The 61,644-nt window shown below is 42.5% G+C and overlaps 4 protein-coding genes across 8 annotated transcripts; 2 read left to right on the top strand and 2 right to left on the bottom strand.

Annotated features, from left to right (window-relative positions):
- Positions 1-4,328: 4,328 nt before the first annotated feature.
- Positions 4,329-13,705, top strand: LOC109901866 (RWD domain-containing protein 1). Its single transcript, XM_020497860.2, has 6 exons — positions 4,329-4,693; positions 5,114-5,179; positions 5,367-5,497; positions 8,809-9,091; positions 12,201-12,263; positions 12,411-13,705. Exons 1-6 carry the CDS (start codon positions 4,621-4,623, stop codon positions 12,521-12,523), a joined length of 729 nt encoding a protein of 242 aa, XP_020353449.1. The 5' UTR covers positions 4,329-4,620; the 3' UTR covers positions 12,524-13,705.
- LOC109901439 (amine sulfotransferase) lies at positions 13,642-21,226 on the bottom strand. 3 transcript variants are annotated; one of them, XM_020497432.2, is made up of 8 exons: positions 20,894-21,226; positions 19,903-19,980; positions 19,647-19,808; positions 17,566-17,774; positions 17,061-17,187; positions 16,696-16,790; positions 16,401-16,581; positions 13,642-15,716 (listed from the first exon to the last, which is right to left on the bottom strand). In XM_020497432.2, the coding sequence occupies exons 2-8, from the start codon at positions 19,910-19,912 to the stop codon at positions 15,583-15,585; spliced, it is 918 nt and encodes a 305-aa protein (XP_020353021.1). In that variant the 5' UTR covers positions 19,913-19,980; positions 20,894-21,226; the 3' UTR covers positions 13,642-15,582. The 3 variants fall into 3 exon arrangements, with proteins under 3 accessions (XP_020353021.1, XP_020353020.1, XP_031642899.1); XM_020497431.2 differs by lacking the exon at positions 19,903-19,980 and having other exon boundaries at positions 20,894-21,225; XM_031787039.1 differs by lacking the exons at positions 13,642-15,716; positions 19,903-19,980 and adding an exon at positions 16,048-16,121.
- A 4,681-nt stretch (positions 21,227-25,907) lies between these two features.
- LOC109901868 (zinc finger-containing ubiquitin peptidase 1) lies at positions 25,908-44,105 on the bottom strand. 3 transcript variants are annotated; one of them, XM_031787036.1, is made up of 12 exons: positions 44,062-44,105; positions 41,798-42,447; positions 40,523-40,624; positions 40,305-40,361; positions 39,931-40,038; positions 33,067-33,176; positions 32,667-32,835; positions 32,163-32,351; positions 31,785-31,950; positions 29,901-30,064; positions 26,323-26,549; positions 25,908-26,090 (listed from the first exon to the last, which is right to left on the bottom strand). In XM_031787036.1, exons 1-12 carry the CDS (start codon positions 44,091-44,093, stop codon positions 26,043-26,045), a joined length of 2,022 nt encoding a protein of 673 aa, XP_031642896.1. In that variant the 5' UTR covers positions 44,094-44,105; the 3' UTR covers positions 25,908-26,042. The 3 variants fall into 3 exon arrangements, with proteins under 3 accessions (XP_031642896.1, XP_031642897.1, XP_031642898.1); XM_031787037.1 differs by lacking the exon at positions 44,062-44,105 and adding an exon at positions 42,753-42,927; XM_031787038.1 differs by lacking the exon at positions 44,062-44,105 and adding an exon at positions 42,567-42,694.
- On the top strand, positions 42,914-53,539 carry LOC109901867 (importin subunit alpha-6). Its single transcript, XM_020497861.2, has 14 exons — positions 42,914-43,091; positions 44,306-44,433; positions 44,851-44,952; positions 45,335-45,434; positions 45,806-45,900; positions 46,248-46,379; positions 46,878-46,966; positions 47,143-47,242; positions 47,459-47,622; positions 47,702-47,780; positions 47,896-48,021; positions 49,910-50,037; positions 50,250-50,428; positions 50,997-53,539. Exons 1-14 carry the CDS (start codon positions 43,088-43,090, stop codon positions 51,182-51,184), a joined length of 1,614 nt encoding a protein of 537 aa, XP_020353450.1. The 5' UTR covers positions 42,914-43,087; the 3' UTR covers positions 51,185-53,539.
- Positions 53,540-61,644: the final 8,105 nt, after the last annotated feature.

The raw sequence follows: 61,644 nt of genomic DNA, 5'->3' as shown, positions 1-61,644 counted from the left end.
ATTAGGCCGGTGGAAATCTGTCCATTGGTTTGATGAGTACAAATTTGAGATTTTTGGTTCCAACTGCCGTGTCTTTGTTAGACGTAGAGTAGGTGAATGGATTATCTCTGCATGTGTTGTTCCCACCATGAAGCATGGAGGAGGTGTGATGGGGTGCATTGCTGTTGACACGGTCAGTGATTTATTTAGAATTCAAGGCACACTTAACCAGTATGGCTACCACAGAATTCTGCAGCGATACGCCATCCTATCTGGTTTGGGCTTAATGGGACAATAATTTGTTTTTCAACAGGACAATGACCCAAAACACACCTCCAGGCTATGTAAGGGCTATTTGACCAAGAAGGAGAGTATGTGCTGCATCAGATGACCTGGCCTCCATAATCACCTGACCTCAACCCAGTTAAGATGGTTTGGGATGAGTTGGACCGCAGAGTGAAGGAAAAGCAGCCAACAAGTGCTCAGCATATGTGGGAACTCCTTCAAGACTGTTGGAAAAGCATTCCTCATGAAGCTGGTTGAGAGAATTCCTAGCGTGTGCAAGGCTGTCATCAAGGCAAAGGGTGGCTGCATTGAAGAATTTAAAATCTAAAATATATTTGGATTTGTTTAACACGTTTTTGGTTACTGCATGATTCCATATGTATTATTTCATAGTTTTGATGTCTTCACTATTATTCTACAATGTAGAAAATAGTACAAATAAAGAAAAACGCTTGAATGAGTAGGTGTGTCCAAATGTATGTGATTCACTGTAATTTCTTAGAATGTATTGTGTGTCAAAGAAGCCCACATTGTTTGATAGTTGGTAATGTCATGTGTTTTGGCTTTGGGTACCTTTTCACTGCATAGTGAAAGTGTAACTTTCTATGTGAGCATTACCCATGCTAAGTTTTTATGTCCCAAATGTTTGCTTTCAATTTATTTGAAGGGTATGTACAGAATGTTGATTTTCACTCAATGTTGTAATTTTAAAAAATGTAGTTTGAACAATAAGGACCTGTTTCATTGATGTAGAAATCCTAGTCTTGGACTAAAAAGCAATTCGTTTCAACTGATTGCTCCATTGAGCATCCTTTTTTTAAGGAATATGTTTAATCTGGGTCCTGGAAACCGACCCTAAACTTTTAAATAATCTTACTTTTGAATGAATGATAATAGAGATGAACATACTATGTGTATTTGTATATTTCATTAAGTTTACAGTGAATGTGTAGGAAGATAAAATGTAAAGGTAAAAATGGATTATGTCAAAATCCTATTTTTTGCGCACATACACACACACTTAAATCATAGTTTATTCGTCATATGCACAGGATACAGCGTAAACGGTGAAATAAAATGCTTACATGCGAGCTTCCTCAACATTGCAGAAATAATAAAATGAGCGGTAAAACTAACGCAGTCCTGATAAAGGAATTTATATGTTTAAAGTAATGACTAAAGAATTCCACCCTGAAACCATATAATTGTATGAAATGTGTGTGTGACAAGGCCATTGTGTTATTATGTAGCAATGTGAGAGTTGAGACAACAAAGGACAACTGAAATACAGATGACCTTGTTGTAACTCTGAAAACTAGCAACAGGAAAGAGGGCCCTTCCAAGGCCTCTCTAATCTAGGGAGCAGAGGAACAGCGAGAAACTGCCAAGGCTGGTAGAAAAGTGATAAAACTGTGTGTGTGTGTGTGTGTGAGAGGGGGGGAGTTATAAAATGACTGTTTTTGCATTTCTGACTTCAGAGCTCTCTGAATAAAGAATTAACCTTTTGAAGAATCTGAGACTTTGCCTAATTATTATTAAACCCAGGGTCTTACAAACCTCTGGGAATTGGTCAAAGTTATGAAATAGTTGAGTCATCATCATTGGAATTGAAAATTCTCGTAACAAGTCCAAAATACTATGTCAATAAATAAGGTAATATAAAAATACTGTGAATATACTACTGTATGTCAGTGGGCATACAGTAGTTATATACAAGTAAGTAGTAAGTGAATAGTGACTAGTTAGGAGCAAGGTAGAGTGGTAAATAATAAATAGGTATGTGTGTTGTGTATGTGTGTGAGAGGGAGAGGGAAGTGGGAATGCAGAGATTCTGTGCAAATAGTCTTAAGGTGCAGGTGGGGCCTCCCGGGTGGCGCAGTGGTCTAGGGCACTGCATGGCAGACTCCGGGTTCGCGCCCAGGCTCTGTCGCAGCCGGCCGCGACCGGGAGGTCCGTGGGGCGACGCACAATTGGCCTAGCGTCGTCTGGGTTAGGGAGGGTTTGGCCAGTAGGGATATCCTTGTCTCATCGCGCACTAGCGACTCCTGTGGCAGGCCGGGCGTAGTGCACGCTAACCAAGGTAGCCAGGTGCACGATGTTTCCTCCGACACATTGGTGCGGCTGGCTTCCGGGTTGGATGCGTGCTGTGTTAAGAAGCAGTGCGGCTTGGTTGGGTTGTGTTTCGGAGGACACATGGCTTTCGACCTTCGTCTCTCCCGAGCCCGTACGGGAGTTGTAGCGATGAGACAAGATAGTAATTACTAACAATTGGATACCATGAAATTGGGGAGAAAAGGGAGACAAAATTTTAAGTAAATAATAATAATAATTTACAAAAAGGTGCAGGTGGACTTCCGCCAGGGTTTAGCTGTTCAACAGTCTAATGGCCATGAGGTAGAAACTGTTTCTGAGCCCTGATGCTCCTGTACCACATGCCAGGCAGTAAGGGAGTAAACAGTCCACGCCTGGGGTGGCTGCATTCTCTGGCAATCTTCCGGACTTTCCTCAGACACCGCCTGGTGTAAATTTCCTGTAGGGCTAGGAGCTCACCCCCAGTGATGGGCTGGGCAGTTTTCACCACCCTCTGTAGATCCACGTCCGAGGGCGGTGCAGCTGCCGTAGCAGGCGATGATGAAGTCAGTCATAATGCTCTTGATGCAGCTCCAAGGTCCGCTAGAGGGTGCTATTATTATCCAGACGTCAAGTAATAGCGCCCTCAGCGGACCTTGGGGCTACTCTTGATGGTGCATCACACACACACACACACACACACACACACACACACACACACACACACACACACACACACACACACACACACACACACACACACACACACACACTTTCACAATGGCCTTTTCTCATTTGGGTAAAAGTCCATCCTCTTTCCTCCAGCCTCTCTCCTCTGTGACCTGGAAACCGATAAGTGGTTGAGTGGTCGAGGAAGTGCCAATTCTTTAGTAAGCAGATGTAGCCTATAGTCAAAATTTCACCATAGAAACATGGAGGCAATCATTTTATAAAGACTTCCTCATATGCGTTCCGCTGTTCTGTTGGTTTTCTTTCAACTTTCTTTCATTGTCTAGCGGCTAAAGGCATTATCCTAGTCATATTAGAGACCAATCCCATTATAGATCCTGCATCTTTAGATCTCCCCTCTTTCTACATTTCAAGGATATTTTTATCTCTGTTCATATGCGCATTTAAGAAAGGTGTTTTCCTGTAAATTGCATTTAGGAACATTTGCGTGTATGCCTTACTGCTGTGTGCACATTGCTGCACCTAAAATATGAATAAATAATAGTTTATCTGATCTGTTCTTTTAGCTTTATAAATTGATATGGCGTATCCCTCCATTACTTTGTATACCCAATGCCCACTGAAAAATACGTTTGTATATGGTAATACAGCAATATACCCTCCACTACACCACTGCAGAGGACGGAGGAGAGAGGATGCAAGGATTTAAGCAAACCAATTGAGGAAATGCCAATGACTACAGTATAAAGGAAAAGGCCAACGTCATGGCCCTTTACGAATATACTAGACTAAAATAATCTATTGAAGAAAAGTATAAAACGTTTCATACATGATAACGAACTAATAATACTAATGAGTAGATAAAAACCTAAGAGATTTGAATAGAAAATGTATCCGTATCTAACAAATATTATTGCATAAATAGCCATTCGATGAGTAAACTTTGTCAAACCAACCTTCTGCGACTCAGAGTGCGAACTAAAAAGGATTGCCGATGTAGTCGATCAACAGCGGGCCCACAGACAGATATTTCAGTGGATGTATAAATGTGAAGCATCCGGTTGGCGTTTCCACTAACTACCAAATATGGTAGTGAGAGGAAGCCCACTGCCGCGCAGTGGGAGAAGATGTAACGAGATGGATTTTGGCAGAAATTCTGCAAATCTTCTCATCAATTAAATATTTGATCTCAATATAGTTTTCTGTTCCCAAAACTAGAATATATTATGAACAGAACAGACTAAGTCTTGTAGACTCCGCCATTTGCAAACGTTTTACAAAATCACGCTTTTTTTAGGAGTGCAAAGTCGAATTGAGTTATTGCACACGAGCACTTCACAGGGTAGGCATTCCCTAACGGAAATATGCTAAATATAAACTAGAACGCGACAATAGGATAGCGCTAGCGCTTGCTTGGCTCTGCCCACCTCCTTGCTTGTTTTGCCCACTATGACTATTTTGTTCCCATTGGAAATGACAAGCTAAGGTTTATCTTGGTTATAGAAAAGTCTTTGGTGGGCCCTTCTTTGAGCACGCACACGTCTGTGCCCGGTTGGTTAACTTTGCTAGCTCATTGATGGACCATAGTAGAAGAAAATGACAGATTACGCTGAGGAGCAGCGAAACGAGCTGGAAGCTATAGAGTCAATTTACCCGGACTCGTTTACAGGTTAGTTTTCTACGAGTCTGTCTCGGTTGGTTTCCAAGCTGGCAAACGCTAGCTAGCCAGCTGGCTAACGCAGGTTAGCAGTGTGGTGCCAATTTAGCTGGCTAACTAGTTAGCAAGCCAACAACCCTCAATATCTAGGAGAAATTGTTTTAGCTAACGATCACATAATGAAACGCCCTCGATCACCACACACTCAAAGTTAGTCAGTGCCACTGTCCTCTTTAGCTAGCTAAACAAACTCAACTGCACTTACAGTGCCATACAGTTAGTCAGGCTCTCCAGCAGGTGAGTTGATCATAGTCAACATCTTCCACTTTTCAATAGCGAAATTATTTTAGAGCAACGTTTTGATTTTAATTAATTTGCATAACAATGATGTGACTGCTCTGCTGACTTTCATATGTTTTGGCCCTCCTGTAGTGCTATCAGAGGTGCCCAGCAGCTTCACCATCACTGTGACATCGGACGCAGGGGAAAACGATGAAAGTAACCTAACCTATCACTCTCTTGCCCGAGTCTTGTGTAGATCTGTTCAGCTACACTAGCCTGGTCCCATATGACATGACTCGTCAGTCGAGTTGGCTAAAGCACTTACGGATCTGGGACCAGGCTAGGGTTCTACTACATTTATTGTTTGTTTATTTGTTAACCTAATGCCTCTGTGTTATTGTAGCGATTGAAGTGACTCTACAGTTCACCTATGTGGAGAAGTATCCCGATGAGGTGCCGCTGTGGGAGATATACTCCCAGGAGAACCTGGAGGATTCAGACGCAGAGGGCATCCTCACCTTACTGCAGCAGCAGGTCTGTTACACGCATGTGCACACACTCACTCATAGGGCTGTTACGGTGACTGTATTACCGAGTCATGATGGCAGTCAAATTCCATGTGACAGTTTAGTCACTGTAATTAGACTTCTCCAAGCTCTGATGCTGCTCATGGTCATTAGTAGCCTACCAAACTTGCTAACAGCCTGGTACTCCGCACTCTATTGTCCCTCAAATCACTGACATCAACGCAAATGTAATTGGAAATCAAATCAAACACTTCATGAGAGCTGATGAGCGCAAAATTTCTATAGGCTATGCAATTGCGTGAAAAAACAGAGTAATGGCCTCTTGTAAATAGAGGAGGATCCCATCAGCTTTCTATAGGCTAGACCTACTATATTTATTTCTCCATCTTCCTAATATTAAGCACATTGCTTCTCTTTAAAACAGGAGTATAGCCTACCTGGCTGGCATGAAAATGAACCACGGGAATAGGGGCCTTCCATTCGCTATTTAAGTGCAAAAATGACGTATTTTTTCCCCCGCTGCCCCTGTTTCAAGACAGGTGCATGCATAATGGTCAATTTCAAAACAAATTTCACGCATATTATTTACTATATGTAAAGACTAAATTACATCAAGAATATTGTGATGGGTGACAATATTAGCCTATCACTTGTGAATGATGTGGTAAGATGGCGCCGAAGAGGATGGCTGTCGTTTTACATGCTGTCACCAATTGTGCTATTTTATTTTTGTATATATTTTTTTGTAACTTTTTTTTTTCAACTTATTTTGTACATAATGTTGCTGCATCTCTTGTATCTCTTATGACCGAAAATAACTTCTGGACATGAGAACTGGGATTACTCATCACGAATTGGAAGAAGCTTTTTCCTTTAACGAGTTCGACGAGAAAGATACACTGCTCCCTCGGGAACAGGCCCAGATCCCCGTCATTTCAGTGAAGAAAAGGAGGAAAGAGAACGCAGATCAGGCTGCCTTTTAAGAATCTGAAAGCGAGCGAGTGATCTCCCACTGCCATCAATTCTACTTGCTAACATGCAATCATTGGAAAATCAAATTAATGACTTATGATTGTCCTACCAACGGGACATTAAGAACTGTAATATCTTATGTTTCACTCATGGCTGAACGACGACACGGGTAATGTAGAACTGGAGGGAGTTTCAATGCACCGGCAGAACAAAGAAGCTACGTCTGGTAAGACGAGGGGTGGGGGTGTGTCTTTTTGTCAATTATAGCTGGTGGGCGATGTCTAATACTAAAGAAGTATTGCACCTTATCGAGGAATTGCACCTTAGTGTGGTCTACAACTTATCATATCTACCAATAGTGTATTTTAAGAGTGCATCTATATTATTCGTAGCTGTCAATTTGCCACCACAGACCGATGCTGGCATTAAGACCGCACTCAACCAACTCTAAGGCCATAAGCAAACAAGAAAATGCTCACCCAGAAGTGGCGCTCCTAGTGTTCGGGGACTTTAATGCAGGCAAATTTAAATCAGTTTTGCCAAATATTTACCAGCATGTCACATGTGCAACTAGAGGGGGAAAAAAACTCTAGACCACCTTTACTCCACATACAGAGATGCATACAAAGCTGCGATTTTTCACAATTCCTGACATTCAATCCTAGTAAAAAATTCCCTGTCTTAGGTCAGTTAGGATCACCACTTTATTTCAAGAATGTGAAATATCAGAATAATAGTAGTGATTTATTTCAGCTTTTATTTCTTTCATCACATTCCCAGTGGGTCAGAAGTTTACATACACTCAATTAGTATTTGGTAGCATTGCCTTTTGAATGGTTTTACTTGGGTCAAACGTTTCGGGTGGCCTTCCACAAGCTTCCGACAATAATTTGGGTGAATTTTGGCCCATTCCTCCTGACTGAGTCAGGCCTCCTTGCTAGCACACACCTTTTCAGTTCTGCCCACACATTTTCTATAGGGTTGAGGTCAGGGCTTTGTGATGACCACTCCAATACCTTGACTTTGTTGTCCTTATGCCATTTTGCCACAACTTTGGAAGTATGCTTGGAGTCATTGTCCATTTGGAAGACCCATTTGTGACCAAGCTTTAACCAAGCTAAAACTGATGTCTTGACATGTTGCTTCAATATATCCACATCATTTTATTTCCTCATGATGCCATTTATTTGCCAAGTGCACCAGTCCCTCCTGCAGCAAAGCAACCTCACAACATGATGCTGCCACCCCTGTGCTTCACGGTTGGGATGGTGTTCTTTGGCTTGCACACCTCCCCCTTTTTCCTCCAAACATAGCGATGGTCATTATGGCCAAACAGTTCTATTTTTGTTTCATCAGACCAGAGGACATTTCTCCAAAAAGTTCAATCTTTATCCCCATATGCAGTTGCAAACCGTAGTCTGGCATTTTTATGGCAGGTTTGGAGCAGTGGCTTCTTTCTTGCGTCTCCTTCCTGAGCGGTATGACGGCTGCGTGGTCCCATGGTGTTTATACTTGCGTACCATTGTTTGTACAGGTGAACGTGGTACCTTCAGGCGTTTGGACATTTCTCCCAGGGATGAACCAGACATGTGGAGGTCACAGAAGACATGGACTTTCTTTAGGGGCATCATTATGGCCACACAAAGGGGATGCAGCTGGGAAATTCAAGGCAAATTGTGAAAGAGACTGATGAAGTGTGTACAGCCTGCACAAAAAACAAAGCAGAGCTCATGCCTTTAATGCAACTTTTTTCAAGTCATCTTTAGTCGCATCATGCAGCCTTAGAATGTATGAAAAAATCTAAACATATCACAACTAAAGTTACATAAATAACCCTAAATTCAACATATAGGAGGACCTGTTTCTTTGTTAACCCCTTTGTTAACCCCATCACAGAATAGCCACATGTGCACATTCCCTCAAATAGTTTGGAGAAAATACCCTTTCTATTTTATTCAGCTTTGTTTAATTGTATTCTTCCTATTTTAAAATCATGCCACACAATTCTAAGCAAATGCTAAATGAACTAGTGTAGCCCACAGCCATATGGCATAGCCATTTTTCAAATGTAGATGTTTCAAGGGTCTGCGTCAGTTGCTTGTAGGCTATGCGTGGAAGACGGGAGATGCTAAATGTTTGTTAATTAACGGTCAATTTCCGCGAGACCGGCAGTTATTTGCTTTACAATCACTGGCTAACAGCCCTACTCACTCACTCACGGTCTGATTCATCATTCTCGCCTTACTGCAGCTCTGTATGTATGTTAGTCCGTCAGTCTCTCTCCGCCTGTCTATTCAGCCTTACTCGGCAATGACAACCCGTACATCTGTTTTTTAATTTTTCTAGGCTGAGGAAAACCTTGGAATGGTGATGATATTCACCCTAGTTACAGCAGTTCAGGACAAACTGAACGAATTAGTCGACGAGATAAAAAACAGAAGAGAGGAAGAGAAGAGGCGAAAAGAGGAGGCAGCGGAGGAGGCTGAGAAGGTGCTCTTCCAAGGAACAGTGGTCACCATCGAGAACTTCCTGTCATGGAAAGCCAAGTTTGAGCTGGAGATGGCTGAGTTGAGGAGGAAACGGCAGAAAGAGGAGGAACAACAGCAGGCTGGAAAGATTAAACTCACAGGTATGTGTCTACCCCCCAAACCCCTATTCATCCCCAGCCAAGAGCCATCTGGATTAGGGTTAAATGGCGGGAACCTGGTTTCAGAGATTTACTGGGATTTACAGCCCAAAATCACTCCCTTTTCCCAGGATAAATAACTGCGAGACACTGGTAAATATATTCAATTATTTATACGAACAGCTTGGCTTGAAATGGAACTGTTAAATTATATGCAATATCTAAATCTGGATTCTCTACGGCCTCTGTATGATAAATCATCCGTGCTCAGGGTGGGGACAGACTGCCCATTTTAGTATGGAGTACAGTTCACAATGCATGTAGACCTATCAGTTCATCATGGTAACTTTTCTTCTAGTGACAGGTACATTTGCATAGTCTATGCTTTAGTAATATAAAGACCAAATACATGTCTGATTTACCCATCTCCATCTGGCTTCTTTTTTTTCAGGCTGTTTTAAAACAGCAGCTATCTTGAATATCATTGCTTTAAATCGGTGCACTTTGTCAGTCTCTCTCTCCATCAACCTCATTCAAATTGCATCAAATAGAGAATCCTGTTCTAGATGTCCTAGCTTACCTCTTTCAGGTAATAAATTCAATTCAGTATTAGCCTTATATTTAGCTAATTAATGATGGGTTATGCATAATAATCTTCTAACTTATAGCCTCGGTCTCTTGCGCAATAAGCACTCATCAGTGTGCCGCTGGCCCCTCCTTTCACATGCAGGAAAAGCTAGACTGGAATAGCTTGCTGGACATGATTTTTCGTAGCATTTCTTATACCAATAGACTATTCGGAGACGCAAGCTCTTGTTTACTGAAAGTTGAATGCAGCAGCCAATAAAACTCACAGGTAGTTTGAAATAATAGTCGATGTGCGATGCCTGTAGGCTATAGCAGTTATTTGTTCAGACCAATAACCATTCAGTCTTTGAAGTGAAAGCCTTCATCTAATTCTAGTCCTGTATTATTCAAGGATGTCTTTAGAATGAAGATAATGCCAACTTTAACTGTTGAAAGTGAGGAAGGATTGAATCAACAAGAAGTAGGCTAATAACATTTGGAAATATTATGAAAGGTGTATATATGCGTCAGCCTACTAATTATACAAACAGACCCTATTATATTTCGATCAAATTCGCTAGCCTATACTTGTAACTTTACTGAGCAGCACATGCGGCCTACAATGTATGGCGCATCAGGCTTGAATTTTCAATCAAATCCGGACAGGCCTATTTATATGCTTTTGAATGGCACTTCCAGTTTTGGCGGGAAATACCTGGTTACCGGTAGAGAAATTATTTATTCTCAGGATGGAACATTTGGAAAATACCTAATCTGGATGCTACATCTCCTCCATCATGTACAGTCAAAACATGAACCCAAATGCTTCAAGTTTCGGCATTTCTTTTATTTAACCAGAATAAGTCCATTGAGTCTCTCTTAACAGGGAGACCTGGTCAAGAAAGCGGCAGCAGTCAATACAACATTACAAAATGTAAAACATACAATCAGCACAACACGATCCGGCCTACAGGAAACATTTACACTCCTCCTGAACATAGATAGTTAGTTAATTACATGCCTCTAGTGCACAGTAGGAAAAGGTGGTCCTAACTTGGTAATGGCCCTGGGGACTTTAAGTAGCAACCATATTGAAGACCATGTCTGTAACTGCTAGTGGTGAAGGAGAACAGGCTAGAGGTAGAGGGAGTTTGCCCAGAAGGACTTTATAGAGGTCGCCCGATTTTATGATTTTTCAACGCCGATACCGATTTATTGGACAACCAAAAAAAACTCTACTGATTTAATTGGACGATTAAAAAAATATATTTTTTATTGTTGATTTATTTGTAATAATGACAATTACAACAATACTGAATTAACACTCATTAACACTCACATCAATAAAATCTATTTAGCCTCAAATAAATAATGAAACATGTTCAATTTGGTTTAAATAATGCAAAAACAAAGTGTTGGAGAAGAAAGTAAAAGTCCAATATGTGCCATGTAAGAAAGATAACGTTTAAGTTCCTTGCTCAGAACATGAGAACATATGAAAGCTGGTGGTTCCTTTTAACATGAGTCTTCAATATACTCAGGTAAGAAGTTTTAGTTATTTAGTTGTAGTTATTATAGGACTATTTCCCTCTATACCATTATTTCATCAACCTTTGACTATTGGATGTTCTTATAGGCACTTTAGTATTGCCAGTGTAACAGTATAGCTTCCTTCCCTCTCCTCGCTTTTCCCTGGGCTCTAACCAGGAACACAACGACAACAGCCACCCTCGAAGCAGCGTTACCCATGCAGAGCAAGGGAAACAACCACTCCAAGGCTCAGAGCGAGTGACGTTTGAAACGCTATTAGCACGCGCTAACTAGCAAGCCTTTTCACATTGGTTACACCCGCCTCATCTCGGGAGTTGATAGGCTTGAAGTCATAAACAGCGCAATGCTTGACGCACAACAAAGAGCTGCTGGCAAAACGCACGAAAATGCTGTTTGAATGAATGTTTACACGCCTGCTTCTGCCTACCACCGCTCAGTCAGATTATATGCAACGCAGGACACGCTAGATAATATCTAGTAATATCATCAACCATGTGTAGTTAACTAGTGATTATGATTGTTTTTTATAAGATAAGTTTAATGCTAGCTAGCAACTTAACTTGGTTTACGGCATTCGTGTAACAGGCAGTCTCCTTGTGGAGTGCAACGAGAGAGAGGCAGGTCGTTATTGCGTTGGACTAGTTAACTGTAAGGTTGCAAGGATGGATCCCCCGAGCTGACAAGGTGGAAATCTGTCGTTCTGCCCCTAAACGAGGCAGTTAACCCACCGTTCCTAGGCTGTCATTGAAAATAAGAATGTGTTAATTGACTTGCCTAGTTAAATAAAGGTATAAAAAAATACCGATTTCCGATTGATATGAAAACTTGAAATCGGCCTTAATTAATCAGTCGACCTCTACTTTATATGAACACATACCAATGTAGCTGTCAGTGCATGTAAAGTGAGGTCCAGTCCACCATTTGAGACAAGGTTCTCAATGGTTGGTGAGCGTCTTGGCATTTGTACATGATTAACACTTTTTTTCTCTACCAGGAAAAAAGCTATTTGAGACCGATCACAATCTTGACACATCAGATATACAGTTCCTGGAAGATTGTAAGTATAGCGGCGTTATACAACTGTAGTGTGTGTGTGTGTGTGTGTGTGTTTGCCTCAGTATGTCTGAGGTAAGAGAAGTATGGTGATTAGCGAGAGGGATCTGTAAAAGGTTGTACAATGACTTTGCACTTCCCTCCCGTTCAGCTGGAAACAGTGTTGAAGTGGACGAGTCCCTCTTCCAGGACCTTGAGGAACTTGACCTGGATGAAGACGACCCTGACTTTGACCCTCTGGCACTGGGCAGTGATGAGGACTGAACTAGGAAGAAGAGAAAGATGCCATGGGCATGTTCCAGGCAGACATGTTTTCAAATACTATTTATAATCTTTAAAATACTTTGAGCATTTGCTCTAGCCTGCCTGGGGTGCCAGATGAATGGGGATTGCAGTGTCTTGACTATTTTATTGGTTCCATTGCGCCTGGCAAGCTCAATCAAGCCCAGAAGAAAGCATTTGAAATGATTTGAAATAGTATTTGAAACCAGGTCCGGTCCCAGATCATCTTTATTGCAGTCACGTTGTGCCGCACAGATTCAGATCCCCCAATGCCTGGGGAAGTGTTTTGCATCTCAGGAATGACATCAATGAGATATAGAATTCTTCTGAGATGCGTAGCACGACTGTAGTATTTACGACTTTGAACGCAACCGATACTAACAGGAGGGGATCATCACAGGAAGGGGAGTCACCGTATCTGACCAAGCACAGAGAAGACAACCAATAACACCCACATTTGTTCTAAACGTGAACTATAACTTCAGTTGACTGTAAACACAATCACCTCAAGGCATTTATACACCCTTGTCAATGAGTTGATTTATACCCGGATGCCATTAAAGATGCACTATGCAGAAATCTCTTCACCATTTCCTGGTCACAAATATTCTAGTTTGCTTAATTTCAGTTTGACAAAACAAGTATAGTGTAGAGAATCATTGTACCATCTGAACCTCTGTGAAATGTATTTTCCATAAACAAAAATTGTCAGCTGTTTGAAGCTGGTGTACAAAACAAAAGATAAACAGGTAGCATAGAAATAGCTCGCATAGAACAGATCTACTGCTTCTTAGAGTTGCTTTCAATGTGAATGAAAGATCCATAACTAGCATTTGTGAATTTTGTGTTAAGTGCTTTTCTTGGATGTGGGGGACTAAGACCTTTACATTGCCATCTAGATAATCTGAATGTGGAAAAATAGAGAATAAGTGCTTGCCGGCTTGGAATTCACAAGGCAGTTGTAGAAACCCTGACTGACCCACAGAGGGCAGCAGCACATTTTGTTACAGAACATAACTTTCAAAAGACACTGGTTGAATTCACTGTTTATTCTATCACCATATAGCTAAAATGAGTCAAGACAATTGCTTTTAGAAATATATATTTCAATTCTTAACTTTATGAATACGTTTTTTATACACATTAAAAAACGACTGAAACTGGGTACAGAGCATGAGAAGTTACTGTACACTTGCAAAACTATTTTTCCCTCTGTAAAATGGGTAACTTAATACACATTTTGGATTGATGGCTACTACACTGAACCAAAATATAAACGCAACATGCAACAATTTCAAAGATTTTAATGAGTTACAGTTCATATAAGGAAATCAGTCAGTTGAAAAATTCATTAGGCCCTAATCTATAGATTTGCATGACTGGGAATACAGAGAAGATTCTGTTGGTCACAGATACCTTCAAAAGGTAAGGGTGTGGATCAGACAACCAGTCAGTATCTGGTATGACCATTTGCCTCAGAGAGCAACATCTTCGCATAGTTGGTCAGGCTGTTGATTGTGGCCTTCGGAATGTTGTCCCACTTCTTTTCAATAGCTGTGTGAAGTTGCTGGATATTAGCAGGAACTGGAACACGCTGTCATATGTTGATCCAGAGCATCCCAAACATGCTCAACGGGTGACATGTCTGGTGAGTATGCGGGACATTTTCAACTTCCAGGAATGAAAATCCTTGCAACATGGGGCTGTGTATTATCATGCTGAAACATGAGGTGATGGCGGTGGATGAATGGCACGACAATAGACCTCAGGATCTTGTAAATGGTATGTCTGTGCATTCAAATTGCCATCGATGAAATGTAATTATATTTGTTGTCTGTAGTTTATGCCTGCCCATACCATAACCCCACCCGCAAACCACTCAACGCCATATATGCTGTCTGCCCAGTACAATTGAAACAGATTAATTTGTGAAGAGCACACTTCTCCAGCATGCCAGTGGCCATCGAAGATGAGCATTTGCCCACAGAAGTTGGTTATGATGCCAAACTGCAGTCAGGTCAAGAAACTGGTTGGGACACACATGAGCTTCCCCGAGATATTTCTGACTGCAGAATTGATTTGGTTGGCTGGTCTCGGACGATCCCGCAGGTGAAGAAGCCGAATGTGGAGGTCCTGGGCTGGCGTGGTTATACGTGGTGTGAGGTCAGTTGGACATACTGCCAAATTCTCTAAAACGGAGGTGTCTTATGGTAGATAAATTAACATTCAACAGCTCTGGTGGATATTCCTGCAGTCAGCATGCCAATTGCACACTCCCTCAACTTGAGACAGGTGGCTGGATTATCTTGGCAAATGGAAAAATGCTCACCAACAGGGATGTAAACACATTTGTGCAATGAATAAAAGAAAGAAGAAATAAGCTTTTTGTGTGTATGGAAAATTTCTGGGATCTTTTATTTCAACTCATGAAACATTTTTGTTCAGTATAACTTATTAAATTATCTAGGGTAACTTGTAACCAAGGCAGTGTTTTTCCTGGATCAATAATGGGCTTAGGTGGTGGACGTGGCAGGGGCATGAATTTTAGAGAACATTTTAGAGACCCTCATCTTTGCCGTTTTAAAGCAAATTCCCTGCGATTCTACATAATCTGCCGTGGAGCCGAGAAACATTTTCCGTTTTAAAGCAAATTTTCTTCAATTCTATGCATTTTGCGATGGCTAATTCTGTGTTATTTTGCTCAAACATGAAATATGTAGTGCTAAATTAATTGTTTGAGGGATTTTTCAATTGTCCCTGACTTTCTAGTATTTATTTAGGTGACTGTTAGCTTTCAAAGGTTATTTTATTTATTTATTTATAAATGCCCACGTTCTGTACATCATAAACAAGTATTCAACAATGTTGTGGTATAAAAAAAAGGCATTTAGTCATTTAAGTTTACAGTAAAAGCGTTTTTCCATCCTGAAAAAAAAAAACTTTTTCTTTTTACACTATTTGGACTTAGGTGACCTGAAAAAATGCTTAGGGGGCCCGCCCAAGGATTAAAAACATCCCTGCAAGACGTGACTAGGATGTCATCACGTGACACTAGTGACATCATAGATGTCCCAAGCAAAGGAGAGGGGCAGGTCCCTCATCTTCTCCCGGAAGACACTGTTAAATCTCTCGCTCTGTGCAACAGTGAAATGGTTCTTCCAGTCCCCAATGGTCCCTGTCGAGTGTGGATGGAAATCAGTAAATAATGTAAAAGAGTATTAAAAGGGCAATTCCACCACTTTAACATCATTTTCATTATCTCCAGCATAATACCAGTGTACATACAGTATGTGAAAATGGCACATTTCTACATTTCGTATAAAAACATCTAAGGTTAAAGTTCTACCCGAGAACATCAAACACTAGGAGATTCACGGTGATGTGCGGAGCAAGAAAATACCCTCCCTCTGGCTAGAAAATTGTTGTAAATCACAGTTTCTTACTTTTAATCCTACCCTGTGATGTCACAGATTTTAAAAAGAATAGGACCTTAGCTTTTTAACTCACCATTTTCACATATGTAGACACAGGTATGATTCCAGAGATCATGAATATGAGGTTGAAAAGTGGCAGAATTGCCCTATAAGATAAAAAATTATCAATTTAATTGTTCTTTAGGTTTGCACAGATTATAATCCGGATGGTTGTATATCTATCGGAACATTGGTTCAGTGTAAATGTGTGGGGGCCTGGTGTTACAAGTACAGTACTGTAAGGCCTTTGTGGTTGCCCTTGGCTTGATTAAGGCTGAAATAATTTGCAGCTTGTGCAATCCTCATACCAAAGTGTATTGATAAGGAGACAGGTGACCATTCTGTTATCACATTCTATTATGACTTAGAAGGTGTGACGTGCATACCTTTCCTCATAAACGTGCCCTTGTTGTGGTCAAGCAGAGAGTCGGGCACTGTCTTGTAGTTAGCCTGCGGGTTCTGTTTCATGGTTCTAAAGGTGCTGTGTTCCACCACACTGGCCATCTGCTCCTCTGTCAAATCCTTCCCTAGAAACCTGCACATCCTCTCCACCATGGAGCGCAGGTCCTGCAACACACACACCGTTCAAGCTTTGAGACTCATGTGAACTCACAAGCCAACTCCGAGTACAGGACAGGATGGACAAGTAGATGGACAGGTAGGTTTTGCCACTGTTGGTACCTTGATCATCTCTTCATATGTGATGTACAGGAAGTTCATGTTGTCTCTATTAGCGTACCACGTCTTGATGTGCTCAAACCAACAGTTCCCAAAAACTGCAACACACACACAGCAAAGACTCAAATGGATGCTTCATACCCAGTCTACCACCATGAAAGCATAGATGAACCTAAGGATACTACAGATGAAAGTGTTTAGAAGGCTTTCGACATCATTCATTTCAAAATAATCACAATTGACTTAACTGTAAGCGTAACGCATTGTTGGCTAGTGCCAACTCCCCATAGAAAAAAAATACTTGGCTTTGCACATCATGTACGATATTCATAGTCCTTAACAGGACCAAAGGCACACATTCTACTTACCTTTCCCTTCCATGAATTTCTCAAAGAAATCATTGAAGTCCTTCGGTGTCTCCAGCATGGCTGCATATTTGTGGAAGTGGTAATAGGACACGAGAACATCCTTAGGGTTTCTGGCCACATAGATCACCTTAGGGAAGCAAGATCATACTGCATATCAATAGATTGACTATAAAAAACGATCCATCAATATCAGTAGTAACAATTTAATGAAAGTAATCCTGAAGGTAATGACAAAAAGTTGAAATAGACTTCGGGTAACACTTAAAGCCTGCAGGTACTATGCATTCTAAGACTTATAATCAGCATGTATAGCGACCATTTAGAGTATTTTGATACACAGAGATAAAATATTAAAAGCCTTAAGGCATTAAAAAGGCTCATACATAACAAGTAATAAAGCATTATACCTGCAGGCTAACACCAATACCAAAGTGCTAATTATGAAGTGCTAATACCACAGAATAATACACAAGTGTTACCAAAATGAGCCTTGCATTCCACTGACCTTTCCCCTCTTTTGTCTGATGGCGAGAGGCATGAACTTATACTGCAGGTGTGTGACCCGTAGCCTGGGGGAAGGGGTAGCATTAAACTCCTTCTCACTGCCAATCAGCTCGATCCATGGGACGCGCTGCGCGTTGAGATGCTCTGTGTTTGGAGTGACGTCACCTTTGGCTTCTATCAGAGTCAGAATCTGCTGCATCCAGATCGTCCCTGTCAATCACAGCAGAGTGGACACTGCAGGTCACCCAGAGGTCATTTCAATTCAATTTAAACTTCAATGTCAGTCCTACCATACAATGTACAATACTGGATAGCTTGGCCCTTTCACCTCACTGCACTACCATGATTTGATAACACCCACACACTGTTTATCTGACAATTCAGGGGTTATTTTTATTGGGGAAAATGTAGTGAACTTTAGTTTTTCAGGGATTTTACACAAAAAAGTATGTGGACACCTGCTCGTCGAACATCTCAATCCAAAATGGGCATTCATTTGGAGTTGGTCCCCCCTTTGCTGCTATAACAGCCTCCACTCTTCTGGGAAGAAGTTCCCCTAGATGTTGGAACATTGCTGTGGGGACTTCCATTCATTCAGCCACAAGAGCCTTAGTGAGGTTGGGCACTGATGTTTGCCAATTAGGCCTGGCTTGCAGTCGGTGTTCCAATTCTTCCAAAGGTGTTCGTTGGGGTTGAGGTCAGGGTTCTGTGAAGGCCAGTCAAGTTCTTCCACACCGATCTCGTCAAACCATTCTGTATGGACCTTGCTTTGTGCACGGGGCATTGTCATGCTGAAACGGGAGAGGGCCTTCCCCAAACTGTTGCCACAAAGTTGGAAGCATAGAATCGTCTACAATGTTATTGTACGCTGTAGGGTTAAGATTACCTTCCACTGGAACTAAGCAGACTGGCCCGAACTATGAAAAACAGCCCAATACCATTATTCCTCCTCCACCAAACTTTACACTATGCATTGGGTCAGGTAGCGTTCTCCTGGGATCCGCCAAACCCAGATTCGTCCGTCGGACTGCCAGATGGTGAAGTGTGATTCATAACTCCAGAGAAGGTGTTTCCACTAATCCAGAGTCCAATGGCGGTGAGCTTTACACCACTCCAGCCGACGCTTGGCATTGCACACAAGTCTAAGATCACCATGCACAACTACCTGGCCATGAAAACCCATTTCATGTTGCTCCCGACTAACAGTTTTTGTGCTGATGTTGCTTCCAGAGGCAGTGTGGGACTCGGTAGTGAGTGTTGCAACCGAGGACAGACGATTATTAATGCGCTACGTGCTTTAGCCCTCGACGGTCCCGTTCTGTGAGCTTTTGTGGCCTACTACTTCGCAGCTGAGACGTTTCAACTTCACAATAACAGCACTTACAGTTGACCGGGGAAACTCTAGCATGGCAGAAATTTGACAAACTGACTTGTTGGAAAGGTGGCATCCTATGATGGTGCCACGTTGAAAGTCACTGAGCTCCTCAGTAAAGCCATTCTACTGCCAATGTTTGTCTATGACGGTTGCATGGCGGTGTTTGATTTTATACACCTGTCAGCAACTGGTGTGGCTGAAATAGCCAAATTCACTAATTTGAAGGGGTGTCCACATACTCTGTATATATTCTGTATTTGAATGTGGACATTGTCCTGCCTACAGTCACTGTGCTACTCCTGCTCTGACACGATGCTTATGGGACATCGGTCTGTTACACTTTAATCTAGCCTGGTTTAAACCATTGTTTTCAGCCAAGGGGAGAATAACAGGGCATGGCAGCATTCCACCTAATGTAAGGATGCGCGCAAGATTCTGCGCAGGGAGATTAGCGAAAATACCAGTTTTGTTGGCTTAAAACAACTAGGACATTTCTTTCACTTATCTGGGCTGCTGGACTGATAAAGGTTGAGAACAGAGCCCAGTAACAGATAAGCAAAGTAAACTCGCTGAACGAGATCTACTCAGTTGAGCTGAAACTGTGTAAGAGGATCTTATAGAGATAAAGAGGTATGCAGGAATGTTTTAAAAGTGGTAATCAACTGGGTATTCTAGGTAAGTACATCCATGCTGTCTCCAGTATTCACCTGACTTGGGATAAGTGACAGCGAATATGTCTGAGTCTCGGATCTCCCAGTTCTGGATTTGGTCGACCTCGTCGGGAGAGTGGACCCCATTGATCAGGTTGAAGTTCCGGTGAGGAACCAGCATATAGTCCAGAACCTGGGGATCAGTGGAATCCAAAGGATCTGAGAAGACAAGACATAGTCAAAGGCCCACTCATTCAAGCAATCTGGATCTATGTATGTAAGCATTAACACACAACAGGGAATAACCATTCACCTCCAGTCATGTGAGAAGGCACGAGGCCGAAGTCCTACTCATCTAGAGTTGAAACGCTGTGCTTGATTAGACAAAAATCTGAACACCCCAAAAGCCCAGTAAATAAAGTTGTTATTCCAAACAAATGTTTATATAGCTATCAGATCACAGGGAGTCTGGAGGAAGCCAAGTGGAAATGTTTAAAGGGGAAATCTGGGATTGGAAAAACAACTGGTAAACAACTGGTATTCTAAACAAATAACACTATTTTGGGTTCTGGTGGGGTAAAACAGTTGACCTAAACTCATGAGGCATTTACAAGTTATATTCTTCATGAAGCAGCAATGGCTACATGCCATTAACTCAAATGTCCTAAAATGTATGTAACAATCCCAGATTGCCCCTTTAACAAAAGGAGACATTTAATAACATTCAAGTACCTATAAACAAAGCCTGGGTAAAAAAAAAAAAGTATTCCTATGAAGGACTAGCAAATATTTCAGTAAAGATACATGGTGGGTTTGCAACAATGCAGTTCTAGCTGTAAATCATAGAGGGGCAAAGAGCACATTGTTCTGTTCACAGGCTGGTCTGAATCACAGGTTTAAAAAAAAGTTGCCTAGTTTGTGTCCAAGCTCAAGCCTTGGTCACCATTCATGGTCCTATGTAATCCTTTCTATGTCTTACAGGGTGAGACAGATCTTGCAAGCAACAGTACATAATATATATATGCCTGTGGACAGTAATGTACACTTCAGACATGCAAACATCTCACTGAGAGGTTCCAAATATGACAACAATAACACAATTACGCACCTATGTATCACACAGAGAAAACAAAGTAATTACTTGTTTCTAACTATGCCACTCAGATTCTGGTTTAACATTCAATTAACATGATAAAATGGCAATACAAGGGTAGGCACTGTATTCTGCAATAGGCAATATAGCAACCCATTTGAACTCCCAACTATAACTCCACGCACTGCACAGAGCGCGCAGTATTCCCTACCTGTCTTTGTACGGATGGAAGTTGTCATTGTATGCCAATGTGACAAAATCCACAGTCGGTGTTGGCTACTATGAAATCCCTGGCCCCAGGTAGTTTTTTGCAGTCAATTCACAACTATTCTTAAAAATACGGTTTTATGATGGATAGCGGGCAGAGGGAAGTAAAATTCACCCTGTGTCCAATGCGCACCCGAATATTACCTACTGTCCCAAATAGAAGACGCGGAAGACAAACACACGTTTCAGCTGGGTTTTTTATTCGTATCGTGCTCGAGGAATACTGACCGCCTATACAATTTAAGCGCGTTCGCGCACGCAGCAGTAGGGTTTGTTTTCTGCGCGGTCGCACCTCAGATTAATTTGCGCTTTTTAAACACAGCGTTACAGACTCCATGCAATGTGCCATATTTTACATCCCCCATGACCGACGAAAAACGGGAAACGATTTTGATTAGAGGAAATCAGGTATTTTTAATTAGTTTGTTTTACAGAGAAAATTAATTGAGAAACGTTTTTGAGGCCAAATTAATTTAGGTTTTGTCAACATTTGGTGCACTCACTCTCACACACACACTTTCCACCCTGTGTATCAGAGGTGGCACCAAACGTACTAGAGTGATGTGGTGAAAATGTATTATGGGGCTGTAGTCTTTCCTGTTCTGGTAACCTAACCAGGTAAAACTCAGGACCTTATACGGTATGCCGTGATTAATCTGTTGTATTAAGGTTTAAAATGGGCTATGTTGGGACCAGAGTTGTTCTAATCAGGTCACATGGTTTAAACAAACTAATGTCCTTGGGGAAGATGAAAACACTGTCAAACTGCAGCAACCTTGTAGTTTACATATTCATTATATTAGGACTTGGGTTGTTTACACAGAAAGCAGAGAAAAGCAACATGATTGGACAAGGCATTCTGTATGCGGGTTTGTTGTGTCATATTGTCCCGCCCTATGCAACTCTAGGCCTAATAAAAAATCTCAGCTAACTCAGCCTGTTAGCTATTGTGTTTATTGATTAATTCTAGTTAATCATTTTGGATTGAAAAAGCCTAGGTAGTCGAGTCAGTCAAAGTTTGAATATAAACCAAATTTCATCCAATTCACATTTTCTCACAAACAAATTGGCTATATATACACCAAGTTACTGCTTCCTTCACCCTGGCCAGAGACAGGGCACATAGTAGTGATCAGACTGAACAATTATATTGTTTCCATGCAATACAGCATGTCAGATCGCTAATGTTTAAGTGCATAGGCGGATACATTTACGGAGGAGTTATTTTTTGTGTCTGTCTGGTGTGATGTGTTATCAGGCTTGCTAAATAAATACCAGCGGAAAGTGGAGACTGCCTTAAACTTTGTGCATTGTGCCCAGCCCGCGTGACCTGCGATTTCTGTGACCCTGATTGGTTAATAAGGCATGTAAAGAGCCTGTAGCAGCGCTCCAGTGTGACTGGAAGAGATCTTGTCTTTGAGTTGACAAATCATGAGGCAAATCGGTCTAAAATACAGAACTTTCCCCCTCTTTTTAACGTTTTGCGTTGATATATTTTATTAAACTAAATAAAAAATGGTGATTGTCAATGGCAAATGTAATTTCTCCATGTTTTCTGGCCAGGCCCTGTCATGCATGGACCCTAATACTTCTGATGGATTCATATTTTGTGAGAGGGCAACAAAGCATAACCTTTCACCAGTTCGTGAAATGTCTCTAATATGACAGTAATATGTCCAATACATATTTATTCTCTGTAGAACTGATAAGGACATACGTAGTCGCAATCCACACATCTGTCAGTTATCAGTGAGCTGTCACATTGCTGAGAGGGCATGGACAGGAATCAGGACAGAGGCTTGGAGGAAAGAATGTACCAAAGAATTTCCTCCAACCAACCCACAGACTGCGGTCCTAACAGTTCAATAGTAATTAGAGCATTCCAGTCGGTGGCCTGGGAATAATATGTATTAAAGAATGTCCTTTTCACCAGCAACTTTTTATTTATTTATCTGTCCTATTCTCACAGTAGTGATCATGTTGCCAGGTGACTTGCCTTGAGGGTGTGAGTGAGGGTGTGTGTCATCTGTGTTTGTGAGAGAGTATATGTGTGTGTGAGTGAATGTCAGTGTATGTGTGTATCGGTTCCACCAAAGCCGCACGTACCTAGAGGGCCCCAGCCCCCAGATACTGTAAAAAGATAAAAGCTGAGGTTGCGGAATGTTCCTCCTCAATTGGAACAGGACAGAAGGATAAAGTGTGACTCAACACTAAATCATCAGTGGTCTCGACGTCTCCCCATGTAACCTGACTCATGTTTGAGAAAGGGGAGAACTACTTGGTCTTGTTTTCTGATTTGACAATACATGAGGAGGGGATGGTCTATTCCTACTTCTAGTGAAAGACAGTGTGGGGCAAAGATGCACCAGGCGTGTCTCTCCATGAATGCACTCCGTTTATGTTTGTGTGTGTGTGTGTATATATATATATATATATATATATAAACTCAGCAAAAAATAAATGTCCCCTCAATGTCAACTGTGTTAATTTTCAGCAAACTTAACATCTGTAAATATTTGTATGAACATAAGATTCAACAACAGACATGAACTGAACAAGTTCCACAGACATGACACAAACGTGACTAACATAAATGGAATAATGTGTCCCTGAACAAAGGGGAGGGTCAAAATCAAAAGTAACCGTCAGTATCTGGGGTGGCCACCAGCTGCATTAAGTACTGCAGTGGATCTACTTCTCATGGACTGCACCAGATTTGCCAGCTCTTGCTGTGAGATGTCACCCCACTCTTCCAACAAGGCACCTGCAAGTTCCTGGACGTTTCTGGGGGGAATGGCCCTAGCCCTCACTCTCCGATCCAATAGGTCCCAGATGTGCTAAACGGGATTGAGATCCGGGCTCATCGCTGGCCATGGCAGAACACTGACATTCCTTTCTTGCAGGAAATCACGCACAAAACGAGCAGTATGGCTGGTGGCATTGTCATGCTGGAAGGTCATGTCAGGATGAGCCTGCAGGAATGGTACCACATGAGGAGGATGTTTTCCCTGTAACGCTCAGCGTTGAGATTGCCTGCAATGATAAAAAGTTCAGTCCGATGATGCTGTGACACACCGACCCAGACCATGAAAGACCCTCCACCTCCAAATCGATCCCGCTCTAGAGTACAGGCCTCGGTGTAACGCTCAATCCTTTCGACAATAAACGTGAAACCGACCATCATCACTGGTGAAACAAAACCACGAATCATCAGTTAAGAGCACTTTTTGCCAGTCCTGTCTTGTCCAGCCATGGTGGATTTGTGCCCATATGCGACGTTGCCGGTGATGTCTGGTGAGAACCTGCCTGACAACAGGCCTACAAGCACTCAGTCCAGCCTCTCTCAGCCTATTGCGGACAGTCTGAGCACTGATGGAGGGATTGTGTGTTCCTGGTGTAACTCGGGCAGTTGCTGTTGCCATCCTGTACCTGTCCCGCAGGTGTGATGTTCGGATGTACGGATCTTGTGCAGGTGTTACACGTGATCTGCCACTGCGAGGATAATCAGCTGTTGCCATGGCAATTTATTGCCCTGGCCACATCTGCAGTCCTCATGCCTCCTTGCTGCATGCCTAAGGCACATTCACACAGATGAGCAGGGACCCTGGGCATCTTTCTTTTTGTGTTTTTCAGAGTCAGTAGAAAGGCCTCTTTAGTGTCCTAAGTTTTCATAACTGTGACCTTAATTGCCTACCGTCTGTAAGCTGTTAGTGTCTTAACGACCGCTCCACAGGTGCATGTTCATTAATTGTTTATGGTCCATTGAACAAGCATGGCTAACAATGTTTAAACCCTTTACATTGAAGATCTGTGAAGTTATTTGGATTTTTAAGAATTATCTTTGAAAGACAGGGTCCTGAAAAAGGGACGTTTCTTTTTTTGATGAGTTTATTACATACATACATACATACATACATACATACATACATACATACATATAGTGGGGCAAAAAAGTATTTAGTCAGCCACCAATTGTGCAAGTTCTCCCACTTAAAAAGATGAGAGGCCTGTAATTTTCATCATAGGTACACTTCAACTATGTCAGACAAAATGAGAAAAATAATATCCAGAAAATCACATTGTACATCACATTTTTAATGAATTTATTTGCAAATTATGGTGGAAAATAAGTATTTGGTCAATAACAAAAGTTTATCTCAATACTTTGTTATATACCCTTTGTTGGCAATGACAGAGGTCAAACGTTTGCTGTAAGTCATCACAAGGTTTTCACACACTGTTGCTGGTATTTTGGCCCATTCCTCCATGCAGATCTCCTATAGAGTAGTGATGTTTTGGGGCTGTTGCTGGGCAACATGGACTTTCAACTCCCTCCAAAGATTTTCTATGGGGTTGAGATCTGGAGACTGGCTAGGCCACTCCAGGACCTTGAAATGCTTCTTACGAAGCCACTCCTTCGTTGCCCGGGCGGTGTGTTTGGGATCATTGTCATGCTGAAAGACCCAGCCACGTTTCATCTTCAATGCCCTTGCTGATGGAAGGAGGTTTTCACTCAAAATCTCACGATTTCATTCATTCTTTCCTTTACACGGATCAGTCGTCCTGGTCCCTTTGCAGATATTACATTAAAAATCATCCGTTTCCAGCTACAATAGTCATTTACAACATTAACAATGTCTACACTGTATTTCTGATCAATTTGATGTTATTTTAATGAACAAAAAATGTGCTTTTCTTTCAAAGACAAGGACATTTCTAAGTGACCCCAAACTTTTGAATGGTAGTGTGTGTGTGTGTGTTTTTTGTATTTTTTTTTTACAGTAAATTCTTGTCATTTACCAGTAATCTACAATGTTTGGTTACAGTCATTTCTGGTAGTTGAATAAATATATAAATAGATGTTCCATTCTCAGTGTGTCCTTACGCCTTCTACAAGGTCCCAATTCTACACACAGGAATATGTTGAGGATTTGAACAGAACAGAGAAAAAGGCGATATTAAAAATACATCATTTATTACCTTAATAAAATGTCAAAGAAAATTCAACATGAAATGTTTTTGGCAGTTACAAATTTACATTCACAGTAAAATGAATGCGACAACTGCATTCCTGCGACAACTGCATTCCAGCATCAAGGGATCCTCTCGGCTTGGAGTGTTCTTGAGTTGAGAACGCGGGTCTGACAAACAAAAAACAAATCAATATCAAAATCGAATAGTTGATTCCCAGTTCAGTGCACATCATAACAAAAAACACTTCACAATTTAAAGTCAAAACCTGTGTTCTTATTGGAGAATTTCAGGTACAACCTCCCTGTTTCACTTAATTTCAAAATGGTTTTATCCTTACGGAACACCATCCAGATGACCAAATACTGTACCTGTATGCAGTTAAGAGCCACTCGGACTCACCTGTTTCTCCTCGGGGGAGAGCACGCCATCTACAACCACAACCTGGTACTGCCTATGTTTCAGGTTGCCAGAGAACTTCCTCATGCGGCGGACAGCTGTGCTAACAGTGGAGCCATCTTGGCTCAGCAGTTTCCTCACATCTCCAGGTGAACAGCCAGGGTCCAGGAGCAACAGGCACAGGCTGCCATTCTTCTTCTGTTCCACTCCTACTATAGAGCGGCTATGGCCTGAGGATGTCGATAGAAGAATGGAGGAAAGCCTTGTTCACACTGCAGGCCTTAATGCCCAAATCAGTTTTGTTTTTCAAATGCATTTTGGACTACTGACTTTCCACACAGCATGTTACAAGTGATCAAATCAGATTTGTGTGTGTTCAGATAGCATTCATTTGCTGACATGGCTATGCTAGTTTTCATAGTAACAACGGGTGTGTGCACAGTGCTGTAGGCTGATTGGTGGCGGTGCTCATGCTTCCCATCACTCAGAAGTTATGTATCAAGCTAAGGTAATAACAATGCCTGCCATGGATGTTTCCCCAGTTGCTTTGTATGTTCAAAAATCATAGTGTAAGAACACTTAAAGCCTCAAAAGGATAAGATGATCCAACTTTCAAATGGAATCATCTGGATAGCCACAGCAGTCAACTAGCTAGCAGTTTAGCTTTCTAGCATATTCACTCATTTGTTTGTAAACAATTAACAAGCAAGTTATTACCACATGTTCTTGTCAAACTGTCAACGGAGTAGCTAGCAACCAACAAGATATGCCAAAAAAGTTTTAAAAAAAAAACACTTGAGGGCAAATAAATCTAGTTTGACCATTCACACAAGTCACACGGCCGGGAATCAGATCTGTATCTGACTTTAAAAACACCTATGAAGGTGGTTTGAAATGTGGCTTGAAATATCAGATTCCATGTGCTTTTTGGCAGTTCAGACTGCAGGAAACAGAACAGATTTGAATCGGATATGCAAATAAATAGGATTTGAGTCACTTCAAACTGCCAATGTGAACACGGCTTTAGAGATAACGTAGACACCAGATGTACAGTCGTGGCCAAAAGTTTTGAGAATGACACAAATATTAATTTCCACAAAGTTTGCTGCTTCAGTGTCTTTAGATATTTTTGTCAGATGTTACTATGGAATACTGAAATATAATTACAAGTATTTCATATTTGTCAATGGCTTTTATTGACAATTACATGAAGTTGATGCAAAGAGTCAATACTTGCAGTGTTGACCCTTCTTTTTCAAGACCTTTGCAATCCACCCTGGCATGCTGTCAATTAACTTCTGGGCCACATCCTGACTGATGGCAGCCTATTCCTGCATAGTCAATGCTTGGAGTTTGTCAGAATTGGTGGGTTTTTGTTTGTCCACCCGCCTCTTGAGGATTGACCACAAGTTCTTAATGGGATTAAGGTCTGGGGAGTTTCCTGGCCATAGACCCAAAATATTGATGTTTTGTTCCCGGAGCCACTTAGTTATCACTTTTGTCTTATGGCAAGGTGCTCCATCATGCTGGAAAATACATTGTTCGTCACCAAACTGTTCCTGAATGGTTGGGAGAAGTTGCTCTCGGGATGTGTTGGTACCATTCTTTATTCATGGCTATGTTCATAGACAAAATTGTGAGTGAGCCCACTCCCTTGGCTGAGAAGCAACACCCCACATGAATGGTCTCTGGATGCTTTACTGTTGGCATGACACAGGACTGATGGTAGCGCTCACCTTGTCTTCTCCGGACAAGTTTTTTTCCAGATGCCCCAAACAATCGGAAAGGGGATTCATCAGAGAAAATTACTTTACCACAGTCCTCAGCAGTCCAATCCCTGTACCTTTTGCAGAATATCAGTCTGTCCCTGATGTTTTTCCTGGAGAGAATTGGCTTCTTTGCTGCCCTTCTTGACACCAGGCCATCCTCCAAAAGTCTTCACCTCACTGTGCGTGCAGATGCACTCACACCTGCCTGCTGCCATTCCTGAGCAAGCTCTGCACAGGTGGTGCCCCGATCCTGCAGCTGAATCAACTTTAGGAGACAGTCTTGGCGCTTGCTGGACTTTCTTGGTCGCCCTGAAGCCTTCTTCACAACAATTGAACCGCTCTCCTTTAAGTTTTTGATGATCTGATAAATAGTTGATTTAGGTGCAATCTTACTGGCAGCAATGTCCTTGCCTGTGAAGCCCTTTTTGTGCAAAGCAATGATGATGGCACGTCTTTCCTTGCAGGTAACCATGGTTGACAGAGGAAGAACAATGATTCCAAGCACTACCCTCCTTTTGAAGCTTCCAGTCTGTTATTCGAACTCAATCAGCATGACAGAGTGATCTCCAGCCTTGTCCTCGTCAACACTCACACCTGTGTTAACGAGAGAATCACTGACATGATGTCAGCTGGTCCTTTTGTGGCAGGGCTGAAATGCAGTGGAAATGTTTTGGGGGGGGATTCAGTTCATTTGCATGGCAAATAATAATTTTGCAATTCATTTGATCACTCTTCATAACATTCTGGAGTATATGCAAATTGCCATCATACAAACTGAGGCAGCAGACCTTGTGAAAATTTATATTTGTGTCATTCTCAAAACTTTTGGCCACGACTGTACACACAGACAAAACAAACAAATCTCAAACACACTAGTACTGAGCGATTAACCAACATTTCAGTTATATTTCAGTTTTTAATAAACTAATTGACCGACATAGATTCAGTTATTTTAATTCCATTTCATTCGTTTCTGTTCTGTGAGCTCGATGTGCAGTTTCTCTAGCGATAAATTAGATCAAGCCCAAACTGTGTGATGTAGTGGGGAGTTGAAGCTTCCACCAGGTCATTTTTCAACATAGTTAAATGCAGAAAACGTGGTAATTAACTACAATGACTATAATCCACTGCACGCCCACCTACTTGTCCGGTCTGTGTGGAGCAGACATGGTAATTAACTACAATGACTATAATCCATTGCGCGCCCGCCTACTTGTCCGGTCTGTGTGGAGCACACGTGATCGAGTGAGATAGAAAGCAGTTACTTCGAGAGGTATCTCTATCTGAAAATACATGCTCTAAGTGATTGATAGTTGCTATTCAGCAGTCATTAAAGTATGTCTTATGTACTTTGAAGAACCACTAAAATAGTGATTTTGGCAGACAGCATAGGCAGCAGCTCTATCAAGATGACTTAGAATTAAATTCTAAAGTCATCAATTTAAACAAATGTAATATACACAATAACTGAAATATTTTATTAAATGTGAATAAAGTGATAGTTAAGTGATAAGCAGTAATGGGCAGTCACTACCATCATGGGACTTTTATAGTTTTTGTATGTGTTGTTACAGCATTCAACCCACAAAATGTATAGTGCATTTAATATAAAAAAGTAATACCGAAATCCGTGATTATTTTTGAATGATCGAACCACAACACAACCGACCTCAAAAAGCACTAATCACTCAGCACCAAACGACACACAAGAAAACTTAAAGTAGACACACGCCATAAACAAATTCTACATTGGATATCAGTAACCCATCATCACCTAATCCATCCAATCCACTAAACCCATGTTAAGACTACCTTGGTGCTGGAGGTAGAGGGGCGGCTGTGTGGTCTGCACCACCCGGGGCGGTAGTCTGGCGCCACTGGCGCCAGTCTGAGAGAAGTACTGCTTCACCCAGTCAAAGAGGCGGGGGTGGGTGTCCCCTGGGCCTGTGGGCTGGTGGAAGTCTAGAACACGGGCACTGTGGGGACACAGGTTAGAGGTAACTGACTGAGAACAGACTCCATTTTCAACCATGTACATTCTATAGTGACTCTGTGTGTGTGTACACCGAGTATACAAAACACATTAGGAACACCTAATATTGAGCCCCCCCTTCTCCCTCAGAACAGCTTCAATTCGCTAGGGCATGGACTCTAAAAATTGTAGACCTCCACAAGTCTGGTTCATCCTTGGGAGCAATTTCCAAACGCCTGAAGGTACCACGTTCATCTGTACAAACAATAGTATGCAAGTATAAACATCATGGGGCCACGCAGCCGTCATACTGCTCAGGAAGGAGACACGTTCTGTCTCCTAGAGATGAACGTACTTTGGCGCAAAAAGTGCAAATCAATCCCAGAACAGCAGCAAATGACCTTGTGAAGATGCTGGAGGAAACAGGTACAAAAGTATCTATATCCACAGTAAAACGAGTCCTATATTGACATAATCTGAAAGGCCACTCAGCAAGGAAGAAGCGACTGCTCCAAAACCGCCATAAAAAAGCAAGACTACGGTTTGCAACTGCAAATGGGGATAAAGATCATACTTTTTGGAGAAATATCCTCTGGTCTGATGAAACAAAAATAGAACTGTTTGGCCATAATGACCATCATTGTGTATGGAGGAAAAAGGGGGAGGCTTGCAAGCCGAAGAACACCATCATGTTGTGGGGGTGCTTTGCTACAGGAGGGACTGGTGCACTTCACAAAATAGATGGCAACATGAGGAAGGAAAATTATGTGGATATATTGAAGCAACATCGCAAGACATCAGTCAGGAAGTTAAAGCTTGGTCACAGATGGGTCTTCCAAATGAACAATGACCCCAAGCATACTTCCAAAGTTGTGGAAAAATGGCTTAAGGACAACAAAGTCAAGGTATTGGAGTGGCCATCACAAAGCCCTGACCTCAATCCCATAGAAAATTTGTGGGCACAGCTGAAAAAGTGTGTGCGAGCAAGGAGGCCTGTGTGAAGCTTGTGGAAGGCTACCTGAAACCTTTGACCCAAGTTAAACAATTTAAAGGCAATGCTACCAAATACTAATTGAGTGTATGTAAACTTCTGACCCACTGGAAATATGATGAATGAAATAAAAGCTGAAATAAATCATTCTCTCTACTATTATTCTGACATTTCACATTCTTAAAATAAAGTGGTGATTCTAACTGACCTAAAACCAATAATTTTTTGTAGGATTAAATGTCAGGAGTTTAAATGTTTTTGGCTAAGGTGTATGTAAACCTCCGACTTCAACTGTACATACAGGAAACTGTTGAGTGTGAAAAAGCCAGCAGCATTGCATTTCTTGACACATGCCGGTGTTCCTGGCACCTACTACAATACCCCATTCAAAGGCAATTCAATATTTTGTCTTGCCCATTCCCCCTCTGAATGGCACACACACACAATCCATGTCTAAACTGCCTCGAGTCTTAACAATCCTTCTTTAACCTGTCTCCTCCCCTTCATCTACACTGATTGAAGTGGATTTAACAAGTGACATCAATAAGGGATCATAGCTTTCACCTGGTCAGTCCATGTCATGGAAAGAGTAGGTATTCTTTTTATTTTGTATACTCAGGTCTGTGTGTCCATTCAGGTGTATCTAATTAAAATATAGCTGGCTACACAAATGTGTTATGTTCTAATGCGTGTAGTATGTTATCGTTCTGTGTGTGACTCTCTGGGCTCTAACCTGACTCTGAGGGAGGTGCAGAGAGCGTAGATCTCCGTAGCTCCTATCCAGGCCCGCGTGCCCTGTAGTCGCTGGTTAAAGTGGGTGGCACCCTGTGGGTCTAACCCCTCCCGCCACGCCCCCTCTATCAACACCTGCACCCGGGGGATGCTGGGTACTGACCCCTCTGGGTGAGGAGGGAGAGGGAGGCAAGGAAAAGATGCCATGATAGAAGATTTAAGAGAAAGTTAGTTTAGGAGATTACATGGTAAAAAGGCTTTTTGAGAGGGCTGCATTCAACTGTTTCATTAAGTGATCCAGACAGCTACTGGATTTGAGAGAATGGTAAACAATTGTGTAATGTGAGGTTTTGGAATATGTGTCTCTGTCTCTGTGTACCTGAGAGACAGGTAGTGTAGGGCTCCATTCTTTGCAGAGAAGACAGGAGCATCTGGAAGTTTCTGTAGCCACATCCCCAGCCCTTATCCCCCTCTGATGAGCAGAAGTGGTCTGTGTCAGCACTCAGCCACACGTGGACACAGTCTCTGACCTCCCTCTGGTAGTAAACATACAGAGCACCCAGCACACCTGACAGAATGAGAGGAATACAATAAACAAAGAGAATGACAAAGACAGAGAGAAAGAGAAAGGGGCTTAGGTGGAGATGGCATCCCCCCCTCAATTGAAAGAAGACAGTTATTAATGACAGGCTAAATAAAAGTAGGCTAAATAAAATGAAGGAAAAACATTTCTAAAACAGGATTTAATTTCCTGAGAGATGGTAGATAGACAGCTGTATAAACAGATAACATGATGTGATCTAAACAACTCAGTTTGAGAACATAGTAAATAATGAGGAGCTATGTTAGTCAAGATCCGGGTAAGAAATGTAATCACACACACCCTGCGTTCTGGTCCTGCCATCGTCGACCCCTGAGGCCAGAGCCTCCATCATCTCTGCTCTCTTGTTGTGGAAGTCAGCAGGCACCATGACACCTCGAGACACGGCTTTCTCCATGGTCCTCTCCATCTGTTTGCGGTAGCCCCCCCTCCCATCCACACCAAACTGCCTCTAAACACACACACACACAACAAGGGGTCAGGGTGAGGTCACCACCACAGTCAGCATACATAAGCAGACACACATATACTGTAAATCATGCTGGCTGACGTGCAGAAACACAAATAAACCACACACTCCTACATAAGCCCTGTGACAAAGCACAGACGCGTCAAATGGTGCATCATGCAGCAAGGTCAAATCCATTACTCCAGTGTTATTGTGGTTGTGCTTTATAAGAACCTGCAGCTTCTTGAACTCCTCTGCCTCCCTCTTGGCCTCCTGCTCCTTCCTCCTCTGCTTCTCCTCCTCCTGCAGCCGTCTGGCCAGCCTCAGGTCTGAGCCAGGGCTCACTGCAACACACACAGGGTCAGTCACAATTCCCTCTCTCTAACACACCATGGGAATCAATCTTGTAGTCACAAAACTGATGTGAAGACAGCTGCATGTGAGAGCTCAGCGGCATGTGCTGGCAGGTTGTATAAGTTCCGGTCAGTTCAAACTTTATAGTCCCCAGAGGGAAATTCATAGTTCAAAACCGATCACACAAAGGACAAATTACACATCATTATATTGCAACTTCAGGAGCTGGCTGGCAATAAAGTGCATGTGCAAATCAAATACGGGGTACTACACCATCCTCTATCTCTACCGAGACCCGTTGTTATAACATGGCTACATCTAAGCAGGAGATAAAACATGTTGGAAGCACAACTTGCAGACTTGTTTACGTGTTGCTGTGCGTTTTGTTGCCAACCTTACTTTGCTACCTGACAACTTTACGGTTTTTACTTTTTAATTACCGTTTATATTTTTAGTTTTTCCCTCACTCAACTTTTTTTCATTCAACTTTTTCACTCCGGACGCTTTATCTGGACGTGGTTCATCAGGACTTCCAACAGCCGAAGCTAAGTAGTAACATTAACATGATGCCTTCTAATTGCAGTCGCTGTACTCATAATATACAGGAGAACGATCGCCTTGCGGCGAGGATAGCTGGGCTGCAAGACACAATCGTTAGGCAAGGGTAATTTCAGTGTAGGAAAGGATGAAACAGCGTCTGTGCCACCAGTAAGTACAGATAGTAGTATAAATCCCTTCACACGGTCCCCGCAGCCGGACAACTTTCTCACGGTTTCTAGAGGGAAATGCTGTAGGAATGCTCAACCGGTGTCGCTCATTCAGCCGACAGAAACTTTCAACAGGTTTTCCCCATTAAACAGCGAGTCGGATTCTGAGGCCGAGCCTTCTCTGGTCTCTTCTCTGCCAAAGCCTCCCAGCATTAGCTCTGACAAATTGAAAACACTAGTCATTGGCGACTCCATTACACGCAGTATTAGAATTAAAACGAATCATCCAGCGATCCGGGTATTTGTTTACCTGAGAAGTATATCTCTACTGTTTACCAGGGGGCAGGGCTACCGACGTTAAGGCTAATCTGAAGATGGTGCTGGCTAAAGCTAAAACTGGCGAGTGTCGAGAGTATAGGGATATTGTTATCCACGTCGGCACCAACGATGTTGGTTACTGTTTACAGGCCTCCTGGGCCATATATACAGCCTCACTGAGTTCCCTGAATTCCTATCCGACCTTGTAGTCATAGCAGATAATATTCAAATTTTTGGTGATTTTAATATTCACATGGAAAAGTCCACAGACCCACTCCAAAAGGCTTTCGGAGCCATCATCGACTCAGTGGGTTTTGTCCAACATGTCTCTGGACCTACTCACTGTCACAGTCATACTCCGGACCTAGTTTTGTCCCATGGAATAAATGTTGTGGATCTTAATGTTTTTCCTCATAATCCTGGACTATCGGACCACCATTTTATTACGTTTGCAATCGCAACAAATAATCTGCTCAGACCCCAACTAAGGAGCATCAAAAGTCGTGCTATAAATTCTCAGACAACCTAAAGATTCCTTGATGACCTTCCAGACTCCCTCTGTCTACCCAAGGACGTCAGAGGACAAAAATCAGTTAACCACCGAACTGATTATTGCGCAACTAACCTTGCGCAATACCCTAGATGCAGTTGCACCCCTAAAAACGAAAAACATTTGTCATAAGAAACGAGCTCCCTGGTATACAGAAAATACCCAAGCTTCCAGAAAATTGGAAGGAAATGGCGCCACACCAAACTGGAAGTCTTCTGACTAGCTTGGAAAGACATTACCGTGCAGTATCGAAGAGCCCTTACTGCTGCTCGATCATCCTATTTTTCCAACTTAATTGAAGAAAATAAGAACAATCCGAAATTTCTTTTTGATACTGTCGCAAAGCTAACTAAAAAGCAGCATTCCCAAAGTGAGGATGGATTTCTCTTCAGCAGTAATAAATTCATGAACTTCTTTGAGGAAAATATAATGATTATTAGAAAGATAATTACAGACTCCTCTTTAAATCTGTGTATTCCTTCAAAGCTCAGTTGTCCTGAGCCTGCACAACTCTGCCAGGACCTAGGATCAAGAGAGACACTCAAGTGTTTTACTATATCTCTCTTGACACAATGATGAAAGTAATCATGGCCTCTAAACCTTCAAGCAGCATACTGGACCCTATTCCAACTAAACTACTGAAAGAGCTGCTTCCTGTGCTTGGCCCTCCTATGTTGAACATAATAAACGGGTCTCTATCCACCGGATGTGTACCAAACTCACTAAAAGTGGCAGTAATAAAGCCTCTCTTGAAAAAGCCCAACCTTGACCCAGAAAATATAAAAAACTATCAGCCTGTCGACTCTTCCATTCCTCTCAAATATTTTAGAAAAAGCTGTTGCGCAGCAACTCACTGCCTTCCTGAAGACAAACAATGTATACGAAATGCTTCAGTCTGGTTTTAGACCCCATCATAGCACTGAGACTGCACTTGTGAAAGTGGTAAATTACCTTTTAATGGCGTCAGACCGAGGCTCTGCATCTGTCCTCATGCTCCTAGACCTTAGTCCTGCTTTTGATACCATCGATCACCGCATTCTTTTGGAGAGATTGGAAACCCAAATTGGTCTACACAGACAAGTTCTGGCCTGGTTTAGATCTTATCTGTCGGAAAGATATCAGTTTGTCTCTGTGAATGGTTTGTCCTCTGACAAATCAACTGTAAATTTCGGTGTTCCTCAAGGTTCCGTTTTAGGACCACTATTGTTTTCACTATATATTTTTACCTCTTGGGGATGTCATTCGAAAACATAATGTTAACTTTCACTGCTATGCGGATGACACACAGCTGTACATTTCAGTGAAACATGGTGAAGCCCCAAAATTGCCCTCGCTAGAAGCCTGTGTTTCACACATAAGGAAGTGGATGGCTGCAAACTTTCTACTTTTAAACTCGGACAAAACAGAGATGCTTGTTCTAGGTCCCAAGAAACAAAGAGATCTTCTGTTGAATCTGACAATTAATGTTGATGGTTGTACAGTCGTCTCAAATAAAACTGAAGGACCTTGGCGTTACTCTGGACCCCGATCTCTCTTTTGACGATCATATCAAGACTGTTTCAAGGACAGCTTTTTTCCATCTACGTAACATTGCAAAAATCTGAAACTTTCTGTCCAAAAATGATGCAGAAAAATGTATCCATGTTTTTGTTACTTCTAGGTTAGACTACTGCAATGCTCTACTTTCCGGCTACCCGGATAAAGCACTAAATAAACTTCAGTTAGTTCTAAATACGACTGCTAGAATCCTGACTAGAACCCAAAAATGTGATCATATTACTCCAGTGCTAGCCTCCCTACACTGGATTCCTTTTAAGGCAAAGGCTGATTTCAAGGTTTTTACTGCTAACCTACAAAACATTACATGGGCTTGCGCCTACCCATCTTCCGATTTGGTCCTGCCGTACATACCTACACGTACGCTACGGTCACAAGATGCAGGCCTCCTAATTGTCCCTAGAATTTCTAAGCAAACAGCTGGAGGCAGGGCGAGAGACGCAGACTCGGTCTCAACCTTTAAGTCTTTACTGAAGACTCATCTCTTCAGTGGGTCATATGATTTAGTGTAGTCTGGCTCAGGAGTGTGAAGGTGAACGGAAAGGCTATGGAGCAACGAACCGCCCTTGCTGTCTCTGCCTGGCCGGTTCCCCTCTCTCCACTGGGATTCTCTGCCTCCCACCCTATTACAGGGGCTGAGTCACTGGCTTACTGGTGCTCTTCCATGCCGTCGCTAGGAGGGATGCGTAACTTGAGTGGGTTGAGTCACTGACGTGATCTTCCTGTCTGGGTTGGTATCCCCCCTTGGGTTGTGCCATGGCGGAGATCTTTGTAGGCTATACTCGGCCTTGTCTCAGGATGGTAAGTTGGTGGTTGAAGATATCCCTGTAGTGGTGTGGGGGCTGTGCTTTGGCAAAGTGGGTGGGGTTATATCCTGCCTGTTTGGCCCTGTCTGGGGGTATCATCGGATGGGGCCACAGTGTCTCCTGACCCCTCCTGCCTCCAGTATTTATGCTGCAGTAGTTTATGTGTCGGGGGGCTAGGGTCAGTCTGTTATATCTGGAGAACTTCTCCTGTCTTATCCAGTGTCCTGTGTGAATTTAAGTATGCTCTCTCTAATTCTCTCTTTCTCTCGGAGGACCTGAGCCCTAGGACCATGCCTCAGGACTACCTGGCATGATGACTCCTTGCTGTCCCCAGTCCACCTGGCCGTGCTGCTGCTCCAGTTTCAACTGTTCTGCCTGCGGCTATGGAGCCCTGACCTCTTCACCGGATGTGCTACCTGTCCCAGGTAGCAGTTTTCAACTCTCTAGAGACAGCAGGAGCGGTAGAGATACTCTAAATGATCGGCTATGAAAAGTCAACTGACATTTACTCCTGAGGTGCTGACTTGCTGTTCCCTTGACAACTACTGTGATTATTATTATTTGACCATGCTGGTCATTTATGAACATTTGAACATCTTGGCCATGTTCTGTTATAATCTCCAACCGGCACAGCCAGAAGAGGACTGGCCACCCCTCATAGCCTGGTTCCTTTCTAGGTTTCTTCCTAGGTTTCGGCCTTTCTAGGGAGTTTTTCCTAGCCACCGTGCTTCTACACCTGCATTGCTTGCTGTTTGGGGATTTAGGCTGGGGTTCTGTTAGAGGTCGACCGATTATGATTTTCCAACACCGATACCGATTATTCGAGGACCAAAAAAAAAGCCACATCCGATTAATCGGCTGATTTTTTTACAATTACAACAATACTGAATGAACACTTATTCTTATTATTATTTTTGTTGTTGTTGAATTTTACCCCTTTTTCTCCCCAATGTCATGGTATCCAATTGTTTTAGTAGCTACTATCTTGTCTCATCGCTACAACTCCCGTACGGGCTCGGGAGAGACGAAAGTTGAAAGTCATGCGTCTTCCGATACACAACCAAGCCGCACTGCTTCTTAACACAGCGCGCATCCAACCCGGAAGCCAGCCGCACCAATGTGTCGGAGGAAACACCGTGCACCTGGCAACCTTGGTTAGCTCGCTCTGCGCCTGGCCCGCCACAGGAGTCGCTGGTGCGCGATGAGACAAGGATATCCCTACCGGCCAAGCCCTCCCTAACCCGGACGACGCTAGGCCAATTGTGCGTTTCCCCACGGACCTTCCGGTCACGGCCGGTTACGACAGAGCCTGGGCGCGAACCCAGGGTCTCTGGTGGCACAGCTGGCGCTGATGAACAATTATTTTAACTTAATATAATACATCAATAAAAATCAATATCGCCTCAAATAAATAATGAAACATGTTCAATTTGGTTTAAATAATGCAGAAACAAAGCGTTGGAGAAGTAAAAGTGCAATATGTGCCATGTAAAAAAACTAATGTTTGAGTTCCTTGCTCAGAACATGAGAACATAGTTGGTGGTTACTTTTAACATGAGACTTCAATATACCAAGGTAAGAGGTTTTAGGTTGTCGTTAATATAGTATTTATAGGACTATTTCTCTCTATACCATTTGTATTTCATATACCTTTGACTATTGGATGTTCTTACAGGCACTATAGCATTGCCAGTGTAACAGTATAGCTTCCGTCCCTCTCCTCGCCCCTACCTGGGCTCGAACCAGGAACACATCGACAACAGCCACACTCGAAGCAGCGTTACTCATCGCTCCACAAAAGCCGCGGCCCTTGCAGAGCAAGGGGAATAACTACTCCAAGTCTCAGAGCGAGTGACATTTGAAACGCTATTAGCGCGCACCCAGCTAACTAGCTAGCCATTTCACATCAGTTACACCAGCCATTAGGCTGATAGGCAGCGCTGTGCTTGCGAAGAGCTGTTGGCAAAACGCACTAAAGTGCTGTTTGAACGAATGCTTACGGGCCTGCTGCTGCCTACCATCGCTCAGTCAGAGTGCTCTATCAAATCATAGACTTAATTATAACATAACACACAGAAATACGAGCCTTTGGTCATTAATATTGTCGAATCCGGAAACTATCATTTCAAAAACAAAACTTTTATTATTTCAGTGAAATACGGAACCGTTCGGTATTTTATCTAACGGGTGGCATCCCTAAGTCTAAATATTCTTGTTGCATCGCATAACCTTCAATGTTATGTCATAATTACGTAAAATTAAGGCAAATTAGTTCGCAATGAGCCAGGTGGCCCAAACTGTTGCGTATACCTTGACTGCGTGCAATGAGTCAAAAGTGCATTGAAATTACTTAGGAAATTTGCACACTTTGGAGAGGTGTGTGGCCACTAGGAGACACCACTTAGTCCTCTCACTCAAACTTTTGTATTTATTTTGTCTTATGTTGCACCTATGCCCACATTTTCCAGGAATATTCTTATCATGTTACTGAATGTATCCAGAGTATTTTCAGATTTCGTTATCTACAAATGCAGCGAAAGTAAATGTAAAATGCACATGCAAACAACACTAATGTTTGGATTTAGTCTGTGAACTGTTGTGTCCTCACCTTTGGTCTAATAATTTCCCCATAATCGCCAAACTGTTCCCCTTCAACTGCTACCATGGTTATTCATCTGCTTTTCATATTTCTTCCTTAAGATACACTTCCAATTCAACCCTATAGGACAATTCCCACAAGTGTAAACACAAAATCCCAATTAAACCTGTGTTCCCATCACATATGATTGTTTAAATCAAGCCATACCTGCACTAGTGACTGTGCCATAGTCAAGATGCAGCTCCACATGTTCCTGTAGGGAGTAGCAGTCTCCACACACCACAGAACACAGGGGACACTCATAACTCTTCCCACCTGAGGACGAGGTCAGGGACACACACAGCGGTTAAAAGGGATATCAACGGGGCATTTGTATTTAAATCATTATTCATCCAAGTTATTCTTGTTGAGATAAAACCTCTCTTGCAAGTTCATTTAGATTTTTGGGGGAATATTATACCTGAATCAGTAAGACATGGGCAGAGCGAGAGCCTCAACCTCTGTGGATCTGCCATAGGCAGGCTTCTTCCTCTGTTTGGTTGAACTATGTTTGTTCCTATGAAGAATAGCATGAGACAAACCTGAGCTGTTGCTGGATGATGCTGCCTCGGTTGATGATGTGGCCCCCAGGACAGCCTCTGAAAAGACAGATACAGATTATGTCAGTCAGAGACTTAACACAATGGATTGTGCCTCATGTTCTGTCTGTGCTGAACTGTCGAGACTCGGAATGTCATGAGTTTCTACAGTCACAGTGTGTTCTGTGCTGAACTGTGTGGTCTAACTGTAGATACTGTACCTTCAGCTGGGCTCTCTTCTAGCAAGTGCAATTCAACATGTTCCTGTAGGATGAAGGCATCTGTGCAGACCAGAGCACACATAGGACAGGAAAACTGCTTCTCTACAAAAGACACACAGTACATAACAATGAGACACAGGATGATGACAAGACTAATGCAATCCATAGCGAGGAGTTTTTCAACCCACTCCACACAGCACATGAATGCCGCACAGGAGCAGCTTCGGTAGCAGGTTCATCCTCCCCAGAAGCTCCACAGAGCAGTTCAGAAGGCCATTTTTACCCACAGCCATGAGGCTTTTTAACGAGTGTAAATGACTCATTTATGGTGCCTTCTTAATAGGAATGTTGTTTTTGCTTGTTTCCCAGCAGTAGGATAGACAATAGTATTTATCTTAAACTTGTCTCCATCTTTTATGGCTATTACCATGCAGGGGCATTCTTAGGTGTCTTCTAATTCATTTTTATTTTGTGTTTGTCATTGTCTTTGTAATTTATTAGTGATGCTGAGTGAAAACTATTTCCCAAGTTGGGATCAGTAAAGTGCTACTCTACTCAAATCAAAGATTATATACGTCTCCCTGCCCTAACGATGGGAGTCGTTGTCCACAAAGCGGCAAGGTAGACTGTCTAGCTCCTGCCTATCTTTTCTTTGGATTGGTGGATTATTGTAATCCTTTTTTGAATATTCGACAAGGGTTGTTGACGTTAACCGCCTGTATTCAATGCGAGAGATGCTGCTAGCCTCATCCCATGAATATGCATAGCCATCTCCGAGATAGTGTTTGTTCTCAAGTGACAATGATGTCATGTGTCCTACTTATGTTAGTACACTCATAACAACTTAAGCATAACAAAATGTCTATAACAAATAAACTTCACGTAGAAAATAAGCCATTAATTTTATTGTTGGCTAAATTCGACAATCTCTTGCTTGGTGGGCGAAACAACAAAAACCACCACCTGATGAAGACAGACAGATTGTCCGCTGAGTTGGGCCTCTCTCTTCCACTTCGGTACAACAAACCAACTAAACCTAATATCAGTCAGTACAAAAAAGAAACTGATGAGGTTTTCAAAAACGTGTTGCAACTGAAGACGGATTAAAGTGCGGCAGAGCCCGCGAGCACCAGATAGCATGGACTGTTAATGGGATGCATTGATAGTTCATCAATGGGCTATCAAACCACCTAATATCAGTCAGTACGACAAACCACCTAATATCAGTCAGTACGACAATCCAGGACAGATGTAACAACACCCTCTAAAATAAACCTTTAAGTGGGGAGGAGAAACGCTTCTGTTTGACTGTGGTGTGCTCTGCAGATCCCACTCCCACAGAGTCCTCAGCATTACAGTGTCTGCTAGTAGGCCTACTGGAGTCCTGAGCTGATCTCAGAAAGCCCGTAGACACTGAAGAGGTGGGTTCAACAATGGCCACTGCTCGCCCTCCATCGGACTCCCCCCTACTAAAAGCTTGGGGGGATACAGTCATTCGCTCCTTAGACTCCAGTGTGCTATTGGATGTCCTGAGTGAGACCCCTCCTCCAATGGTGTCAAACCTGTTCCCATTGGCTACTCCTTTTTCAGAACCCTCAGACCTAGACAAACCAATGGCTTGTTTGCAGTGACTGTCCACTATGGTGGTAGAGGGAGTAGGACTTGAGCTGGGCCTGACAAGACTGTGACCACCTCTACCCTCTGCTCCGTCATGGTCCTGCTTCTCTTTGTGTGTGGTATTGATGTGGAAGCGGAGTTCGTTGTAGGCGACTCCGGACCAGGAACAGAGGGGGCAGCCCATGTCATTCTCCATGTGGCTCAGGAGGAGATGGGTCTTCATGTCCTTGTCCAACACCAATTCCTCGCCACAAATCTCACACGTCAGCATGGCTTGTTGTTTCTGGTGCTCAGCTGTCACACTAACACTGAAATGAAGATAAACGAAGATAACATTAATTGTCAGTAAATAAATAGGAATTAACAGGAAGGATATCAATCCAAATTACGCCAAATATACCAAATAACGAAACAACGCAATGCCCACCTTTGTCAGCCAAGATGCAACAACGCAATTCCCATCTTTGTCAGCTAAGATAGCTAGCCAAATTCTAACTCGGCTATTATAATTTATTCTGAATTTGTCTAGCTAGTCAACATGTCAGTCTATGGACTAAAACATGACTTCAAAACGCTGAAAGATTGCTAACTATCTAACCATCATATTACTCACCGATTTCAAGAATATGGACGATGTGCCGTACTAATGCTTGACTTATGTGACTACTTTCAAAATATATGTGTTTCTGTTTCACTTTTCATTCATATGCCATCTTAGCAACGTTAGCTCGCTAGCTAACAACTTGACTTTACTGGCCCTGTTGGCTTCTCCTCCTTCAGTTTGAACTGATGGATTTGACGTCACTGGTTGTTGATCCAAGGAGGGTTACTGGGAAATTTTTAAGCGATACAAGACGCCATATTGCTCTCAGCTGGACTCGGGAGTTTGCGTGAAGGAAATAATAATACCTAGCTATACCTAGGAGTTTCTGACATTATTCATCTTAAATGGGTAAGAGCAATACAATCGTCACAACCTTTTTATTGTTGTTTTCTTTTTTTATCACGAATTATCTGGTAACTTGGCATGACGATGGTTGCTAAACGAGGGGACCGGAGAGGGGTGTAAAGGAGCTAGCTAGCTAACGATGTAGCTAGTTATCGCTTGCTGTGTTATTAGCAAGAACAAGCTCTTAAAAAGCTGTGGTTTGGGTCTAAATGCAGTTTTGGATACCGTTGCCTATTATATGGTTTTACAGCTGTTTTAAGTATTATTTTGCTAACGATACGAATACGTTAGGTTTTTGAACACCATGTAATTTAATTCAATTAATACTAATAATGTATTAGCTAGGTAGCCAGCATGCTACTACTAGTTGCTGTGTGCTAGGCCAGTGGCTTCCAACCTTTTTGGGTTATTGTACCACCAACTGAATTTTGCTCTGCCCGGAGTACCCCTGAAGTACCCCACCATGTGCATTTTACCAATAAGCCTAAGGTCTCGTGAGCCTTCTCAAGTACCCCCTGTGGATAGGCCAGGTACCCCTCCCCAGGCCAGGGGTCCTACTAGGTAGTACCGCTGGTTTGGAACCACTGTACTAGGCCGTACTGTACTACTTGCTAGAGAGGAACCCGGTTTCTTGCGATTGGAGATATCCAGCCTGGAAGACGACTGATTCCCCCAGAAAATACAACAAACAATGTCAATGTGACGCTGCAGCAAGACAGTGGTTAATGTTAGCTAACATTCATTAGCTGGCTGATGCGCATGTCATCTTTATCTAGCTAACTAGATAGCCAGGAATGGCATTATTTGACTCGCTAGCTAACACAAAGATTACTAATAGATGAGATCATCGAACGCTATTTTTGTTTTAACTTGACTAATCTAACGTTGATTATATTATGATGACAGCGAGCGAGAAACATTTGATATTGTATTTATTTGATCACCAGTCTTCTTCATCAGCTATCAAACTCACCCCAACTGCTGTTTTCGTGTGAAGATGTGCATGGCAGGGTTTGTCTTCAAATCCCCTTTTGGCCAACCAATCCAAATTCACATCGAGAGTTATTTAATTTATTTGAATTTCCATTAAGCGCCTATGTTAACAACAACCTTAGCTAGCTAGTCAGTCAAGTTTGCCTGTCTGTGGCTGCTGTGAATTCACAAGTTCGTATATTTGATTGTTTAGGATAACGTTATGTTTATCCTTATTTCCCCAGATGAGATGGCAAGCCCAGGGAATGACCGAATGAAGAGTTACAAGAACAAAGCGCTGAACCCACAGGAGATGCGCCGGAGGAGAGAGGAGGAGGGGATCCAACTCCGCAAACAGAAGAGAGAAGAGCAGGTAGGGTGCTTCTAGTTCTTACGCCTGGACCACTGAATCAGCTACTCTCCATTTTTATTTATTTAACTAGGCAAGTCAGTTAAGAACAAAATCTTATTTACAATGAAGGCCTAGGAACACTGGGTTAACTGCCTTGTTCAGAGGCAGAACGACAGATTTTTACGTTGTCAGCTCGGAGATTCGATCTAGCAACCTTTCGGTTACTGGCCCAACGCTCTAACCACTAGGCTGCCTGCCGCGCGATTCTGTGGAGACAAACCTAGTCTCATTCAATTTGACCATGTAAATGCCTTTTGAATGGTAAATCTTCTCCAGATAGAAGTAATTTTTTTATTGACCTGTTATAGTTGTCTTTGGTTTGTTTGTGTTGTAGTGAGTCGGTGTCCTACTAACACTTACCTCTCCCTCTTCCCCCAGCTGTTCAAGAGGAGGAATGTGTGTGTGCCCTCGGGCGATGAGTCCATGTTGGAATGCCCTGTCCAGGACCCTGACATCAGCTCCACTGCACCAGTCTCAGGTGTAAGTGACCATTACTCCAATTGCCCCATTTTCTTACTCTCGTGGTCTACACTCTGCACCGAGGGACTAGTTACCTGTTGAAAGACAATGCCATTACTCCATAAAATAAGTACAAAGAATGTTGGGGAAACAGAAGATTCTTAAACACATGGTTACTTGTCTTGTTTGGATACTGAAGAGAAAAGACAAGAGTTTTTGGTTTTCAAAGCAATCTGCGATTAAAACTAGATGAAGGTCTTTAGTCCTAAGTGCACTTTACGTGATCAACCTGTCAGGTGTAGCCCTACATCGCTTGCCCTGCAATATGTGTATGTAGTGTCAGAGTACATGGTTTTGTATGTCATTCACATCTTTATGTATGTTGACTTGTGTGTGTGTGTAGGAAGGTGTCATAACTCCAGACATGATCCAGATGATCTTCTCTGAGGATCCAGACCAGCAGCTGATTGCCACACAGAAATTCAGGAAGTTACTCTCCAAAGGTCTGTGTGAATCATTCAATTCATAACACCCCCAATGCAGGGCTCATGCCACCTGTATTATCTAGGTTGATTCCCCGATGGGACACAATTCCCTATTTAGTGCACTACTTTTGATCTGGACCCACTATATAGGGAATAGGGTTCCATTTGGGACAGACGCATAGTTTGGTATTGTATAGTATGTTTTCTCAACAACAAAGATGGGTTGTTCGTTCCAAATGCCTGCAAGTAATGCCTTTGTTGGACCTGATCCTATTCCCTCAACACCGTATTGGAGTGTTTTAGCATCACACGTTTTCAGCCATGAACCAGGAAGTATTTAAGCTAGTAGTGTGATGTCATTGTCATGCACTCTTCTCCCTCCTCATCAGAGCCCAACCCCCCCATCGATGAGGTCATCCTCACCCCAGGGGTCGTCAATAAGTTTGTGGAGTTCCTCAAGAGGAGTGAGAACTGCACTCTTCAGGTGGGTCAGGTGGCTGGGTCTCTGTCTGTTATTTGGATGTGCTGGGAATTCTTGGTTTGGTCTGTTAGAAATCGTAAAATGTATTCACTACACAAAATGACACTAACAGAAAGCTGTTGGAATATATGAAATGAAGTCAGATTCTTTAATGTTATATCGCATCCTGTTGGCATTAGTCAGTCTGCATGACATCTGCATTGTATTGCTCCCTGCCAAAAGACATAGCTAGTGAACTTTCCTCTGCCTCTTTATGACACTTTCAATCATAACTCTTCAGCCTGTGTATCTGTCTGAGGGCTTGTACTATGCTCCCCATGTGACCATGGTGTGAACTGTGTGTGTGCCAGTTTGAGGCAGCCTGGGCCCTGACCAACATTGCCTCTGGGACCTTCCTGCACACCAAGGTGGTTATCGAGACGGGAGCCGTGCCCATCTTCATCGAGCTGCTCAACTCGGACTACGAGGACGTCCAGGAGCAGGTGACTGAACAGCCTGGGGGGGCCGAAGCCCTTGGGGCAGGGTTGCAGCAGGATGGGACACTAACACATGGGTCACAGTGATAGCTAGCAGGAATGGGAATAAGATGTCATAGAATCTTCTTGGCGGGACAAATTCCATCTGAATAGTAAACCAGCTAGGTTTGCGTTCCCTAAATATAAACGCTGTGGCTGCATTCTGATTTTCTACCGTTCTCCCTGAAGTGTTCTCTTATTCACTCCCCTTCCATGGGTTTTAACGTAGCCAAACACTAAGCAATCCCAGCCCAGTATGGTCCTAGCTATGTGGTTATGTAGCAGTATATGGTATGGCCATCCAAGCCCAGCTCTATATGGTGCTGATGTTTGTGTGGAAATATAGCTTAGCTGCAGCACTGTATACTATGGCTCCTAGCTGCATGCAAATATAGCTGCACTGTTACAGAATGGCAATATGCATGGCTGCTGAGTTAGAGGTGACGAGTGATTGGTGTGTTTCAGGCCGTGTGGGCCCTGGGGAACATCGCCGGGGACAACGCAGAGTGCAGAGACTACGTTCTCAACTGTGGCATCCTGCCCTCCTTACAACAGTATGTGTGTGTGCGCACACTTGGTTTTATCAGTCTGTAGGCCCATGCCGTTTTAACAAGGAGAAGTAGAGTTTCATACCATTACCTAATACATTGTATAATCCGATTAGTCAGGTTTAACAGTTTAATTGTGGTCAGAGAAACAAGGTGTACTAAACTGTTCTCTGCTCCCGCAGGCTGCTGGCTAAATCCAACCGTCTCACCACAACTAGGAATGCTGTATGGGCTCTGTCTAACCTGTGTAGAGGGAAGAACCCCCCTCCAGACTTCACCAAGGTAATAGGGTCTATTCCCACACTGCCCAATCAGAGGACAGTTCTAACAGTCCAACAGATCTCACCTGTCAAATGCACAAACCACTCTGGGAGTTTTGACTCATTTCTCTCAAAGCCATTCTCTTAGCAAAACTTAATGTTCTCCTTTCACCATTATCCCTCTTTCTGTCTGTCTTCCTCCCTTCACTCTTTTCTTCTTATTTGCTCTCCTTCCCAGGTGTCTCCCTGTCTGAGTGTGCTGTCCAGGCTGCTGTTCAGTAGTGACCCAGACGTGTTGGCTGATGCCTGCTGGGCCCTCTCTTACCTGTCTGACGGACCCAATGACAAGATACAGACTGTCATCGACTCTGGGGTCTGCCGCAGACTGGTGGAGCTACTCATGTAAGTACTACTAGACACAAACCCACACAAGAAATTGAGATGTTGGTGCACACTGACTGGTGTTTTTGGTCTTCCCCAGGCACAGTGATTATAAGGTGGTCTCTCCTGCGCTGCGTGCTGTGGGAAACATAGTGACAGGAGATGACATTCAGACTCAGGTAGAACTAGTTTTTATTTTCTTGCTACCTCCCCAATGGCTTTGTCTCTTCACCCTGATGTGTGTGAAGTTTTGATCCTTCACATGGTCCTAGCTGTGTGCATTGATTGTTCCAGGTGATTCTGAACTGCTCGGCGTTGCCATGCCTATTACACCTGCTCAGCAGTCCCAAGGAGTCCATCAAGAAGGAGGCCTGCTGGACTGTGTCTAACATTACAGCTGGGAACAGAGCACAGATCCAGGTGTGTGTGTGTGTACCTGTGCTTGATGGTAGCACAGTGTTTTAAGTAGTTGTCTGAGGGCTTTTTCATTGAGTTATACACTGAGTGTACAGAACATTAAACACCTTCCTAATTTTGAGTTGCACCCCCTTTTGCCCTCAAAACAACAGCAATACGTTGGCATGCACATTACAAGGTGTCGAAAGCGTTCCACAGGGATGCTGGCCCATGATGACTCCATTGCGTCGCACAGTTGTGTCAAGTTGACTAGATGTTCTTTGGGTGTTGGACCGTTCTTGATACACACGGGAAACTGTTCAGTGTGAAAAACCCAGCAGTGTTGCAGTTGTTGACACAAACTGGTGCCCCTGTCACCTGCTAGCATTCCCTGTTCAAAGGCACTTCAATCTTTTGTCTTTCCTATACTTTTGCCCATCGTTTGTCTTGCCCATACTTTTGCCCATCGTTTGTCTTGCCCATACTTTTGCCCATTTGTCTTGTTCAATCCAGGGCTCAAGGCTTAAAAATCCTTCTTTAACGTGTCTCCTCCCCTTTAACAGGTGACATCAATAAGGGATCATAGCTTTCACCTGGTCAGTCTGTCATGGAAAGAGCAGGTGTTCATAATGTTTTGTACACTCTGTAGGTCATATTACTAAAATGTCACAAGGTGCAGAGCGTTCAATTTGCCTCCTGGGGTCAAGGAGACCCCCAGCTCTGGAAAAACCATTGACAACTACATGCTGTTTTCAAGGGATTGTTAAAATAATGTTAACTATTTGGTTGTTATATCATCCCCTTAATGGTGGCCGATATTGTGAGTCTACCTTCACGTATCTGAAATTCCATGGTCAATTTATGATTACTGATCATGAAAAGCATGCAGTTACATGCTGTAACGGTTTTGACTTGAGGTTATTATTCATAGGGGTGCCAGGTAGGTTGTGCCTACCAGAGAAAACATTGGTTTCTCCTTTTAGTTTGGGTGGGAATGAGTCCCATCTGGTCCGTCAAGTCTACACCAATACAAAGGACTTATGTAAAAGTCAGGATGGAAATAAACTTTTCATAAACCCTTAAAACATTGGAAAGAACTTCCAAAACAACTATTCTTTTGCGTGGGTTGTATTAACAACATCAATGATTACACACACATATAATAATATAACATAATGAGTTCTGGTTCCTCCAGAAATGTCCTGTACCTCGGGCCTAAAAAGAGTCCAGCCCGGTAAAGGAGTTCAGTGAACTCGAGTGACTTTTGTCACGCAATGTTTGTCCGTTCATTCAGTATAGCGTAAACCCAGTATTTAAACATACCATCAATATAACAATTATTTTACCACAGAACTTTAAAGCGTATCAACTCTTACTAAGTCCTCAACTACAACTAACTACATAAATCATCACAGTATACCTCACATCAAAACAAATGAAATACCGTATACAAAAAGGTTGTAGTCAGTCGGTCAGTCAGACAATCCAATCCGCCAATAGATCTCCAGCGGAGAAAGGCCACGAAGAACGGAGAGGTGTAGTCCACGGACGCAAAGAGTGGATCCGATCCTGGGTAAACTCTATTAGGCTACAAAACACACGTTTAACGGCAACCAAACAAACGGAATAGAGAAGCTTCGGGAACTGAGGGTTGAACACATCCTCATTCACGGCTCCATCACAACCCCACTTTTGCGCAGCTGATGCTGGCTATTTAATTGGGAATTAAAGGGAAAGCGCCCTATTGGAAGGAGCTGCACTGAGACGGTTCAGAAAAATTCAGGGCCGTCACAATGCTTTATAACTCTGGTGATAGAGCTGAATGTGGAATAATCTGAACTGTGTAGTTCTGGGGGGAGGGGGGGTCTATATAATATGTAATCTCACTGTTCTATCTCTCTGTCTTGGTCAGACGGTGATAGATGCCAACATCTTCCCAGTGCTGATAGAGATTCTTCAGAAGGCAGAGTTCCGTACCAGGAAGGAAGCAGCGTGGGCTATAACCAACGCTACCTCTGGGGGCACTCCTGAGCAGATCAGGTAATAACGCACGTCAAATTCTTGAAAATAGAACCGGGGCTATCATTTTGGAGACTTGTTGCTTACACCAAGAATTCATGAAATGAATGTGAGTAGTCTCATGCTCGACTAGTTTTGTCCCCGTGTAGCAGGCCTGTATAACTCTATATCTGCTAAACCAAATGTAACAAATGTGAGTAAATCTAAATCTGTCTGTCTTGCTGTCCCTGTAGGTACCTGGTTAGTCTGAACACTATCAAGCCCATGTGTGACCTGCTGACAGTGATGGACAGTAAGATAGTGCAGGTGTCACTGAACGGCCTGGAGAACATCCTGAGACTGGGAGAGCAGGAGGCCAAGCAGAACGGCACCGGCATCAACCCTTACTGTGCCCTCATAGAGGAAGCCTATGGTATGTTACACATTCACACACCATCAGAGAATGGGACAGGCATCAACCCATAGATGTACGCTCAATTCTGTTTCTCCACCTTTTCCCTGAAATTGCACATTTCTCGTGGATTTATAAGGAATGTACTGATGTAAGGAGGCAGAGGGAACAATTGCACTCTTTAGGGAGAAGGAGAAATGTCATTATGCTATGGATAATCACTTAGTCAGTGGAATGCACACACTGTTCCACTAGATGGCAGTAGAAATGTTGCTGTGAAGTGAATAGTGTATTCTAGTTCTTATCTAATGAGATGCAAGGACACATGCTGCCAAATTTAAACAGCCATTCGTTAGTGATTTATGACTCAGTATTGTCATGTGAGTCACTAAGGCCTGATATTAATTTGTGTGCGTATGTGTATCCGCTGGCTTTTGTTACAAGCACTGATTTTAGCTTATGGCTGCTTTATTTGAGAAAGTTGTATTTGCAATGACTGTGTAGATGTCGTACCTACCTTCGTTGAATGCACTGACTGTAAGTTGCTCTGGATAATAACATCTGCTAAATGTAAAAATGTCCACGTCAGGTCTGGACAAGATAGAGTTCCTGCAGAGCCATGAGAATCAGGAGATCTACCAGAAGGCTTTTGACCTGATCGAGCACTACTTTGGTGTGGAGGAGGAGGACGCTAGCATCGCCCCGCAGGTGGACCAGAACCAAGGCCAGTTTATCTTCCAGCAACAGGACGGGCCCATGGAGGGCTTCCAGCTCTAACCACACCTTGACCTTCACCCCTCTGAGTATCTACCACCCCCCCCAGGGGAGTCCAGTCTCAATAGGGCTGCTTAGACCTGAACTGATGACACTACCCCATCTCGCCTCTCTCACTGGACCCACCTGCTCTACCTCTCTCTCCAAATCTTCCTCTCCTGCAAGGCTAGCCTTGCCCTGCCACAGCACCCTATCTGGAAAGGGCGAGAGAGGGAGCATGAGAGAGAGAGAACCTGACTGACTGAAAGACTGACTGAGGACAGCTCATTCTTAGTGTTTGAGACTTCCTGGAGCTGTATGCAGCGTGTGGGTTGTTTCTTTCTATTGTAGACTATACCGTCTGTGCAGTGGCAAGCCTCCTAACATGGTAGGCATAGGAAAGAAAGAGTTGGCTGATATTTTGTCTTACTCCCTAAAATGTTTTTTTATTTTATAATTTCCTGTGATATTATTATTATTATTATTACGACACTGGTGTCTCAATCACCCTCCATATCTCCTTTTTTAAATGTGAAACTACCTCTTCAGTCTTCAAAAAGAAAACAAAAGATATGAAGCATTTTGACTGAGGATTCTCTGGATTTCACCAGATAGTCCAAGTAAAACTCCTATCCCAACTAGTGTCCTGAAGAGGTTTAGTGACTGTATCAGCTCATTTCCTAACTTCTTGTACCCTTTGACCAGAGCTGAGAGAACAGTTGGCTACAGACAGCCTACTGTTTTCGTTGGAGGATGTACATTGTGTCAAGATGATGTGTGTATTCCAGTGACATTATTATTTAAGTTGGAAAGCAGGTGGACTTCTTTCTCTGGGGTCTCTCTTCAATGATAAAATTGACAATGGTTGACCTGGAGATTCCTAATCTTATTTATTCTGTTGAGATGTTTTTCAGTTCCTTGACCCTGGCTGCAATATTAACTTTAGAATAACAGAACACCAGTTGCATTGTACTGACCGCAGTAATGTAGATGCATTGTGTAGGGAAACACTGCATGTCACTTGCTGCATTAGTCAGCATAGCGTTCAGCCAGGCTTATGCTTATCTGTAACAACGTTACGGTAGGATTGACACAACGTTAGGGTAACGTTGAGGAGTGTTCTGCTTGTGTGAGTGCTCCTTATTGAAGCGCCGCCAGCCAGCCACAGTACAGTGCCAGACGGGTTAGGTTCAGTGACTAGTATCTGTTGTGTGATGCAGTGTCTGTCTGTAACAATCTCCAGGTGAATAAAAACACAGGCTCTCAGAGTTCTTTTGTAGTTGTGTTTTTTCCCGTCATCTCACCATGAGTTATTATGATGTCATGACTTATTTGTTTTGCTGAAGTCTTTTTTTGTTTTATCGGTGGTGGTTAACCTTACATTGGACTTAACGCTATTGGACGTTGATATAAAATGCTCAGTTGAACTTGAGTGCTTTGTATATTATATATACATGTAAGAAATTATATGGGGGGAAAAAATACCTAATTGGAAGGGGTGATTTATTAATTGCAGTATAATGTGTTTTCTGACTGAGATATGCAATGTTGTACTTATTGTTGAGTCTTTGCACACTTACTTGTTGCTGCTTTATTCTGATCTTTTGTTGGGTATGTGTTTGTTTCCTGGTTCCCCTCACCTTTACAACTGCTTCTAGAACATGTTTTGTTAAGGACTCCTTACATAATTTTTTTTTACATTTTCTTTTTAAATAAAAAATGATATGAACTCTTGATTGGTGAAGGAAACCCAACCTGGCTAAACTGAACTGCTGAGCCTTTATTAGTGTGTGACTACAAGTCTTTCAGTATTCTACTTTTCTTTTAGTTTTAAACTCATCACTCCTGAATCCTGGCGCTTTACTTTTGACGTGTTACATTTTTGGAAATTGAAGATGCTGTATACATTTTGAGTACCATATTAATTGATCTTAGGCCTTGGAAATTATATATTTACGTGATATGGAAACAGTTTGTAGTGCTACATTTTGTCATGCACATAAAAAATGGTGTATAGTTTTCTAATATTTCTTATGTTTGTACGATTGGATGATATATTATTTTTATGTTTTAGGTTGATTTATTTCTCCCCCATTTGGGAATTGTTTTGGCTCTGATACAGAGGCTATAAGGACTGCTGTGGTATTCTGTCCAGAATTCTCTAAGTGGTTACCATATCATGCCGCCATTGTGGTTGTTTCCTTTAATCCAATGGACCACAGAGGGCTGTGTGTGAAGCTGGACTAAACAGCTCTTCTCTGTGTTACTCATGGAGCTGTTGTCTGGCTCTCCTTTGAGGGGTTAATGTGGAGTTGACTAAAATAATGAAGAATAAAGAAATACAATGATCTGGTACACAAGGCCTCTTGTCGACTGGAATATTGGGGATTTTGTCTTCAATTTGTTTTCATAGGAATTTGTCTGTTCAATTCTTATGAATGAAACACACGTGACCTTACAATAGACTTTGTCTAGCCTGTTACAGTTCTTAAGGGGGACTAGTAGGGAGTCTGACTGCAGCTGATTTTAGAAGTCTGGTCCTGGCCCCGTTATCAGAGCATCTTTGTCTGCGGTAACAGTGCATACACTACATGGAGGCATTAGTCCTATGTGTGACTGCTGGAAGTACAGTGCCTTCAGAAAGTATTTACACCCCTTGAAGTGTTGCACACTGAATTTAAAATGGATTAAATTTAGATTTTGTGTCACTGGCCTACACATAATACCCCATAATGTCAAAGTGGAATTATGTCTTTAGAAAAGTTTTACAAATGTATAAAAATTATCATCTGCAATGTCTTGAGTCAACTATTGAACCCCTTTTGTTCTGGCAAGCCTAAATAAGTTCTGGAATACAATGTTGCTTAAGTCACAAGCATGGGCTCACTGTGTGAATTAATAGTGTTTAACAAGATTTGTTAATCACTACCTTCTCTTTGTACCCCACACATACAATTGTCTGTAAGGTTCCAGTGAATTTCAAACATTCAACCTCATACCAATTAGGTTTTCCAATGCCTTGCAAACAACAGCACCTATTGGTAGATGGGTAAAATTATTAAGTTATTAATTACACTTTGGATGGTGTATCAATCCACCCAGTCACCACAAAGATACAGGCGTCTTTCCTAACTCATTTGCCAAAGATGAAGGAACCGCTCAGGACAATGGTGACTTTAAAATAGTTACAAAGTTTAATGGCTGTTCTAGGAGAAAACTGAGGATGGATCAACAGCATTGTAGCTACTCAATAATACTAACCTAAATGACAGAGTGAAAAAAAGGAAGCGTGTACAGGATAAAATTATTCCAAAACATGCATTCTGTTTGCGATAAGGCACTAAAGTAAAACTACAAAATGTTTGCAAAGAAATTAACTTTGTCCTCCATACAAAGTGTTATGTTTGGGGCAAATCCAACACAACACCACTAAGTACCACTCTTCATATTTTCAAGGTGGTTGTGGTTGCATCATGTTATGGGTATGCTTGTCATTGGCAATGACTAGGGAGTTATTTGTTGGTAAAAATAAACAGAATAGAGCTAAGCACAGGCAAATTACTAGATAAAAAAACTGGTTCAGTCTGCTTTCCAACAGACATTGGGAGACAAATTCACCTTTCAGCAGGACAATAACCTAAAACACAAGGCCAAATATACACTGGAGTTGCTTACCAAGATGACATTGGCCCTGAGTGACCCAGTTACAGTTTTGACTTAAATCTCGGGAATCTATGGTAGCACTTGATAATGGCTGACTAGCAATGATCGACAACCAACTTGACAGAGCTTGAATCATTTAAAAAAGTAATGTGCAAATATTGTACAATCCAGGTGTTTAAAGCTGTCAGAGACTTGCCCAAAAACACCCACACAGCTATAATCACTGCCAAAGGTGATTCTAACATGTATTGACTCAGAGGTGTGAATACTTATGTAAATTAGATACTTTTATCCATTTTTAATTCAGGCTGTAACACAACAAAATGTGGAATAAGTCAAGGGGTATGAATACTTTCTGAAGGCATGTATAACTCCAGACACTTTCTGTATGTGGGCACTGTTTATGCAGCTGATCCAGTTCCACCCCCAGCTGATTCAAATAAATCAAGCTTTGATCATTTGAATCAGCTGTTTAGTGTTACGGCAACAACAACAAAAATTTGCACCCCTTGGGGTCCCGAGGACCGAGTTTGGGAAATGCTGACCTAACCCAACCTCAGTGTGATTACAAGAAGAAACTTGTAGGAGTGCACCTGAGTGCGTCATACAGTACGTCACAGGATTGGAGTCATCTTCTGCAAAACAACAACAACTTCACACCACTGTTTACCACAGCTAGACAGACTGCGTCTCAAAATGACTCCCATCAAAGGAAACGGTTGTTTATTGTATATTTTTCACATCATGATAGCAGGTCTACAGAGCTTGCATATGTTGCTCTGTAGTTCTGACTGTTGTGTTGCACACAAAAATACCTAAACTCTCCCTATTTATGACTGTAAACAATTTAATGCTACATTTTGTCATGCACATCAAAAATTGTGTATAGTTTTCTAATATTTCTCATGTTTGTACGATTGGATGATATATCATTTTTATGTTTTAGGTTGATTTATTTCTCCCCCATTTGGGAATTGTTTTGTGTTTTCAATTTGGCCTTGATACAGAGGCTATAAGGACTTCTGCGGCATTCTGTCCAGAATCCCGTAGTTTAGGTGATTACCGTATCATGCCAGCATTGTGGTTCTGTTTCCTTTATGCCATTGGACCACAAAGGTCTGTGTGTGAAGCTGGACTAAACAACTCTTCTCTGTGTTACTCATGGAACTGTTGTCTGGCTCTTCTATGAGGGGTTAATGTTGACTTGAATGTAAAATAATGACAAATAAATACATAAATGATCTGTTACACATAAGGCCTCTTGTCAGATGGAATTTAGTGGATTTTGCCTTCAGGACATCTGTCTATTCTTCTGCACAAAAGCAATGATGGTTTCGACAGAACTTGCTCAGTTCCTATGAAACACACACACATACCTAAAGACACTTTCTGTATGTGGCTGCTGTCTATGCAGCTGCTCCGTTTCTACCCCCCAGCCCTTTCACCTAACCCAACCACGAGAAGAAGTCTACCTGAGAGCGTCATACATCACAGGATTGGAGACAACCACTGTAAAACAACAACGACAACTTCACTTCACACCACTGTTTACCATGGCTAGACAAGCACAGACTGTGTCTCAAAATTGGTCCCATCAAATTAAATGGTGTTGTTTATTGTATTTTTATGTTTGACCGTGGAAGCATATTTTTTGTTCACATCATGATAGCAGGTCTACAGAGCTTGCATATTTTGCCTTGTTGTTCTAATTGTTGTGATCCACATAAAAAACACTCAAACTATCCCTATGTATAACACATTGTCACTTTTTCTCACTAACAAGTTGATTAGCCAGAATCCAGAATCAGGATTGCTGTCATAGAATAGCAAAGTATAAACACTTTCAGTTAAAGCTGGCTCTTCCTGCTCAAGGACGATTATTTCCTCAGAGTGTTAGTGACTAGGCATTATAAGAGAACTATTCCATCCACATCCTATTTCAGTGTAGTATTTGTCCAATGTCAGTTAACTGGAATTGAGTTTATGGTCTGTTGAGATGGGTTCAAAGTGTGAGAATGGTGTAAGCTGAGATGCTGTGGAACTCTTTCTGACTAATATTTAGCTGTTATATACTTAGTGAGGGTATCATCTGAATTAATTAGGGCACCCATTCTTGATAAAGATATTCTTGACAGACATCATGGTTTCATTTTGATGCTGCCTGTAACCTCAAAGCTTCTACAAGACACTATCCCTAGGGACCCCTGTTACCCTCTCTGTACTCTACCAACTCTCTTTCTTCCTCTCTCACTCCCTCTCACTGTCTCTCTCCTCATGGTATTATCATGTCATAACCAGACAGGCAGGTCCAGAATGGGGAATTCTCAGAGTAGAAGAAACTACATGACAGTAGATTTTCCAGAAGCTATCATCTTACGCTAGCAGACAGACGACAATGAGCTGCTATTATCCATGCTAAACCAACCCTCTCCTCCCATATTAGACAATGAGTATATTGTTTTTACCTTGTACCTCTGAATGTACGTACATATGGAACATACAAATGGTTACTATTTCTTATTCAAATACATTGGCTTGTGATGTATTTTTGTATCTGTGTGAATCTTTGAATGTCTGTCGGTTTGCATGCAGATTTGCATCAACACACAGAGATGTGTACAAAGCTCTCCCTCACCCTCCATTGATCAAGAATCAAAGTAAGACCCAAGTGCAGACTGTGTGAAGTAACAATGTTTTGTAACCACAGGGGCAGACAAACAACAGGTCAAGGCAGACAGGGGTTGATAATCCAGAGCAGAGGCCAAGGTACAGGACGGCAGGCAGACTCAAGGTCAGGTCAGGCAGAGGTCGGTAATCCAGAGGTGGAGCAAAGGTACAGGATGGCAGGCAGGTTCAGGGTCAGAGACAGGCAGTGGTCAGTTGGGCTGGTACAGGGTCAGGACAGGCAAAGGTAAAAAAATCAGGAGGACGAGAAAAAGAGAGACTAAGGAAAAACAGGAGCTGAGACAAACCGCTGGAAGGTGTGAACAAACAAGACAAACTGGCAATAGGCAGACAGAAAACACAGGTATAAAGACACAGGGCTAATGGGGAAGATGGGTGATACCTGGAGGGGGGGAGACAAGCACAAGGACAGATGAAACAGATCAGGGCGTGACACCATTTGGAATGTCTGACCATAACTCCATCCTCCTGATTCCTGCTTACAAGCAAATACTAAAGCAGGAAGTACCAGTGACTTGCTCATTACAGAAGTGGTCAGATGACGCAGATGCTAAGCTACAGTACTGTTTTGCTAGCACAGACTGGAATATGTTCTGGGATTCTTCCGATGGCATTGAGAAGAACACCACATCAGTCACTGGCTTTATCAATAAGTGCATCGATGACGTCGTACCCATAGTGACCGTATGTACATACCCCAACCAAAAGCCGTGGATTACAGGCCACATCCGCACTGAGGGTAGAGCTGCCACTTTCAAGGAGCGGGACTCTAACCCGGACGCTTATAAGAAATCCCGCTATGTCCTCCGACAAACTATCAAACAGGTAAGGCCTCAATACAGGACTAAGATTGAATCGTACTACACCGGCTCCGACACTCGTCGGAAGTGGCAGGGCTTGCAAACTATTATGGACTACAAAGGGAAGCACAGCCGCAAGCTTCCCAGTGATACGAGCCTACCAGACGAGCTAAATGACTTCTATGCTCGCGTCGAGGCAAGTAACACTAAAGCATGTTTTAGAGCATCAGCTGTTCTGGAGGACTGTGTGATCACACTCTCCGTAGCCGATTTGAGTAAGACCTTTAAACAGGTCAACATTCACATGGCCACAGGGCCAGACCGATTACCAAGATGTGTATTTCCGAGCATGCGTTGACCAACTTCACTGACATTTTCAACCTGTCCCTGACCGAGTCTGTAATATCAATATGTTTCAAGCAGACCATCATTGTCCCTGTGCCCAAGAACACCAAGGTAACCTGCCTAAATGACTACCAACCCGTAGCACTCACGTCTGTAGCCATGAAGTTCTTTGAAAGGCTGGTCATGGCTCACATCAACACCATTATCCCAGAAACCCTAGAACCACTCCAATTTGCATACCGCCTCAACAAATCCACAGATGATGCAATCTCTATTGCACTCAACACTGCCCTTTCCACCTGGACAAAAGGAACACCTATGTGAGAATGCTATTCATTGACTACGGCTCAGCGTTCAACACCATAGTGCCGTCTAAGCTCATCACTAAGCTAAGGACCCTGGGACTAAACACCTCCCTATGCAACTGGATCATTGACTTCCTGAAGGGCCGACTCCAGGTGGTAAGGGTACGTAACAACACAACTGCCATGCTGATCCTCAACACGGGGGCCCCTCAGGGGTGTGTGCTCAGTCTCCTCCTGTACTCCCTGTTCACCCAGGACTGCATGGCCAAGCACGACTCCAACACCATCATTAAGTTTGCCGACGACACAACAATGGTACGCCTGATCACCAACAACGATGAGACAGCCTATAGGGAGTAGGTCAGAGACCTGGCAGTGTGGTGCCAGGATAACAATCACTCCCTCAACGTGAACAAGACAAAGGAGATGATTGTGGACTACAGGAGAAGGAGGACCGAGCACGCCCCCATTCTCATCGACAGGGCTGAAGTGGAGCAGGTTGAGAGCTTCAAATTCCTTGGTGTTCACATCACCAATGAACTATCATGGTCCAAACACACCAAGAAAGTCATGAAGAGGGCACTCAACGCCTATTCCTCCTCAGGAGACTGAAAATATTTGGCATGGGTACTCAGATCCTCAAAAAGTTATGCAGCTGCACCATCAAGAGCATCCTGACTGTTTGCTTCACCACCTGGTATGGCAGCTGCTCAGCCTCCGACCACAAGGCACGACAGAGTGTAGTGCGTATGGCCCAGTACATCACTGGGGCCAAGCTTCCTGACATATATACTAGGCGGTGTCAAACATGGTCAAAGACTCCAGTCACCCAAGTCATAGACTGTTCTCTCTGCTACCGCATGGCAAGCGGTACTGGAGCGCCAAGTCTAGGACCAAAATGATCCTTAACAGCTTCTTCCCCCAAGCCATAAGACCGCTGAAAAATTAATCAAATGGCCACTGGACTATTTACATTGACCGCCCCCCCCCTTTGTTTTTACACTACTGCTACTCACTGTTTATTGTCTGTGCATAGTCACTTTACAAATTACCACAACCAACCTGTACCCCCACACATTGACTTGGTACCAGTACCCCCTGTATATTTTATTTTATCTTTATTTAACTAGCCAAGTCAGTTAAGAACTAATTCTTTTTAACAATGACAGTTTAGGAACAGTGGGTTAACCGCCTTGTTCAGGGGCAGAACGACAAATTTTTACCTTGTCAGCTCGGGGATTCAATCTTGCAACCTTTCGGTTACTAGTCCAACACTCTAACTACTAGGCTACCTGCCACGTTATTGTTATGTAACTATCTTGAGTAACTTTTTTTTCTTCATTCGTTTATTTAGTAAATATTTTCTTAACTCTATTTCTTGAACTGCATTGTTGGTTAAGGGCTTGTAAGTAAGGGCTTGTAAGTAAGCATTTCACATTAAGGTCTACCCCTGTTGTATTCGGCGCATGTGACAAATACATTTTGATTTGATTTGATTTGGGCCTATCCGTTTGCACAGAAATGTGCTCTCCTGTCTGCAAACGGCTCCTTTACCACAAAAACATAGTGACGTAGACTAGAGATGGTGTTCAGCTAGTCTCAAATAGCTGTGACTAGGGTCTGGTTTCAATAACAGACTCTTTTGGCATAGGGGAACTTTGTCACTACCTAATTCACTACCCTATTCACTTGAATAAAATAGTAGCTAGCAAAATAAAGATCACAGAGTCATTTTAATAAGTGCATTTTGCAAGGAGCTAGTTTGGATCAACTACTTTCACTAAAACCACTGTAAATGTTTTGCCTGAAAACTTTGGTTCCCAATAACGCCGTTCTGGCATGTCTGCCTTGTGATTTGTTAGGAGAGCTGTCTGTCTGAAGAAAACCCACACCAGATTTTCTTTTCCCTCATTAAAGTTACATTTAATTGATTGGGCATGATTTGGAAAGGCACACACCTGTCTATATAAGGTCCCACAGTTGACAGTGCATGTCAGAGAAAAAACCAAGCAATGAGGTTGAAGGAATTGTCCGTAGAGCTCCGAGACAGGATTTTGTCAAGGCACAGATCTGGGGAAGGGTAACAAAAAAATGTCTGCAGCATTGAAGGCGCCACAAACACAATGGCCTCCATCATTTTTAAATGGAAGAAGTTTGGAACCACCAAGACCCTTCCTAAAGTTGGCCGCCCGGCCAAACAACATTCTTATCCATTGCTTGCTAGCCAACTATGAATAACTTACAGTCACGTCAAAAGGTGCACCAAGAATATCAGCAAAGTAGCTGCATTTGCATTTGAAAGGCTGTTTTATTGTGACATTTATTTGGATACATCCACAACAATGGACTAATGAGGTGCGATTTTGCTTTGCAAAGCAAATGTGCTCACTTGTCAGGACACTGTGGTTCCACACCTCGTTTCGTTTGACTTTTTATCCTCAAGGTTAACAAATCTCCGCTGTTGAAAACTAAATGTTAGTCTAAAATAAATGTGAGATAATGTCTAGATGCTTTTTATAGTGGATATCAAGTTTATAAATTGCTTGGCTGGGCTGATGAGATAGTGGATTGCGCAGTCAGATGGAACAGACTAAATAGGCATTTTAATGTAATAGATTTAGTCGGTGGTAACTTGTGGTTTAGACACCAGCTGGAATGCAGTTTTAATCAACCAACGTTCAGGATT

This window comes from Oncorhynchus kisutch, linkage group LG13 (genome assembly GCF_002021735.2).
Source record: "Oncorhynchus kisutch isolate 150728-3 linkage group LG13, Okis_V2, whole genome shotgun sequence".
NCBI classification, from domain to species: domain Eukaryota; kingdom Metazoa; phylum Chordata; class Actinopteri; order Salmoniformes; family Salmonidae; genus Oncorhynchus; species Oncorhynchus kisutch.
Note: the sequence above shows the minus strand (reverse complement) of the source record. Positions and strands in the feature narration are given on the sequence as shown.

Coding starts and splice junctions, on each gene's coding strand:
- LOC109901439 (XM_020497431.2), bottom strand. CDS start 20,921: ATGACAACTTCCATCCGTACAAAGACAG. Junction 16,791..17,060: donor GAAATTCATGGAAGGGAAAG/GTAAGTAGAATG, acceptor TGTGTGTTGCAG/TTTTTGGGAACTGTTGGTTT. Junction 15,717..16,400: donor GGGCACGTTTATGAGGAAAG/GTATGCACGTCA, acceptor CACACTCGACAG/GGACCATTGGGGACTGGAAG.
- LOC109901867 (XM_020497861.2), top strand. Junction 46,967..47,142: donor ATCCTGCCCTCCTTACAACA/GTATGTGTGTGT, acceptor CTGCTCCCGCAG/GCTGCTGGCTAAATCCAACC. Junction 47,623..47,701: donor AGACTGGTGGAGCTACTCAT/GTAAGTACTACT, acceptor GGTCTTCCCCAG/GCACAGTGATTATAAGGTGG.
- LOC109901866 (XM_020497860.2), top strand. CDS start 4,621: ATGACAGATTACGCTGAGGAGCAGCGAAACGAGCTGGAAGCTATAGAG. Junction 5,498..8,808: donor TCACCTTACTGCAGCAGCAG/GTCTGTTACACG, acceptor TAATTTTTCTAG/GCTGAGGAAAACCTTGGAAT. Junction 12,264..12,410: donor TATACAGTTCCTGGAAGATT/GTAAGTATAGCG, acceptor CCTCCCGTTCAG/CTGGAAACAGTGTTGAAGTG.
- LOC109901868 (XM_031787036.1), bottom strand. CDS start 44,093: ATGCACATCTTCACACGAAAACAGCAGTTGGG. Junction 31,951..32,162: donor CTACACTACCTGTCTCTCAG/GTACACAGAGAC, acceptor CTCCTCACCCAG/AGGGGTCAGTACCCAGCATC. Junction 30,065..31,784: donor TGCACCTCCCTCAGAGTCAG/GTTAGAGCCCAG, acceptor GTGTCCCCACAG/TGCCCGTGTTCTAGACTTCC.